The 72089-nt window shown below is 40.6% G+C and overlaps 5 protein-coding genes across 5 annotated transcripts; 1 reads left to right on the top strand and 4 right to left on the bottom strand.

The window, feature by feature from the left end:
• Positions 1-2429: 2429 nt before the first annotated feature.
• On the bottom strand, positions 2430-3380 carry LOC115077330 (olfactory receptor 1019-like). Its single transcript, XM_029579623.1, has one exon. The coding sequence runs from the start codon at positions 3378-3380 to the stop codon at positions 2430-2432; it is 951 nt and encodes a 316-aa protein (XP_029435483.1).
• Positions 3381-15851: 12471 nt separating this feature from the next.
• Positions 15852-16796, bottom strand: LOC115077329 (olfactory receptor 6B1-like). Its single transcript, XM_029579622.1, has one exon. The coding sequence runs from the start codon at positions 16794-16796 to the stop codon at positions 15852-15854; it is 945 nt and encodes a 314-aa protein (XP_029435482.1).
• Positions 16797-30218: 13422 nt separating this feature from the next.
• Positions 30219-31139, bottom strand: LOC115077328 (olfactory receptor 6B1-like). Its single transcript, XM_029579620.1, has one exon. It carries the CDS (start codon positions 31137-31139, stop codon positions 30219-30221), a length of 921 nt encoding a protein of 306 aa, XP_029435480.1.
• A 10872-nt stretch (positions 31140-42011) lies between these two features.
• Positions 42012-52004, bottom strand: LOC115078753 (lectin-like). Its single transcript, XM_029581767.1, has 6 exons — positions 51884-52004; positions 47848-47925; positions 46458-46555; positions 44830-44955; positions 43103-43217; positions 42012-42437 (listed from the first exon to the last, which is right to left on the bottom strand). The coding sequence occupies exons 1-6, from the start codon at positions 51987-51989 to the stop codon at positions 42340-42342; spliced, it is 621 nt and encodes a 206-aa protein (XP_029437627.1). The 5' UTR covers positions 51990-52004; the 3' UTR covers positions 42012-42339.
• A 9614-nt stretch (positions 52005-61618) lies between these two features.
• LOC115078324 (olfactory receptor 5V1-like) lies at positions 61619-62551 on the top strand. The gene has a single exon (XM_029581204.1). The coding sequence runs from the start codon at positions 61619-61621 to the stop codon at positions 62549-62551; it is 933 nt and encodes a 310-aa protein (XP_029437064.1).
• Positions 62552-72089: the final 9538 nt, after the last annotated feature.

Genomic DNA, 72089 nt, shown 5'->3' with positions numbered 1-72089 from the left:
AGGAAATCAATGTGTAGAAAGGTAGCTGTACAAAACCTGTGAAAATTAGCACCAAACCTGAACGGGAGGGAAAAGTGACCAAAGAGAAAATTGTTAATAACAATTTTCATTTTTCAGCCTTTTTCATCATAAAGCACCAGCGTTCATATAAAGGTTGGCAACTATGGTGCTCCCGTTCTCTCTGTGCACAACTTACCTCTTTTTTTCATTCTTGTATCCAAATCTTTGAAACTTGTATAACCAATAAAGATTCTTACGTTGTTCTTCCTAAAATGAATCTGAATCATTGAATGTGCAGTCAATTGCAGAGTGAGTAACTGTCAATGGTTTGTGATTATAAATAAATGAAAACAATAGGCTATTGAGACTAAACAGAAATGAGGGTTATGCGAAATCAAAAAGTTACAATTTTCTTTCATTGAGATTAGATTTATTTTTACTTCTTGTTATTAAATGTGGTTGTTATTGTTTTTAAAATATATTTATTGATAGGTCACACAGAGTTATGTTCACTGACAGTAGGTACCTCCCTGCCCCCAGAAAGCTTAACATCTTAGGGCCTTAATTACTAAAGTTTTCTTTGCCCCCATAGACATGGAATGGTGAAAAATCTTTAGTAAATTAGATCCTTAATTTTTAATTGTTGCAATGAAGAATGAAGTGACTTGCCCAAGATCACTGGACTTTGAATGCTGGTTTTGCTCATTCATTGCCTGCTGCGTTAACCAGTATGCATTTCCTCCATGTCAAATAATGTTTGCAGACTTATACAGGGCTATATTTCAAAATATATGCGGAAGTCCCAATATCCTGAAATTACTTCTGAAATTAGATGTATAATATGCATGAATTTTCAAAGCTCACTCTACATCCAGTTTTGGTTCAAAATAAAAAGTAGATGATTTACAAAATGTTAGAAGCTAAGAGGTCAATATTCAGTGGCTGAAGAGCAGCTGAACATAACCAGATAACTTTACATGGTTATCTTTATCTTGATATTTAACAACGTATAGAGCCATATTCGTTGTATTCGTGGGGAAGCGAAACGTATCACAATATTAAGCAGCATTTATTTTGAATACTGGCATCTGATAGCCTTTGCCCTCACTCTGTCACAGGGGCCGATGGTCGGCCCCTGTGTAGTGAGGGCAAAGGCTATCGGCGCCATTTTGAATACTGGCAGCCGACGGCCCGAGTGCAGGAGGTCGCTCCTGGACCCCCGCTGGACCACCAGGAACTTTTAGCCAGGAAACGAATAAGAATTAACATATAAATGTATCGGGAGCGCCCTTGCCAAATGCAACGTATCTGCCCCCCGACGAATACGAATCCCGAATGCAACGTATGGCATCCCTCTGCACATCCCTATTAAAAGTGCTGCTGAACATGTGGCTAGCCAGTAAACATCTGACCAGCAAGATTTGCAAACATCCCTGAAAATCAATGTCAACCAATTAAAAAAAACAACAGCAATAACAAAAAGAAGAAGCCAATCCCTCCTTCCAGTCTCCATGCCAGCATGTAAAAAAAAATAAATTGTGGCACCCCACATCCTCCCAGTCCCCTCCATATCCCCAAAAAAGTGTCCCCATACTTCCTGACCCCTAACTCCAATCCTTCTCCCAAGAACCCCTGTAGGCTTCCCCAAAGCAAGCAGGAAGAGGACATGGGTCTTACCTCCTTCTGCCTCGCGTTAGGTTTGTCAGAACAAATTGAAATAGTCATAATTAAGAGCCTAGCTCATGTAAGCTTTTTTTTTTTTTTTCATGTTTTCATATTCTGTGTTTATGGGTGGGGGGAGGGAAGAGGGGAAAGCTTTGTAAATCATACTCTAATATTAAACATGAAATAGTTCAGATTTTGCGGCTTCGACATGGTCTGGTACATTTAATATTCTGCCTGCGGTAAATCACCTAATCTGTTCTTTCCTTCTCCTAGATGATTGGTTACTTAGCAGGTTCAACTGCAGAGCTATTCTTCCCCCACTCCCAGGCCCATCCACCTCCCTGCAGCAGATTTGCCATGGTTGGAGCCTGTCTGGCCCCAACTTACCCCCTTCTGTGGGGTTTTTACGTGTTCTGATCCACCTGTCGCCTTACAAAATGCCCGTAAGGCAATGTGGCCAGTATCATGTTTATATGGGAACCAGTGGTGCAGGAATGATAGTTATTGCCCATTTATTCTTGCTCCCCAGCTCCATTAAGTGGTTGGGGCGGAGGAGGCGGCTCAGCGAGGTCTCTAGATGAGAATGGATCTGTGATCTGACCCATTTAGCTGACTCCCATGTCCTCTGTCTTAACTTCCAAATCATCCATGATCTTCCTCCTCCCACAAAACGTCGGCAAGCAGTTTTCGTGAAGCTACCAATAGTCTCGTTTTTGTGCAAAATATGTCAAACTTTGCTAATTTGCTGAAATGTGGTTTTTAGGTCATTTTGCCATCTTTCCTATAACTTTCCTTACAGCCCCTTTGATTTGGCTGTTTCTCAGACTATAAATGAAAGGGTTTAACATGGGGCACACCATAGAGTACAGCACAAAGATCACCCTATCTTCTTCCAAGGGATATCTCTTGTAGGGTTGCGTGTACCTAAATAAAGCAGTCACATAGAACAACAGCACAACAGTGAGGTGGGAGGTGCAGGTGGAGAAGGCCTTCTGCCTTCCCTGCGATGTCCTCATTTTCAGTACGGTTGAAATGATACCGATGTAAGACATAGACGTTATTGAGAATGCGCTGATCCCAAAGCAAAAAGTAGTTACAAATATTGCAATTATGCTGGTAAAGGTATCTGAGCATGAGAGCTGTAACAGTGGTGGGATGTCACAGGAAAAGTGATTGATGACATTGGATCCACAGAAGGAAAACTGAGAGATCAGAGTGGTGTGAATAATCGAATTCAGAAATGCAGCAGTCCAAGCAATGGCGGCCAGCAGAATGCACAGGTTTGTGGTCATAATGTTGGAATAGTGCAGGGGGTTACATATCGCCACGTAACGATCGTAAGCCATAGTTGCAAGGATAAAACCCTCTGAACCAAGCAAGAGGACAAAGAAGTGCAACTGCAACATGCAGCCTGTGAAAGAAATGGTCTTTTCCTTTTCCAAGAAGTCGGCCAGCATTTTGGGGACTGTGACAGAGGAGTAGCACAAATCAGAGAAAGACAAATTGCTCAAGAAAAAGTACATGGGGTGATGAAGTTGAGGATCAGTCCTTATTATTGCCATGATGGCAGAGTTTCCCAATAGGGTTATCATATAGAGCACCAGAAATACAACAAAGAATAACGTCTGCAGCTCTGGATCGGGTGAAAGCCCCAGGAGGATGAACTCTGACAGAATGGTTTGATTTTTTCTTTCAGTGCTTTCAAAGAGATTCATCATGGAGGGCTCTGTGGTTTCTCTGTGGGTATCAAGATTTCAAATAGTAGTGATGTGAGTGAACAATAATATTAGTAGCTATACAAGATAATGGGCTGAGATTTACAAAGCCATGTAAGTGGCATTTATAAAACTGCCCATTGTTCAGTACATGTAAAAGTACATGCATTATCATAATTTACATTGTAATTTTACATACCCTGGGGTTACTAGTTCCATGGGGCGGAGTTTGGACATATCTGCATACTTTTGAGTTTAAAAATTTGGAGGTTAATATTAAATATAAACGTTTAAGTAAGCTAGTCAAATAAATAAACTAAATAAGTAAGCTAGTAAAAAAAATAAACATGTGGACAAAGGTGAACCAGTGGATGTGGTATATTTGGATTTTCAGAAGGCGTTCAACACAGTCCTTCATGAGAAGCTTCTAAGAAAATTAAAAAGTCATTGGATAGGAGGTGATGTCCTTTTGTGGATTGCAAACTGGTTAAAAGGCAGGAAACAGAGAGTAGGAATAAATGGTCAGTTTTCACAGTGGAAAAGGGTAAACAGTGGAGTGCCTCAGGGATCTGTACTTGCCCGGTGCTTTTAAATATATATATATAAATGATCTGGAAAGGGGTACCACAAATGAGGTGATCTGATTTGCAGATGACACAAAATTATGCAGAGTAGTTAAATATCAAGTGGATTGTGATAAACTGCAGAAGGACTTTGTGAGGCTGGAAGATTGGGTGACCAAATGGCAGATGAAATTTAATGTGGACAAGTGCAAGGTGATGCATATAGGAAAAAAATAACCCTTGCTGTAGTTACACGATGTTAGGGTCCATATTAAGAGTTACCACCCAGTAAAGAGATCTAGGCATCATAGTGGATAACACATTGAAATCGTCGGTTCAGTGTGCTGCGGCAGTCAAAAAAGCAAACAGAATGTTAGGAATTATTAGGAAGGGAATGGTGAATAAAACAGAAAATGTCATAAGGGGAGAGGGAAGAGGAATAGCCTAGTGGTTAGAGCAGTGGGCTACAAACCTGAAGACCAGGGTTTGAATTCTGCTGTCACACCGTGGGCAAGTTGCTTTACCCTTCATTGTCTCAGGTACAAATCTAGATTGTAAGCCCTCTGGGGATAGGGAAACACCTACAGTACCTGAATGTAAACCAATGTGATATCTTAGATTGAATGTTGGTATATAAAAAAAATAAATAATGCCTCTGTATTGCTCCATGGTGAGACCACATCTTGAATACTGTGTACAATTCTGGTCACCGCATCTCAAAAAAGATATAGTTGTACTGGAGAAGTCACAGAGAAAGGCAGCCAAAATGATAAAGGGAATGGAACAGCTCCCCTATGAGGAAAGACTGAAAAGGTTAGGACTTTTCATCTTGGACAAGAGAGGGCTGAGGGGGGATATGATAGAGGTGTTTAAAATCATGAGACTGGATAAATGTGAATTGGTTATTTACTCTCTGAGACAATAAAAGGACTAGGGGGCACTGCATGAAGTTAGCAAGAAGCTCACTTAAAATAAATTTGTTACATCCTGTGAAGAGCACAGTGTTACTTTCTGTGAGTTGTTTTGTGCATAGTGAAGGGCTCTTACTGTGCTTTTTTTTTTTTTTTTTAAATCTATATTTCCATACTGCATCTTGTTACCCCCCTCCCAGTTGTCAATTCCCTGTTAATATGTATTTTCCAAGCTTAAATGTTCGAATGTAAACCGGTATGATGTCCCCCACTAATACCGGTATATAAAAGTCTTTAAATAAATAAATTAAATTAATACTTTTTCAAAGTGAACTTAAGTCTCTGAATATATATGGTAAAGTCTGCATGTATAACTTACCCACAGACTTTACCCCCAACCCAGAGAGTTGTAAAATTATCTTCATTGAGGACAATTTTCAGCATTATTTGCACACATAAAGGATGACTGTATACGTAAAAATGGTTCTGTGTGTATAAAAGTAATTCCGTTTTGCTGGTATTTTTATGTGAACTGCAAAGAAGTATTCCAGGGGACGGAGTGGGGTAGAATCCGCTGTTACGTGCAATGTGCTCTAGTGGTGGTGGTGGGGGGGGGGAGGGAATGTTGAGGTCCCTGGAGTAGGTCTTTAGGAGGGAGGGGGGCAGAAGGAGGAGGAGGAGGACATGTTGTCGTCCAATGGAGGAGAACGTTCATGTGTGCCCCTCATGGAACGAGCTGTGGAAGATAATGAGTTATAACGTTTCTAATCGAATAAATAAGACTGAAACGTGAATCAGAGGTGGGGCAGATGAAGACTTCAAAGAGATCTGGTTAGGGCAGAGGTGGGCAATTCCAGCCCTCGAGGGCCGAGAACCAGTCAGGTTTTCAGGATATCCCTAATGAATGTGCATGAGCGAGATTTGCATGCACTCTACCTCAGGTGTATGCAGATCTATTTCATGCATATTCATTAGGGATATCCTGAAAGCCCGACTGGTTCTCGGCCCTCGAGGACTGGAATTGCCCACCCCTGGGTTAGGGCAACTGATTATACAGGAGCTTCTGAGCTGAATGATCATTCCCATGCCAACTGGAAAGATTTGGACTCTAAGGACTCATATGGCAATTACAAATAAAAAAGAGAGAGATTAGAAAATTGATTTCAGAGCCAAAATTTAGATGACATACTAGGGCATATTTTCAAAGTCTGAGTCTGATATGTTATAAATGCTCTGCCCATAAATTGCTTGCCATTCACATCCACAACTCTGCACCCACCTTGGTCAATGGCTAAAATGGTGCACATAGATTTTGCCACATAGCGACCTGATCTTCAAAGTCGTCACATGCATTATTTTATGTTTAAATATTAGGTTGTGTTGTGTGGACTTCAAATTGCACTCTTAACTCTGCAGTTAGGGACAGAAATAAAAAATTAGGGAAATGCTGTCAAAACAATTTTGTTTCAGTTCATTTTTTTGTTTCAGGGTTTTGTTTGGTTGTTATTCCCCCCTCCCCCTCCCCCCTCCATTTCATTTCATGTTTATTTCGGTTTGGTTGATTTGCCAAATGAAAATAAACATTTTGGAAAGGAAAATCCACAAAACAGATCCTACTTCCCATCTGGAAGTCAGGCTACTGCAGGGCTCAGGAACGGAGGGTGCCGACCCAGTCCCCATCCTATTGCAGTTACCGCCAGTACTTCAGCAATTAAACCTCAGACTGGCCCCTGCTTCAGTATCCTAGTTCTGCAGGGTGTTGGGTAGTGTGCTGGGGCTGTGAGGTGGAAGAGTGCTGGGGTCTGTGAAGGGGATACTGGGACTGTAGAGAAGAGTACTTGGATGCGACGGGAGAATTTTGGGAGCTGCGATGAGCTCTGCTGAGGCTGAACTGGGTTGGGGGTAAGGGGTACTAGGGATTGTGGGGGACCGCGCTGGAAGGAAAGAACATGCTAAGGCTGTGGCAGGGGAAGGGGAGCAGGGGTGGGTTGTGCTGAGAATGTGACAGGAAAGAGGGTCTATGCTGAGTCTTTCAGGCAGAAAGCACTCTAAGCATGACTTCTAATAATAAGTGTGGACAAAAACACTGTTAATTTGAAATAATCAAAAAAGCAACATATTAAATATTTTAGCAATACAAAAACACTGAAAAATACTAATTTAAGTATCTTCAAAACCCATAATTATCTAAAAAATAGACATCTAAATTTACATTATATAAATACCTAAATTCTGAAGCAAACGTTATACATTATTTTATCTTTATAAGATCATTTAACGGGCTCACCTTTTTTTAAAAAAAAACCCAAAATCATTTGTCCAAACTTAGAAGATGAAAACTGTGTTATAGCAAAAGAAAAGACACTTTGGCACAAGCACCATCAGCCAACCTTACATTTTCATGGTCAATAGAACCATGAATTGCTCAGAGGAAATCTCAGACTTCTCTCTTGTCTTTGAAAGAACATTCTGGGAGCAGTGAGAGACCTGAACTCACATTTCTGTTCCATATCATGTACAATGAACTTTTTTGTCGTCCTGAAGCTTAACTCTGCAGATTATGAGAAAATATTTTAATGTTGAGCAAGACAAAGGAGCAAAATATATATAAAAAAAGAAAGAGGCATATTTCTTATTAGAAAGAGTTTCTGGAATACCAGCAATCTATATAGGAGAGGCACCAGAGGCACACTGAGCTGAGAGCTATTACACTTAATATTGTAGACTTTTGTTGTCATGATATTTATAATTCTCTTGAAATATCCCTGGTGTTTTTATTCTCCAGTGTAGCCTGAGGGCACACCTGCAGCACGTTTCAGCCAATGCTAATGCAGTGGTGATATATGACAATACTGTTTAAGCCTTCTGATACCCCTATATCCCTTGGGATACATGGTGTCACAATACACGTTGTAAGTTTTATATGATGTCATAAACCAATGCAGATATATAAAGAAAATATATAGAGAAGTTATGTGTGCACATGGTAAGGTTTCACAAAGTGAATGTGAGAAAACAAAGTGGTGAAATATACAAAAATAGGCTATACTGGGGAAAGGAAAGATGGTGTGCAATGCATGTGGTAGTTATAATTTTAGATGATAAAGTATGCCAAACTGGTTTTTGAAAGTTGAGTGTGTAGGGAAAACTGTGCTGGCTCTTTAAGAGTGACCTGGGGCCTCATTTTCTAAAGTATCGCAGGCCTGCGATACTTTAGGGAATGAGGGGCGGGGGGCCTAAACGGGGGGCAGGCCTGCGCTAGCCGGCAGTGATCACACCGTCGCGGTGCGATCGCTGCCGGTTTCGCACCCAATAGCGCCACCATAGGAGGTGTAGCTATTGGGAGCGAAATAGGACGCGAAAAGGGCCTTACCTTTTCGCTGTCGGCGGCATCGGCGCAGAGTCGGCCCCGGTGACGCCCCGACTCCTCCTCTTCCGGGGCCAACTCCGCCCCGACTCCGCCCCCATCCTGGTATCGCACGCGGTAAGGGACTTTTCGCGTGCGAAAGGTCCCTTATCACGTGCGAGCGGCTTGGAAAATGAGGCCCCTAGTGACCTTTGCAATGGAAAAGTGCATGTATTTTTCACAAATAGGGACAGGTTTTAAAGAATATTGCAAGTATATTGTTTGAGTAACTAAAAGAGTTTTCATTCCATGTATTTTTCCTATTGTCCATAAAGGGGAAAAAAAAAAAAAGCAATTTGCAAATTGCGTGCCCAGTTTGCTAACAGTGTGCACTATTTCCCGAAAAAAATAGACTGACATCATTTTTTGTTTTTTTAAATTTTCTTTTTGGTTGAAGCAAAACAAAAATGGGCTTATTTGGTACATTTTACACTAATTTCAAACAAATGTACATTCCTACTTCCAAGTGATTTCACGAAACCTGAAAAATTCAAGTCAGAAAAGCAACATTCAATGGGGCAGGGTACATTTGTGCATGCAAGGGGGTGCACACTAGTACAACTTGCGCATGCTGAGCCCTCGGGGAGACCAGCTGGCTTTCCCCGTTCCCTCCCCCCCCCCCCCCCCACCTTCCCCTCCCTTCCCCTACCTGTCCCGCCCCAGCCCGAAAAAAAAACAAACCCGTAACTTGCTTGTGCAGGCCAAGTGCTGTGCCAGTGCGCGATCCCCCGGCCGCTGTGCCGGAGTCCTCAGCCCCCAGACCACCCAGCCACACCCCCAGACCACCCCCGCCACGCCTCCGGACCATCTTCCCCACCCTCAGCCCGCCCCATCCCGCCCCCCCTGTCCATCCATTCAGAAAAGCCCCGGGACTTGCAGGGAATCTAATTCAGATCTGAAACAGATCTGAGCCCTGCTGGAGACTTTCTCTGTCTACTCTGTGATCTTCTAATACGGATACCCTGCATGGCATAGATGAAACGGACACTTTGGCAAGTGTGAGAGTAGACTTGGCGGATGAACACTGGTTGCTGGCAGATAGCTTTAGCCACTGCTGTCATTTCAATTGTTGAAATGCTAAAACTAAACTAATTTATAATGTTGTGGAAACATCGTTTTCCTTTAAATAAGTGTAGGTTCCGGTAAAATTCACCACTTATTTTGATGAGGTTTTTACCTCATGGGCAGATATCAAACAGTTTAGCATTTGCCTGAAATGAGTTGCCCTTTAAAAAAAACAAAACATGTTTGGTAAACAAATAACATGCCCCCCCCCACCACCACCCTTTTTTTGGGACAATATTTTCACACTCTTCTGCTGGACAACAGGTTGCCATCTGGGAAACAATTTTGCCATCTTGTGGTCATCCTCAAGATTACAGCTGTAATACAATGAAATGTACTTCCTCCGCAGAGCACCCACTGAAAGTCACACTAAACTCCTGGGCTGCTTTGCCATTCCTGAGGAAAAATAATTTTCTCCCAGTGATTTTTCTTAGGGACCTTTTTACCTCCTGGTTTCTCTGTAAATGATGAGGTTTAACATGCAAATTCATACTGACAAATAAAAATGGTGTGTAAAAAATAATCATTTTCTTGCATAGTATGCAAGCAGAATACATTTTGACCATAGCATATATTTTGTGCAGGGAGAAAACTTGCTCACAAGAAATAGGAAATGCTAAAAAAAAAGTAAAAATTTGCTCTGAGGATCTTTTGTGCAATCCTTACATCTGGCCCTTTGTGTGCACTCTTTATATTTCCTGTCCAATCCGTAAAAGACTCTCACAAATTCCTTTGTATACCTTGCCCTCACTCTCATAAACAACACATTTCCATTTCCCACAGCAATGAAACATCATTCCCTACTGAGCCCATCTTAGGGAGAGAGCACAACGCAGAGGAATAACGTGAAACCTGGAAAAGAAAACATAAGATATGCCAATGATGGGTCAAGGCTAAAGTCCATCAAGCCCAGCATCCAACAGTGGCCAAAGCAGGTGATTCAGGAGTAAAAGAGTAGATCCAAGGACACGTTGCTCACTGATAGGGATAGGCAGCGGATTTCCCCCAAGTCCACCTGCCCAATAATTGTGGACTTTTCCTCCAGAGACTTGTCCAAATCCCTTTTAAATCCAGCCGTACTAGAGGCCTTAACCACATCCTCCAGAAACGCATTCCACAGCTCGATTGTGCATTAAGTGAAATAAATGCTTTCTCTGATTTGTTTTAAATCTGATATTTGTTATTCCTGATCTTAATACTATTTAAAATAAACATAGAAACACGATGGCAGAAAAAGATCATACGGCCCATCTAGTCTGCCCATCTGTCCAATTTATGTAGCCCTTACAATTCCCATCACTCCCTCAGAAAGCCCCTGTATTTATCCCATGATTTCTTCAATTCAGATACTGCTTTCATCTCCACCACATCCACTGTTGCATCACTATGACCTGGGAAATGAAATATTTCCTAAGATTACTCCTGAGATTACCCCTTTTCATCCACATCCCAGGAACCCTTGTTGTAGAGCCTCCTTTCAGTTGAAAGAGGCTCAGCTCCTGTGCATGGAAACCCTTGAGATATTTAAATGTCTCTTTCGTATCTCCCCTATCTTGCTTTTCCTTTAGGGTGTACATGTTTACATCTTTAAGTCTATCCCCATATGCTTTAGAAGGAAGACCACTGGCCATCTTAGTAGCCTCCCTTTGGACCGACTCCATCCTGTTTATCTCCTTCTGAAGGTGCGGTCTCCAGAACTGTGCACAGTATTCCAAGGGAGGTCTCACCAGAGATCTATACAGGGGCAAATTAACCTCCCTTTTCCTGCTGACCATTCCTATCCCTACGCAGCCAAGCAGCTTTCTGGCTTTTGCTGTTGCTTTATCCACCTGTTTGGCCACCTTAAGATCATCAGATGCAATCACCCTTCAGATCCCGCTCTTCTTTTGTGCTTGGAATTTCTCCCCCAATGCTGTACCTCTCACTTTGATTTTTGAATGAGTAAATAACTGTTCTCTACTTAACTGTTCCACCCCACTCATGATTTGTATAATCTTCTATCATACCCACTCTCAGTCATTTATAAGAGCTTAATAAATAAATAAATATAAATAAACAAAGCTTGTCTTCGTAAGGGAGCCATTCCTTTCATGTTATTGTTTTAGTGGCTTTCTCTGCAACTTTTCTAGTTCAGCTATATCTTTCATGAGATGGGGGTGACAATAGTCAAGATATGTTTGCACCATAAACTGATATAGAGGCATTATGATATTCTCTGTTTATTTCTCCATTCTTTTCCAAACAATAATGTCTAACATTCTGTTTTTTGTTTAGCTTTTTTTTTTAATGCCACCACCCCAGACGGAGCCAAGCATGTCAATGTATTGTGCACAGTGACTCTGAAATCCTTTTCCTAGGTGGTGACTTCTGATGTGGGAGCCAGCATTGTTTACCTATAAATTAGGATTATTATTTCCTATGTGCTTCACTTTGCATTTTCCTCATTATATTTTATCTGCCACTCTGATGGATAGAAAGGTTGGGAACATATTGTCAGACAGAATCAACATGAAAATTAAATTATGCCTTTTAGGATGGAGCGCTATCCTGGCATCTGCACTTCCCTCAAGTTGATACAATCTGACTACAGTTCTGCTGAATGAATTGGAGTGCATCTCGGAAGACTTACATCACTGGCACATTTTCTACACCCTTGGAAATGAAAACCATAAGATAGTCCTCTGTTCCCTGAACTTAAAAATGGGCAAATCTTTAAATTCTCCCTGGCAGGGTTTGTTTTGGGTTAAAACAGTATGCAGTGAGGTGGTGCCCTCAGGAACTACAATTCCCAGAAACCCTAGCAGCCTCTTCCTAGAAGGATTTGTTTAGGGAGTGGCTGGAGGCAGGGTGGAGTCACGTAATTTCACAGCAGTAGGCTGGCAGGTGAAGCAGCCTAGTGTTTGCTAGAGGGAGAGGGAAGGAACTGTCTTAATGGAGTCTTAGCCTGACGAGGAGGCAGAAACAGAGAACCAGGGGGGGACATGACTGCATTCTTAAACTAAGTCCATGTCAAAGCTTATTCTATGAGGGAGATTGCTACCTACTCAGAAAGTGATTTATTTGGGGGAATGTACTATCTGTGGGTGTTGTAACAATTTAAAAGAAGCAGCAGAAATGTTTGCACAACACAGGTCTGAGAAAAGTCAAAGAGGAAGCTTAATTAAATGAGCAGCAAATTTAAAGCAGTGAGGTTTTGTGCTTTACCCTTTATTAAGTTTAAATTATTGACTGAAAGTTAGTTCAAAGAAAGAAACTTAGGATTGCCTGTCAATAGGAAGCCTTAGAAACAGACACAAAAATCATAGGGAAGGTTGTCCCAGCGTATGTTCTGCTTGCATGGGTGATAACTGAAGCATTGTTGTTGTTGTTGTTGTGGCTGCTGAGCGCATGCTGTTAAAAATCTTTAGCATGTGAGATCAGGTATAATAGGAAGTTCTGTGGAAAGCTGTTCAAACTGTAGCTTTCTAAACTCTGCATTTGAACTCAGAGGGGGGTGGCAGTGTCACTAATCTGCATGAAGGTGCGGGCTGCCCAGCTTGTGTTTAAAAACCCAAGGCTGCAGCCCTTGCTGTAACTGGAGTCTCAGAGACTCTGGCATGGAATCTGTTCGGTTTTCTTAGCCCAGAGTCAGCACGATTACTGAATCCTTCCTACCTTGTACTTTAAAATCTATAGTAATATGCTGGAGTGGTGGTGGTGGTTCTGTGCTTGTGAGAAATACTGCATTGAAAACTCCAAATGTAGAGTGTTATCTTTTAAGCATTTTTCATACTGTTTAATTAATTTTTTATGTGCCATTAGCTGTTTCAATAATACACAGAGGTCCAACTCTAATCCAAACCAATTAAAGTTTATTTAATATTAAAAACCAATCGTATTAGACCCCTGGGAGATACAGAGTGGGAGCCCATTGTTTGTTAAGGGCTCTCCCTGCATGTCTCAGTGTTTGTTAGTCAGGGCTAAGTTTTTATAGATAAAAAAACATTCAGGGACTGTATAAAGTATCAGGTACTACTTGTGTCCTATCCAATCAGGCAAACTGTATCTATGCTTCCCTGATACCACCTCCCACCTTAAGATCCAATTAGGCCTAAGAAGGGCCCACGTGTCTATTGAGTACTGTCAATCTTCTGTTAATTCTTTGTCCTGTCAATATATCAATCATTCTAGTAGGTCTGTGTTCTGTCGTTCGTTCCAGGTCTTTGATCAGAGTCTTGACCTCAGGGGATCTTCAGTTTAACTGGCCTCTTTCAGTCGAGATAGGAATCTGTGAGAACAAAGCTTAGAATGTGGCCTCAGCCATTTGCCATCGATAACCTCATGACCTTTCATCATATAGGTCTGAATTCATTCCAAATGGCTCTCAGTAGCCATTCACACACAGGTCAGCTTAAATTCAGTTCAGTGTCTGCCAGCAGTTTCAGTTAAGTCAGACAGCAAAGGAGTCTGGGATAAGCTGAATGAGCCAAAGTCCTGAGCCAAAGCCTTCATGTTAGCTGCTCAAATATCAATACATAATTGGAAAGTGCTATTACAACCACTGATGAATGTGACAGCAAATAAAGAGATTTATGAATTAAACTGTGGGTGTGTGAGTCGTCATTAAGGAACGAGGGCCTACCTCCAAGGCTTCTTAAAAGGACAGGTTCTAGAACTGTAAGGGTGAATGGGTAGAGATGTGGCGATGGTGTCTGTCACATGATCAAAGTTACTGTCTTTTTGTGGCCTTAGGCCAAGTACACATAGAAAGAGTATTGCGATGGGAATGGTAAAGAAACTAATTTAAAAGGCCACCTCCTTCAAGTTGTAATCACCAATAATATAGAAATCACTAAGTTTGACTACAAAAGTTTGCCCCTAGAGTCCTGGATCACATCAGGTGGAGAGCCCTGATCATCATAACAGTCAATGCAAGGTTTTCTTCACATCCTGATTGTCCATGGCAGAAGCTGCTGCATTTGCACTACAGGCTCTTCTTCATGTCTTCTCTTTTAACAATTTGGGCCATTTATTTATTTATTTATTTATTTAACGGTTTTATATACCGACATTCATCAAAGATATCACATCGGTTCACAGCGTAACAAGAAACTAGTGCCAGTGGCGGCGCTTTACATCGAACAAGTTTAACATAATACAGTTAAAAAATATTGGAACATAATAACTAGAGCATGAGGAAAGGTAGGGGAAGTAAAACATTAAACTAAAATTAGAATAACATGATTACAAGATGGTAAAAGAAGAGAAAAAAGGGGGGGGAGAAAGTGACAGAAGAATAAAATTAGATTAGTGAATTATTGTAAGCGAAGATTGCAGGTATATACAAAATGTACAATTATAGGGAATAATATAAAATAACAATAGTTCAGGGAAGGGGTGAGGTGAGAAGGGGGGGGGGAGAGGTAGGGAATGGAGGGGGGAAGGGTAATACAGAAGGGAGGGAGAAGAGGAATGGTGTAAGCTTAGGGAGAAGCCAGTTCAAGCGGGGACTCACCCGCTTTTAGTGAAAAACCAAGTCAAGAGGGGACAGAGAAGGGAGGGTGTAGATGAGAGCACGGGGACTTTAAGTATATGCTTTGGTGAAGAGCCAGGTCTTGAGCTTGCGCTTGAAGGTTTTTGAGCATTCTTCTTGGCGAAGTTCAACTGGCATTGTGTTTAAATGTTTCAGAATGGGTCAAGTGGCTACTGCCATCCACACCAGTAAGCATGTATAGAGCAAAGTTGAAAATCAACTTAGTGCAAGCCATAATCATATTTGGAACCAGTGGGGTTCCCTCCTGCCCCAAATGCCCTTCCTATGCTGGTAGATGGGGTAAATAGGATGCCCCATGCTTAATTTTCAAAAAGTCATTTACATGCATAAAACCAAGTTTTACACATCAAAATGCATCTGAAAATTACCTCCTCGATGCATACCTAAAACATAAGAAGTTGCCAAACTGGGTCAGACTGAGGGTCCATTAACCCCAACATCCTGTTTCAACAGTGGCTAATCCAGGTTACAAGTAACTGGCAAGTACCCAAACATTAAATGCGTCCCATGCTACTAATGCCAGCAATAGCAGTGGCTATTCCTTAAGTCAACTTCATTAATAGCAGGTAATGGACTTCTCCTTCAAGACCTTATCCAAATCTTTTTTAAACTCAGCTACACTAACTTCCCTAACCACATCCTCTGGAAACAAATTTCAGAGCTTAATTGTGCTTTGAGTGAAAAAGGATTTTATAAGATTTGTTTTAAATGTGCCACATGCTAACTTCATGGAGTGTCCCCTGGTCCTTCTGTTATCTGAAAGAGTAAATAACCGATTCTCATTTACCCATTCGAGACCTCTAATGATTTTATAGACCTCTATCATATCACCCTTCAGCCGTCTCTTCTCCAACATATCCTGCCATGTTTGATTGCCACCACGAGAAGGTTATAATGGAATATCTTCAAGGCAAACAGGCAACTAATGTAGATTTGTTTCTCTCCTCCCCTGCACCCTTCATACTATTCTCTCATTTGTCATTTTTCTGCTTCCTACATTGCACCGATGCCAGCTTTCTTGTTCTTACCTATGATTTTTCTCAAGACTCCTTTCACCTCCCTGTTTCTCAAAGTATAAATAATGGGATTCAGCACTGGAGCCACCACAGTATAAAACATAGATATTACCTTGTTGAAATCAAAAGAATCTGTTGACTTTGGCCTTACGTACATGAACATCAAACTTCCATAAAATAAAACTACAACTGTTAGGTGGGAGGCGCAGGTAGAGAAAGCTTTTTGCCTGCCAGATGGAATCTTCACAATAGCTACAATAATAAGAACGTAAGATACTGCAATTAACATGAAGGAGCTCACAATCACTGTGGTGGCAATGATGAAATTTATGAGCTCAGTAAGATGAGTGTCCGTGCAAGAGAGCTTCAGCAGGGGAGGAGCATCACAGAAAAAATGGTTAATGACATTTGCACCACAGAAATGCAATTGAGAGAGGGAAATTAAAGGGGGCAAGTTCACCATGAAAGCAACCAGCCAAGCCCCAATGGCAAGTAAAAAGCAGAGCCTAACATCCATGATGGTGGTATAGTGCAACGGGTTACATATGGCTACATAACGATCAAATGCCATGACTGCCAGGACCAGACATTCTGCAGATCCCAGACAAATGTGCAAAAATAGCTGAGAGATGCACGCAACATAGGAAATGCTGGTGACTTTGGTGACAAAGATGGCAAGCATTCGGGGCACAATGTTGCAAGTATACCAGATTTCCAGAAAAGAAAAATTGCTGAGGAAGAAGTACATGGGTGAATAAAGGTGGCGGTCCAGTCGTATTACCGCAATGATAATGATGTTTCCAGTCACAGTTGCAATATAAATAACTAAGCCCACAACAAAGAGCAGAACATACAGGTTCTGTAGACTGGGGAATCCCAGGAGGATAAATTCATTGACTATAGTTTGGTTTCTGCTCATCATGTCTTCATTCTGTTGATCTGGAAAATTGAAAATAATTACTACAACTGCTCTGGCCTCAGAAGATGCAGCTGTCTGTCAGTCTGTTCATGCCAGAGCTGATGAAGTGCAATACATCTATAGATTATGGTGATAAACTACAGTGAGGTCCATATTAAAAAAGCCATTTAGATGGATGACTGAAAGGTTATCCTTGTAAATGGAAAATTTTGCATATTCAGCCTCTTATCCAGCTAAATTAGAGCTGGGTGTGTAGTTATCTGGCTATAGTTTAGCTGGATAAAAGAGTAGCACTCTTGGGTCATTGCAGGGAGGGCTTGAGTTATCCGGCAAACTTAGCAAGCTCACAAAATATGACCCCCAAAGTATTTATCTTGTTCCCATAAGCATATTATCACTGCATTCTTTCAGAAGGTATCACTGTTAGTGTCACTGTGTACCCTCACTCATCTTTGACTTTTCAGATCACAAACATTACATTTTACTGGAAAATCACAGACAGTGAGGATGCCATGCTCTTTATTATCATTAAGATTGATGATAGTTATTCATGTTTTATGATTAAATGTAATCCTCTCAAGATGGAATTTTATTTGGAAGCAGCAGATTATAAGATGTAAAATGAATTAAACATGAGTTTCAGAACCCTTCGTTTACGAATGATGTTCCTTCATTTGCATCTCTGGCCGGGCACGTCTCAGTATTGCTCGCGGTAACATCTTTTCAGACCCCTAAAAACGTATATGTTAAGGTCTTCCTTTCTATGGTGTTTTGTTAGCATGCACAAGAGGGCTTTGCCATGTATGTTAACGTTCACTGCACAGGATGTTACATTTGTACATAAGCAGTCTTTTGCTGATATAATTTACCTGACTGGATGCATTTCAGCTGATTTATGAAAGAATTCTGCTTGAACTCACTAGGCATCTCTCCATTTCCTTTGATGTGCAAAATTATGTGCGCCGGGCCGATTTTCAAACGGGCCCGGCCACGTGCGTAAACCCCGGTACACGATTAAGTCCCTAGGCCTGAAAAGGGGGAGGTCCGGGGGAGCAGGGAGGGAAGGGCTGGAGATGGCCGGTACAGCGACCATTTGCCGCTATGACGGGGTAGTTGGCCAGCACGCACAAGTTGCTTCTGCTCCAGAGGAGCAGCAACTTAAAAAAAAAAAAAGGAAGGTGGGTTAGATTTCAGGGTGGGGAGGAGAGGGGAAGGGGAAGGGAGGTTACGTAGGGGGGTAGGGAAGTTCCCTTCCACTCCACTCCTAATTGGAGCAGACTGGGAGGGGACTGGGGAAGGCCGGGGTGCGTCGCTGCGCAAAAATTGCATAAGTACCCCACCTAGCGTGCGCCGGCCGCGCATGTGTGCGCGGATTATAAAATATGGCGTGCATGTGCGCGTGGCCCCCAGGAAGCACGCGCGCATGTAGGTTTAAAAATCTACACCATATTTTTTTGACTAGTACTACATTCCTTCCTCATAAGCAAGTTGTGGTTTGTCATGAACTATCAATAGTTCTACAACCAGTTGTCCATCCACTTCACAGCAATGTTTTCTAAAGCATTTATTCTTAAATTGTTTATGTAGGAATGGAGAAGAGAATTGTCAAAGTCATCCAATTGCATTAAGATGGATCAATGCCCCAACACTGCAATGCTGAAAAATTGCCCCCCTCGGCCTGGAGAAAAAATGCAAGGAATTGTCTAGCATGTGCACTTTTAGCCGAACTGTGAGGAGGCATTCCCAGATGTACGTTCAGTAGGGAGAAGAAAAGAGTATGCACGCATGACATTTTCACAAGCGCCAAATGTAATTCTTTTTAACCAACTGCACAAAAAATCAGGATGCAAAGTATGACTACTTGGCCCTTTTTGGCATTAGCTGGCATAGTTACTGAATCCGTTTAAGCTAAGGAATTATCTTGTTCTGCTGCAGAAGAAAATGAGGTTGCTTTGGTGCTTTTTTTTTTTTTCTTACCAATCCCTGCTGCTTGTTGCTTTAGCCCCTTGTTACCTTCTTATGGCTTTGCAAACTGATTGATGATTTGTCCCCATTTCCTTCTGGATTTTAAAGGTAAGTCAACTGATCTGTAATTCTCTTCCTTCTCCCCCCCCCCCCCCCCCCTCCCCACACACACACATAAATGTAGGTGCTATTTTAATTGTTGGCCTTTCTGGTCCTTTGGGACCTCTGTGACTTCTGGAAGGACTTGCTAATGGCTCTGACAGTTCTTGACATATTCTAGAATGAATGCCACCAGGATCTGATGATCTGAAAGCATTTAAGTGTAATATCTTCTTATCCTGTTCTAACTTGAATTCCTACTCCCATGAGTATACATTTAAAATGCACTAAGACCTTCAGTGTCATCTGTTATCAGGTTTCCTTGTATGATTCATAAACCTTTGATTTTTTTCTAATTTGTCTAATGTGTTCACATATTTGTTTTCTATTACCCTTTGTGTCCATGTCCATTATCAGTTGCATCTCACTGAACCCATATTGCTTTATCAAATCCTGAAACAACCATTTCAATCCAAGTATATATTTGGTCTTTTCTGATTTTTAATCAGAAGCAGTTGATTTTGCTATGTATGAGCTCATAAGTTCCTTTTTCAGTTACTTGTGATCTCAAAATCTAATGGAGAAACACCTCTATGGAAGATTCGTAGGTTGGTCAAATAATGGGGATCATATGTCCTTTCAAAAATCCATTTTTTTCAAGACCAGTATAGCTACCAGTAATCAGCACTAAAATCAGTCACATAACAATAGCACTAGATATTAATCCATGCAGAATACTATTAGTACTGTTAAAGACATGGATATTTCCAATGTCATCTAATTTGATCCTTAATAAGTTGTGAAAACCTTTTTTGAACCAATGAAAGAGTAATGATGATGAAGTTATGATGTTTCAACAACACCAGATCTCATCATCAATTTTAGTTGTTTATTTTTAACTAAAAGCTTGAAAAAAAAAACATTTTCACTTAATCTCTATTTACTTTTTACATTACAAAACCATCTCCAAGATATTTTGAACTATAAAAGAGGTACTGTAATTTAGTAAGATGGAGTTGCTTTATTAATTCTCTTTATAAAAAAAGATAAAGAGTGTAGCTTGTAGACTTAGCTTCCTAAACATCCCAGGGGGATGTGTGTACCCACATCTGAATTTACAGACAGTACCAATCAAGGAATGTACTGAGGGATATTCCACAATTTATTCAGAAAATAAAAACATAGTACACACTTACCTTCTTAAAGTATACAGTTTAATCTGTCACCCCTAAAAATGGTTCCCTGCAGCGAAAGAGAGAAAGATATGAGAATGACTGTGAGTCCTACAAAATTTGGCTTATATGCTAACGTATTACATAGGTAAATGTTTTGAAAATTCACCCCAAACACAATAATACTGAGCCATAACGTTATTTGTGTCTTATCCTCTCTCATTGCATTTTATACTATTTCTTATGTTATGGCCCACTTGAGACTTCATCGTTTTAATAGAAAGAGCCACCTCAAAGGAGTTTCTCACAAACCAAGACATTAGTTCATTGCTAATTAAGACAGTGGGGATTATTATGTACAGTATGTGTGCTGTTCTGTCTATTGTACACATTGTAGATATGTGTATAGACATATGACATGTACATATTTAACTGTGGGAATCTGTTGAATGGTTTAGTAAAGATCAGCTAGCTGGTCCGCTTCTGAAATCATGACCCCTCTTAAATTAGGAAAATTTATGCCTAGCCATCTGAAGGCTGAGTACATGTCTGGGGCTCACCTCTACTGAATGCAATTTGTTTTTATACTGTTTAATGTTTCCATATTTCCATTCCCTTCTCTAACATGGCTGTAGAATAAAACATCATTTCACTGCATCTGTGAGTCTGCAGTTATTATCTACCAGTCAAGGGACAGAATGTTAGTAGAACCAGGGCTGCATTGGACTATCCCTTTTGATGTGGAGTACACCTGGTCACCCTAACCTGTTGGTAATTTTTGTCTTTTTCCTTGCACCTCAGGTCATGGATCTCATTACTCCACATCGCTTCTCTTCACCCTAGGTCAGGGATGGACAACTCCAGTCCTCAACAGCTGGAATGAGGCCTGGATTTCAGGATATCAACAATGGACACGCATGAGATTGATTTGCATGCATTGTCTCCATTTGAATGCAAATCTATCTCATGTATATTCATTAAGGAGCGGATTTTAAAAAGCATTTACATGCGTAAATCTGGGTTTTACGCATGTAAATGCACTTTACTCGAGTAAGTGGACTTTTGAAAATTGCTACAATATATGCCATTGAATTGTCCATAGGATTTATTCGCATACGTGCACTTTACGTGAGTAAATGGCTTTTGAAAATTGCTACAATAGTAGTTACATTTATGCGCGTAACTCCTTTGAAAATTACCCCCTAAGGATATCCAGAAAAACAGGCTAATTTGTGGCTCTTGAGGACCAGAGTTGGCCGTCCCTGCCCTAGGTTTTCCTTGATTTAACATTTTGTCAAAGTAATTTATTCAATCAGGTTTGGGGTATTTTTTAGTTTTTATTATAAAATTTTTTTGACTTTCATGCTGTAAATAAATTAAAACCTTGTCAGACCAGACATGAGTCAGGAACTTTTTAAATTAGATACTGTACACAGCACAGATTGTCAAAAAAATCTGTAAATTTTGAAAATAATCAATTACACATGCTAAGCATTGAGTACTCAAATATTTCCATAAAGTGATCATCAAATTTGTTTCTGCTGTAATGATTTATTTGCCCGGTGATAGCTGTTGCTATAATTTATGAATTAATATTTTTATAAAGATGAGGGATGTACAGGCCAAAAATGTTCACCAAATCTGGTTAGATTTCTTAGAAAAAAAAAATGTAATGAATGCCTCCAATAAATCTGGAGAAAAATCAGAAAAAAACAACAAACTCAAAGCAGAGTAAAATGTATCCAGCTCAATTTTGTCCTTTGATGTTTGTCCATCTCTAGCGTTTCCTTGGGTACATTGTTGATTTGCAACAGGAAAATTTACATATTCCTAGGTGGAACTGGAGAAGAAAAAAAGGTAGTCAGGTGACAGATAACTAAAAGGTCATACGGTTCCATAATCGTGTTTTTCACCTACATGAGACCATCATTGACCTAAACAGAAAGGAGAATACCAGAAGACTTCAAGCTTGTCCATTTTTAACCATTTTTCTGTATAATATCATGTGAATATGTAAAAGGCTTTATTAAAAATTGACAAAATAGAGAGACACAGGGAGGATAGCTTTCATACAACTCCGCGCAGTGGGAAATATGCAGGTAAATGTCCACTTGGAGATCTACGATAATATTTTACAACCCACATATATCTGATATGTGCAGGGTATAAAAAAACCCACTTTTGTCCAAGTCCCAAACATGTGCACATAAGTGTGCTTATGTGTGAATATATACAATGAACTGAAAGTGTGCATTTCAATCTATTGTATGCACGTAATATTCCTGCCTGTTTTAAAAACATACGCACAAAAATAATACCAACCAATAATACCACCAACGTCTCATATGACTATGATAATAGCTGGTTCATCCATTATCCTCCTAACAGCAAGTAACCTAATTGGTTATATTGAAACCAATGTGAACCCTCATAAGTAAGCCAGCATCCATCCTGCTTCACGTTCTTCCAGCTCTCTCCCAACAAGCACCATACTGCACCCAGCCAGTGTCATCTCAGCAAGCTCTCAACAAGCATCCATCCTGCAAGCATTCAACAAGTGCTCAGCAAACAAACAAACATCCTGCAAGCATTCAGCAAGCAACCATCCTGCAAGCATTCAGCAAGCAACCATCCTGCAAGCATTCAGCAAGCAACCATCCTGCAAGCATTCAGCAAGCAACCATCCTGCAAGCATTCAGCAAGCAACCATCCTGCAAGCATTCAGCAAGCAACCATCCTGCAAGCATTCAGCAAGCAACCATACTACAAGCATTCAGCAAACAACCATACTACAAGCATTCAGCAAGCAACCATCCTGCAAGCATTCAGCAAGCAACCATACTACAAGCATTCAGCAAGCAACCATCCTGCAAGCATTCAGCAAGCAACCATACTACAAGCATTCAGCAAACAACCATACTACAAGCATTCAGCAAGCAACCATCCTGCAAGCATTCAGCAAGCAACCATCCTGCAAGCATTCAGCAAGCAACCATACTACAAGCATTCAGCAAACAACCATACTACAAGCATTCAGCAAGCAACCATCCTGAACAAGCAACCATCCTGAGCAAACAACACTCAAGCAACAGCAAAACAACTACCTCTCAGCACTCTACATTAAAACAAAAGACTCACAAAGACTGCCTTCGCCCCTCGGTCCATCAACAGCACTAACGCAGCACCACTACAACACAAGCACTACACGCTAAAATGTTCCCCACCTTCCCAATACCTATTTTACAACACAGCCTGTCAGCAATAGGAAAACCGAACAGATCATTCATACTACAACACAAACGACAGGCGCTACACCGAAACCTTAAATCATTCACCCCAATTTTGATAACACCCATCACCCAACTCTTAGGCCTCACTGTATTCTCACTTTCACTATTCAATGCACAATCTCTGTCCAAGAAATCTCTAATCCTCAACGACTATCTCCTTGATACCAAACCAGATATATGTGCTATAACAGAAACATGGCTCAAACCCACGGACACAGCAATTATAAACCAACTTCCCACATCAAACTACGACATCTTCTCCATCCCCCGACTGAAAAAAAGAGGAGGAGGACTCCTATTTGCATCAAAAAAAGACCTCGGGTTCATCCAGCACCCATACAACTCAGACTCTAAACTAGAAATGGGTCTCTTCACCTCGGAACAACTACAAATCCTACTCGTCTACGCCCCTCTGGGCCTCCTTGAGACAGACCCCTCCCCCTTAGTAGAGGAAATCACAACCCTCATCAAACTGGACGCTCCAGCAATTATCCTAGGAGATTTTAATCTGCATGTGGACAATCCTACCCCATCATCCAGCTGTGAATCCTTTCTCTCTGCCCTCTCAGCCCTGGGTTTCAAACAACTAGTTACCAAACCCACACACAAAGCAGGCCACACGCTGGATCTTATCTTTATTAACCCAGGCATCAAACATTCTTCACGCCTCAAAAGCAAGAAGGTCCCTTGGTCTGATCACTCACTTATCTCAACCGCATTCTCATTGAACAAACCCTCCACCTCCAAAGGGCCCTCACCATCTTTCCCATACAGAAGATCCTGCTCTACAGAAGACCTCAGCTCCCACCTAGCCTCTCAACTTCCATCCATTGATCTCTCAAACCCGAACACAGCTCTCCGCTCTTGGAAAGCCATCACAGATTCCATAGCCGACAAGCTATGTCCGCTAGCAACCAAAAAATCACTCCCAAACGCCTCCAAAAGACAACCATGGTTCACGGAAGAACTAAGAAAGCTAAAACAAAATCTAAGACAGAAAGAGAGCGACTGGCGCAAATCCCCAAGCACCAATACACGATCCATCTACAAAGCCACCCTCCATCAATACAAGTCAACTACCTCTAAATCCAAAAGGGACTACTATGCATCCAAGATTCACCACTTAATCTTCGACGCAAAAGCCCTCTTCGCCTATGTCTCCAATCTCACCCAAATCATCCCACAGGAGATTCCCAACGACCTAGCACAACCCAAAGCTGAAGAACTTGCTCTTCATTTTCACAACAAAGTCAACAGCCTTCTAACTCATCTGCCTTCTAATCCCACCGACCCTGCTCTTTACCAGTCTCTTCAACAATCATCCCTCAACAACAATGGTCTGGAAACACTTGAACCCATCTCTATCTTAGAGATACAAACTCTTATAAGAAGAATGAAACCTTCCTCCCATCCTTTGGATACTATCCCCACCAAACTGCTCCTGGCCATCCCTGACTCCATCGCTAAAACCTTGTCGCACATCATAAACTGCTCACTCTCCCAAGGACTATATCCTGACGACCTCAAATTGGCCTCCATCAAACCTCTACTCAAGAAACCCAACTTGGATCCTAAAGACCCCAACAACTTCCGTCCTATCGCCAATCTCCCATTCATAGCCAAGATTCTAGAAAAAGTTGTCAATACTCAACTCTCCGAATACATAGAAGAAAACAAAATCCTATTCCAATCACAATACGGATTTCGCAAGTCACTGAACACAGAATCCCTCCTCATCTCCATGTCTGACTTCATATTAATGGGCCTTGACAAAGGCCAATCCTTCCTCCTAATTCTACTGGACCTATCAGCTGCCTTTGATACGGTCAATCATTCCATTCTCACTTCCATTCTGGCTTCTATAGGTATCTCAGGCACAGCTCTCTCATGGTTTAAATCTTTTCTCTCCAACAGAGGCTTCAAGGTTAAGATACAGAACAAAGAATCTTCACGAATGGACGCATCCATAGGTGTCCCCCAGGGCTCCTCACTGTCACCTACACTCTTTAACATTTATCTTTTACCTATCTGCCAACTCCTCTCCAACCTTAACCTCAAACATTTCCTCTACGCCGACGACATCCAGATCGTGATACCCATTAAAGAATCTTACACAAAAACATTGGTTCACTGGGAAAAACTGTCTCTTCGAAATTAAACATCTCCTGGCTAACCTAAACCTAGTTTTAAACTCCTCTAAAACAGAACTGCTTCTCATCTCCCCAGATAATAATGCCATCTCTAATCCTCCAACTATCCCAACTACTACACAGGTGAGAGATCTAGGAGTATTAATTGATAACCGGATGAACCTTAAAGCTTACATCAACAGAACCACCAAGGACTGTTTCCACAAACTCCAAGTTCTGAAAAGAATTAGACCACTCTTCCACACTCAGGACTTCAGAACCATTCTACAAGCTATCATTTTTTCTAAGATCGATTACTGTAACTCTATCCTTCTGGGCCTACCTTCCTCCTATACTAGACCCCTCCAGATGTTACAAAACGCTGCGGCAAGATTACTGACAAACTCCAGGAGGAGGGACCATATATCTCCAATCCTAAAAGATCTCCACTGGTTGCCTGTTCACTTTAGAATCCTCTACAAATCTCTTTCCATAATATACAAAACCATCCATCAACACACCCCACTCGACTTACAAGTCCCATTCCAAATTTATAACTCCTCCAGACCAACAAGAGACACACTCAGAGGATCTCTTCAAGTGCCCCCAGCCAAAACTACCAAACACATTACCTTGAGAGATCGGGCCTTTTCAACAGCCGGCCCCCTTCTATGGAACTCCATCCCACCGGACCTTAGACAGGAGCCCAGCCTCCCAACCTTCAGGAAGAGACTTAAGACCTGGCTGTTTAAAAAAGCTTTCCCGGACACCGATTAATTCTATTCAGCCAGATTCTACCACTTCCACATGTAAAAATGTTATTACTAATGTAAATACCTATACCTAATGTTATTCTCTTTCTTTTCTTCTCTCCTCCCAGTTCTATTACCTTGTTATTTGTAACTGCTTCCTTCTACACAAATAGGTTATTGAATTGTTTACTGTACACCCCTGTTATATGTAAACCGGCATGATGTGTTTGCAACATGAATGCCGGTATATAAAAATTTTAAATAAATAAATAAATAAATAAATATGATGCATAAATCCATTTATGCATGCAGGTCAATATAATTTCAAAACATGCATGCATGATTTTAACTTCTTTACCAGTTTACCCAGTCCTTTTCCAGGACGTTGAGGCCCTCCTGGTTCTTCAGGCTATTGCTCCCCTCAGGTCAACCAGATCTCCTACCCAGCCAATAGTAAAACAATAAACAAATCTAAAATCAGTTAAGCAAGATAATTAGCAGGTGTAATATTCCATGCAATGCCAAACGTACACATGTAAGCCTGCAATCCTAGGAGGGTAAATATTTACTCCGCTACGGAATGCCCCTAGGCCACCCTTTTAAAAAAAAAATTGACACTTCCCCCCCCCCCTCCTTTGTGGCATGATAAACCCTCCCACTATCGGTGGCTAAGTTGTAATAATAGATGGTGTTTACATGTTTCTAATGGGCATCACTTGTTGTTGACACAAAGGGGGCAGTCAAGAGGAATGCCCTCCTTTCAGTCGGGGCACGCCTTACCAGGGCTAAAGGGAACTTACCCACCCGAGAAGTCCCTCGGAGGTAGACGGGAAAGGCGGAGTTTTTAATACAAACGTAATTAGATGGAATCACCTGAATAAAATCACTTAAGATTTATTTTATCAAAGTAATCCAACAATAATATATTCTTTCATATGTGTGTGTGTATATATATATATATATATATATATATATATAAAACATAAAGCTCTTATTCTATGCGTTCAATGACAACTTATTATTTGCCATACTCAGTATATATACCACTATTTGTCTTTTCTTTATCTTTTAGGTACTTTCACCTTAAAAGCTCCAAATGGGATGCATTCAGGAAATAATCTTCCATCCAAATTTCCTGTCAGATAAGTGTAATTTCTTTACAGAAGCTCTTATGTTTTGCAGTAAATTTGTCTCTAGTGTGTGTATTTCCAAAAATAGATCCTTTGTATTTGCTTTATGTCTTTCAGATCGCCTTCCTATCTGTTTCTTGGGTCCGTCCCTTTTAAAGGAGGTGTCTTTTTCTCCTTGGAAAGATGATTTAAGTTTTTCCGATTCTTTGGGCAGCAAAGTCGAATTCCAGAGTACCCTGCGAAGTATTTGTTGGTTTTTTTTTCTTTCTCTGTATGTTATATCTGTTGTGCATGTTTCTATCTCTTTTTTCTTTTATTCTACTGTCACTCTCTCTCTCTCTTTCTGTCTCCTTATTTTCTTTGCTATTGCTGGTGTTGGTGGTACCACTAACACTGGTGTGTGCACACATGCATCTCTACCACGGTAAGCTCTTCTTTTTCTTTGGTCTTATTCCTTTTTCTTCAGTTCTTCTTCCTATTACCTATATATAAAAAAAAACTCAATAAGAAAGTCTATCTTCCTATACTGACAAATCTTCTACAGACTATTATGTATGTGAGTTCCCTCAGTGTATTTCTCTGACATCTTATTGCAAACTGTCTAACTAATTAAAATAAATTATAATTAAATAGCCAGCGCACTCATGTTATAAAATCAGCGAGTACATGCGTGTGCACCGGGAAGCGTGCGCACATGGACACGAGCTCGCACATTTTAAAATCTATGCTTTAGAATTGCATGCTAATTGGGGGCGGGGGGCGGGCCTGAGATAGCCAGCAGCGATCGCACCCCCATGGTACAATCGCCGCCGGCTTTCGCACCCAATAGCGCCATCATAAAAGGTGGTGCTATTGGGCGCGAAATGGGCAGCGAAAAGGCTCCTTACCTTTTTGTCATCCACGCTGTCTTTGCGGCGTCTGCCGCGATTCCTCCTCTTCTGGGGCAGATGCCGCCCCGACTCCGCCCCTTTTTAGCAATCGCACGCGAAAAGTCCCTTTTCGCGTGCGCTAGCTTTAAAAAAATAACCCCCTTAGTCTGCTTTGAAAATGTGCAGTTTCATCAGGAACATGCATGGACATATACTCATCAAGTTAAACCTGTGCAATTTTCAAGAATATTTGTGTGAATCTTTTCATTGCCCCAAATCCGACTCCTGGAATGTGGGCAAAAGGACAGAGAAAATCTGGTTTTGTACATACTTTTTCAAGTATGAATTTTCAAATGGCCATTTTAGCTGGGTTTTATGCACATATATGCTTTTGAAAATGTTACATTTGGTGGCCCACCATGTGAGCCAATGCACTTATCCCAGATACCACCAGCCTCCTCACATGGCAGGGATGCCACTGACAGACAAACACTACTGAGAGCAGCACACGATGACCAGATACCGTGATTGCTTGGATCCTCCCTAAGTGTGTGCCTGTGGCACACATCGGTTCTTAAAGGGGCCAGCGGCATCCTTTGATGACATCAGCAGACTCTCCCTATATAAGGGTGGACTGGAAACTCTACTGATGCCTCATCAATGGGTCTCAGGAACAGCAGGAGTGCTTGTTACTCTAGCAGGATGCCTCAGGAGGTACAGGAACTACAGGAGTGCTCCTGCTGTTCTTGTGCCTCCTCATCTGCTATTCCTATGTTCCGGCCTGCCTGTCTCATTTAACCTTGCCTTGCACATCTCAGTCTCCTCCAGTGTCTCTTTGTGTATCTTCATCTATCCTTGCCTGATCTCCTGGTACTGACCTCTAGTTTTGAACCTGACCACGCTTGCCATCTACCTGGATGATCTCTTACTTTGAACTTGACCATACCAGCTTGCCACCTGGAACTGACTTCTGGCCTTGGATCTGGCCATGCCTTCTGCCACCTGAACTTGACCTTTTGCTTTGTACTTGACTATTCTGCTAGCCATCTGTCCTGACCCTTGGCCAGTTCTTGGTATCTCTAATCTGTCGCCTATCCTGACCCTGGTGTGTCCTTGGATTCTTGCTCTCTCTATCCCCCTAGTGACCCACCTAAGTCCTACTGGCCACCAGAACCTAAGGGGTCAACCTGCAGAGGAGGTGGCTAGTATAGGTGAAGCTCCAGTCTGTACCACTTCAAGGCGCATTTGCCAACTGTTGGCGTAGGCCTCATAAGCTCACTTATGAGGCTGCGTCAACTACACCACACCACTAAGGACTTACTCCCATGCCACTCATCACCGAAAATCAGGCTTATTGATCTTGTTGTGGTATAACCAAAATAAATACTTAAATACCCTTGGAATCTGCCCTATCTTTGAAAATGAGTAATTAACAATTGCATAGCTAATGGGTTCTTTTTAAATTATTTTGTGGTAAGATAGATATGGTTAGATGCTATCACTAGCTATCACTTTCTTTGCTTCATTTCATGTTTTTCAGACAGGAAAATATGAAACAAACACCCACATTTCCGTGCATCCTAGAACATTTAAAATGACATAAAACACGCCAGTGTATGTTTTAAATGATCTGAACAACCTTTCCAGGTAATCACACTTGACTTTTGGTTGAGGGTCGCACATCTAACTAAGTAGATTATTGAAAACCCAGTATGTATTTATTTTTACATACTTGTATGCTACTTATTGCAAATTAAACATACTAAGCGGATAACATTATAATATTGATATTCATATAATAAAAATGAAACATTAAATATAAAATATAAATAAATGAACACAATCTAATGATCTGAAGTGTATGTACATTTATTGCATGATCTTACATCTATCGTTGCCTAAACATTTCCAATGGAAGAGTATCAATGAATATCATCATTACAATATGGAAGCTGCTTTTCCTCATATATTATCTTATCATTATCCTTTCCAACAGTATCCTGCACTGATACCAGCATTTTAATTCTTATGTAGGAGTTTCCTCAAGGCTCCTTTCACCTCCCTGTTTCTCAGAGTATAAATAATGGGGTTCAGCATTGGAGCCACCACAGTATAAAATATAGATATGACTTTGTTAAAATCTAATGAATCATTTGACTTTGGCCTTACGTACATAAACATTAAACTTCCATAAAATATAATCACAACGGTCAGGTGGGAGGCGCAGGTAGAGAAAGCTTTTTGCCTGCCAGATGGAATCTTTACAATAGCTACAATAATAAGAAGATAAGACACTGCAATTAACATGAAGGAGCTCACAATCACTGTGGTGGCAATGATGAAATTGATGAGTTCAGTGATATAAATATCTGTGCAAGAAAGCTTTAACACGGGATGGGTATCGCAAAAGAAATGGTTAATGATATTTGCACTACAGAAATGTAATTGAGAGATGGAAATTAAAGGGGGCAAATTAACCAGGAAAGCGACTAGCCACACTCCACTGGCTAGTAAAATGCAGACCTTAGTGTCCATGATGGTGGTATAGTGCAACGGGTTACATATGGCAACATAACGATCGAACGCCATGACTGCCAGGACCAGACATTCTGCAGATCCAAGACAAATATGCAAGAACAGCTGAGTGATGCATGCGGCATAGGAAATGCTGGTGACATTGGTCACAAAGATGGCAAGCATTTGGGGCACAATGTTGCAAGTATACCAGATTTCCAGAAAAGAAAAATTGCTCAGGAAGAAGTACATGGGTGAATAAAGGTGGCGGTCCAGTCGTATTACCGCAATGATAATGATGTTTCCAGTCACAGTTGTAATATAGATAACTAAACCTACAACAAAGAATAGGACATGCAGTTTCTGTAGACTGGGGAAACCCAGGAGGATGAATACGTTCACTGTAGTTTGGTTTTCATTCATCATATCTTCCTTCTGTTTGATCTGTCAAATTACAAATAATTATAGGAATTCTGACTTCAAAAAATGTAATTGTCAGTCATTTTGGACTCCAGAGTTCAATTCATGGTAGAGCTCGTGAAAGTGCAAAACTATTCATGGTAGTAAACTTCAAAGTATCTTGTTTCTATTAATACATTATCACTATATTTTTTCATAAGATATAACTATTAAAGCTGAATATTCCAAAACTGCATGTGGCTTAGATGTAAAAGTACATGGGTTATACCAGTTGTACACACTTATCTGGCTAAATTCTGACTTATCAGGGTAAGCAGTTGGATAATGTCCAAGTTATTCAGCTAAGTATTGGCACTTATCCAGACAAATTCTGATGTATCCATCTAAGAAGCAGCAAAGCTAATATTTAGACGGGTATGTCTTAAAACACTACTTATATGGATAAGTCAGATTCCTGGATAAGTCTAAAAAGTGCTACTTATCATGCTATCTGATTTAGCTTTGATGTTGCTTAGCCAGATAAATCGGTATTTGTTCAGATAAGTGCTGCTACTTAGGCAGATAACTTGGAATTTATCTAGATAAGTGCAAATATGCATTTGCATATTTTTTTTTACATGTGTGCATGTTCCTTGGCACATTTACATGTATATTATAATCTGCATACATTATCTATGTGCAGGTTATAAATAACAGAACAGTTTTGTGTGCCAATATATGCTCTTATATGGGCGCATGCAGGTTTCATAGTTACCCTCTCATTGTGTACTCTCTCTTATCTTTGTTTATTCCTGCCTTGTTTGACTTTCTAATTCAGAAATGTTACATTTTACTAGCTTTCTCCTTACTTCTGAATTGAGAAGCAAGCCCCTTTATCAGGCTTAAATGGACACTCTTTGGAAACCATCAGGAAGAAGAAAGAGAATTGAGCATACTCACTATAGCATGCTCATGCTATTAGCTTGCCCTAGGTAAATAACAAGCATACATCATCACCAGTCCAATGTAGATATTAAATAGCAATCATTTATTGCAAAATCACTTTGAGAGTGAACATACCATTCTCTGTAGCATGAGCTTCTCAACTCTTCATTTGCCTGTGATGTTCTTTTCAAACACCTTTTACATATTATATATGTCAAGGCCTTCCTATATATCATGTCTTTTTAGTGTACACAAGAGGGCCTAATTGCCGTATATTTCTACATGAGCAGCCTATTACTGAGATGATTAATCTGGTTGAATGAATTCCAGCTGATGTACGTAAGAATTCTGCTTCAGCTCACAGGGCATCTCTGTTCTTTCTCTCCATTTCCTTTGATGTGCAAAAGAAATAAACCCATGACAAATGTTTATATAATAAGTAATGAGCCATCTTCCACCAAGATAGTTCAAATCCAGATTCAGTCTTCCATTTGTTTATATCAAGCCTATCTCCTTCTAATGCCAATCCTTAATTTTTTCTTCTGCAATTAAAGGTCATTACTTCTTTGCCTTTATCAGCAAGGAAATGAAAACTGATGACCTTTTTATATTTTAAGACGAATGTTAAATTGTCACAGTGTTTTTAATTTTTCCAAGCTAAATAAACCTTCTCTTCTAGCTGCTTCTGGTAGATTGTGTTGTCTGGGCATCTACTTATTTTTGCTGATCCCCTTTGGAGTTTCTTAAGTTCATTGCATCCTTCTTGAAGCATAGGACCCAAAACGGAACAGAGTACTCCATGAAAGTTTTTACGAATCTTGAATAGAGTGAGGAATTACTTTCACGCGGCCTTACCTATAATGCACGTTCTTACATTCCTTATTCATAAGCAAGTTGTGGTCTTCTGTGAACAATAAATAGCTCTGCAACCAGTTGTACACTTACTTAATGGCAATACTTTCCAAAGCGTTTTTTCTTAATTTGTTTATATAGGCATAGAAAAGGCAATTTTCAGAGTTATCCAGTTGCATCAAAATTGATTAATGCACCAGCATTGCTTTGACAGAATTTGGATAAAAGTGCAAATTCTTCATTAGCATGTGAACATTTTGCTGGACTATGAAGCTGCATTCCCAGAGATATATTCAGTCGGGAGAAGAAAAGAACATGCATGTATGACATTTTCACAAACACTTCTTAGCCACCTGCACAAAAGATCAGGGTGCCAAGTATGCAGCCCCTTTTGGCATTAGCTTCCATACTTTATGCTAATTTTAAAAAAATGTATCCAGTTGCTTTATCTTCCTGGAGGAGAAGTCTATAAACTGCTGTTAATCAATAGGGAATAGCTACTGCTTGTTACCAGCATTAGTCCCTTGGGATCTGTTTAATGTTTGGGTACTTGCCAGGTTCTTATGGCCTGGTTTGGCCACTGTTGGAAACAGGATACTGGGCTTGATGGACCCTTAATCTGACCCAGTATGGCATATCTTATGTTCTTATCTTTAAAAATTAGCATATGATATGTGCTGGGGTAGTTGTATATGTATGCCGTTGTTATGTGCAATTGAATCAGCAACCTTATTGAATCAAGGTAGCTTTCATCTACTGTACTGTATCCACCTTAATCTATTGAAAATTTTGCTGTGCTGCAGAAGAAATGTGGTTGGTTAAGAGCTTTTTTTCCCCTCACCAATCCCTGCTGGTTGTACCTTAGCCCCTTGTTACCATCGTGGTTCTGTGCCATCTGATTGATGATTTGTTCCCATTTTCTTTCTGGATAATAATTGGTCTGTAATTCATTGAGTCTTTCTTCCTCCCTCATGTAAAGGTAAATGTTATTTTCACTTTTTCCCCTTTCCAGTCCCCTGGACCTCACCCTTCCTCTATGACTTCTGTAAACATTTGCTAAAGACTCCAGCAATTTTTGAAGTATTCTAGAAAGGACCTGCTGATCTGAAAACATTTAAGTGTAATTTCTTTTTGGTTTTTTCCCTATTCGAACCTGAGCTCCTACCACTATATAAAAATTTAAAAAGTACTAGCAGGCTAATGCAGTAAGATACGTAACTCAAAAAAGGCGCTCATATTGAGCACCCATTATCCTAACGCACACAAATCCATATTCCCTGTGTGCCTGATGCAGTATTTAAATGAGAGGGAAACTGGGGCAGAGTAATAAAGGCTACAGTAAGGGAGAAATGTGCTTTTGTAGCGTTGGTGCTCAAAGTAGTTTATTGCATCAGGTGCCGAAGGTTACCAGAGACGCTTAGTTTGAGGTGATGGTCTCCTGCCAGGTGACCCTGCTCCTCGAAAGCAGCACAAGGGCTGTTTGACTGGAGTTTGGACTGTTCTACTATGTCCCTGAAGGCCTCCTCTTTGTCTTACTCGGCTCCTCCAGGTCTGTCATTCTGGCATCCAGAGATTGGTCTCATTCTCTGAGAGCCAGGAGCTCTTTGCACTGGGTGCATACATGCAACCTTTCACCAACAGGTAGATAATCATCCATGGGGACCTCGGTGAAAAAGACTGAAGAGCCCCCAACTTGCTGCTGGACTTCTATCTGCATCATAATAAAATTTGTATTTATTTATTTATTTGTTTGCTTATTTATTTATTATGTTCTCTTTTTTTTCAGGCTCTTCAAAGCAGATTACCCTCAGGTACTGTAGGTATTTTATTAAGTTGCTAAAGCTTTAGGGATGATTATGGAGTAGGTAGGTCTCTCAGTTGAAGGGGGTTTACATTATTTTGTATCTTATAAACCAAAGGTTTTTAATTTGATAACTAGGAGACCTGTTAGTTTGTGTCTTTTACAATCTAAAGTTAATACATTGATAACTAGATAAGTTATGTTAGTTTGTGAATGAACAGCAAAAGGACTAAAACTGGTCAATCACTAAAGTAAGGGTTAATTGTATGTTATTTAGAATTGATAATTGATCCCTATTTTGAAGATTTTCTTCCTATCTGGGGAAGGGAGCGGGTAATCAAAGAGAAAAAGAGCCATGAGGGGATGGGTTGGGAAATGTCACCATTTTAGATGAAATAAGTGACTTTTGTAAACTCAAAATGCTAATATTACAAATACTAACTTATCATAACTCACAAAATTAGCTCAAAGTTTATTATCCCTAGCCTCTCAAAATTCCTTTCAGTGGAAATAAATACTATCTTAACAGCTCACAAAACTAGCTCTAACCCTATACATCTGAACTAATTTATACAAGCTCACAAATTTAATCCAAAACTCTACTAAGCACATACAATTCTTAACACTTGCAAATTCTAGTGTTATAAAATTAACAGCCCTAAAGATTTTAAGTGTTCTTTCCTAGCATGTCCAACTTACCACTAGCAGATAAGGGTTCTGCAGTCAGCACTCTGTCTGGACTCAAATAGCATGTGTGCAAGTAGAAGCCACTTATGCACATATATGCTAATTTTACATACATAAATGCTTTGAATATTCATCCCAGCCTAAATAATCTCAAATCATGTGTGTCATCCTCTCTCACTGCGATTTATACTATTTCTTATGTTAAGGCCCACCTGGGATCTCATATGTTAATACAAGAAGCAATCTCAAAGGAGATTCTCATAAACTAACTCATTAGTTCATTGTTAATTAAAACAATAGGGGTTAATATAAATGTGCTCTTGTGCCTATGTTTATATGATTTCTATAATGTATATATCTTATATAGATACAGTATATACACATATACACTTTTAAAAGTGTGTATAACTGTGGGAATCTGTTGAATTGTTTAGTAGAGCTCAGCTGGCTACTCAACATTTGAAGTCATGGCCCCACTTAAACTAGGGTAATTCATGCCTATCCATCTAAAATCTGACTCTATGCCTGGGGTTCACCTCTACTGAATTAAATTTTTTTTCATACTGTTTGAAGTTTCTATATTTCCATATCTTCTCTAACATGACTTTAGAGCGCCGTGCAATCTCACTGCGTCTAAAGTTTCTTGATAAATGCAATCTACTGGTCCAGAGATAGAATCAGCCTGCCCTTTTGATGTAAGGAATACATGGCTACCGTTTCCTCTTCGTAATTTTTGTCTCTCAGGTCATGAATGTCTACTCCTCATCTGCTCTCTTCACCCTAGATCTTCCTAGCTTGAACATTATATCAAAATATTTCATTCAGTCAGGTTTGGTTTTTTTGGTTTTTTAGTTTTTACATTTTTTATTATAAACATTTTCCAGAGTTTCATGTTGTAAGCAAATTAATCACAGCATTGTTGGACCTGACTGTATTTTAATATGGGCCAGAAATGTTTTTGTTTACACACTGTATGCAGAACGCATCATCAAAAATCTGTAAAGTTTGAAATTAATCTGCAGATATCTAGGAAAATGAGCAATAATTGTATAGCTAATAGGTTCTTCCTGGATTGTTTTGTATTCATTTGATAAATGTGGTGAAATGATCCATGTCTTTCTGTCTTTTTTTCAGACAGGTAAATATAAAGTTATTCCACATTTCCATGCATCCTAGAACATCATAAAAGCAAATCGCATACACCCTTACATAGGTAAGGGTGTATGTGCATATTTGTATCACATTAGTACTTATTAGGGATGTGAATCGTTTTTCAACGATTAAAATTATCGTCCGATAATGTTTATATCGTCTTAAATCGTTATAGAACACGATACAATAGAAATTCTAACGATTTATCGTTAAAAATCGTTAAATCGTGTTAGTGCGCACTAACTCGAGTTAGTGCGCACTAACTCCCCGTTAGTGCGCACTAACTCGATTTAGTGCGCACTAACTGAAAATGATACAAATAAACACTTTCCAGGTCACTGAAGGTCAGTTAAGAATGAATATGTGTTCCTATTGGCTGGCTGCCCTCTTATCTATTGATGTTACCAAGGTTACCACTGAGGTGATGGTTGGGGGGATGGGAAATGGAACTGGAAACTAACGAGCACCAACAGAAAATGAAACAAAGTGTTCACACTTCCCAGGTCAGTAAAGGTCACTTAGGAATGAATATGTATGTATGTATTCCTATTGGCTGGCTGTGCTCTTATCTATTGATGTTACCAATATGGTTGGGGGGATGTGAAATGGAAACAGTTGGAAGCTTGACAAAAAAAGTAATGTAACGATCAGCACTCACGTGACTAGAACTTGTTTGTTTATTATTTTTGTTAGCAGGCACCTGAAATGCTAGTGCATGTTGAATTTGCCAATCACTGTGCATTTTAGAAAGGTGGTCCTGGCTGGAACTGTACACAGTTCAAATATATGTAATTGATTGTTGGTAAGTGTATTTTTTAAGTAGCCACACTGGCACCAGTATGTTTACTTTTCCTCCTACTTAACTCACTAGCTCAGCTTTGTAAGAAGGGCTTCTCTGCTTGTGTGTTGTTTTTGTTTGGTGTGAGGAGAGCAGAAACATCAGATCTTTATTCAATCTACTACAGTCATCTCTTACAGTGCCCTATCCCTATTAATACCAGGAGTGTTGTGATCTTCCTGCACACAGTGCCCTAACCCTGATACCAGTCTGAGACAGCTCCCTCCCTGCATTACTAGTGAGAGGCTGGCTTCACAGACAGGGGGGAGCTGCCTGACCCTCACTCCTGACTTCCTCCATGTCCCAGCTAGTGAATGGTGTGTGGGTGAGGGGGGGGGGGGGGGGATGGTGAAGTCTGAGACAGCTTCCTCCCTGCATTACTAGTGAGAGGCTGGCTTCACAGACAGGGGGGAGCTGCCTGACCCTCACTCCTGACTTCCCCCATGTCCCAGCTAGTGAATGGTGTGTGGGTGAGGGGGGGGGAGGATGGTGAAGTCTGAGACAGCTCCCTCCCTGCATTACTAGTGAGAGGCTGGCTTCACAGACAGGGGGGAGCTGCCTGACCCTCACTCCTGACTTCCCCCATGTCCCAGCTAGTGAATGGTGTGTGGGTGAGGGGGGGGGGAGGATGGTGAAGTCTGAGACAGCTCCCTCCCTGCATTACTAGTGAGAGGCTGGCTTCACAGACAGGGGGGAGCTGCCTGTCCCTCACTCCTGACTTCCCCCATGTCCCAGCTAGTGAATGGTGTGTGGGTGAGGGGGGGGTGGATGGTGAAGTCTGAGACAGCTCCCTCCCTGCATTACTAGTGAGAGGCTGGCTTCACAGACAGGGGGGAGCTGCCTGACCCTCACTCTTCCGGGGTATTGTGATCTTCCTGCACACAGTGCCCTATCCCTGATACCAGGGGTGTTGTGATCTTCCTGCATGCAGTGCCCTATCCCTATTAATACCAGGAGTGTTGTGATCTTCCTGCATGCAGTGCCCTATCTCTATTAATACCAGGAGTGTTGTGATCTTCCTGCATGCAGTGCCCTATCCCTGATATCGGGATGTGTGCAAGAAGATCACAACACCCCCGGTATCAGGAATAGGGCACTGTGTGCAGGAAGATCACAACACCCCCAGTATCAGGAATAGGGCACTGTGTGCAGGAAGATCACAACACCCCTGGTATTAGGGATAGGGCACTGTGTGCAGGAAGATCACAACACTCCTGGTATTAATAGGGATAGGGCACTGTGTGCAGGAAGATCACAATACCCCTGGTATCAGGGTTAGGGCACAAGTTCTAGTCACATTGACTGATCACATTACTTGTTTTGTCAAGCTACCAACTGTTTCCATTTCCCATCCCCCATATACTGTCAGTAGGAAACTTGGTAACATGAATAAATAAGAGGGCAGCCAATAGGAATACATATTCATTCCTAAACTGACCTTAACTGACCTGAAAAGTGTCAAATTGTATCATTTTCAGTTAGTGCGCACTAACTCCCAGTTAGTGCGCACTAACTCCCGTTAGTGCGCACTAATCGGAAAAAACGATTTTTAACGATTTTTTAACTAAAAAATCGTGCCTAAGACGATTTTCTTGCCCTGCCACACGATTTCTATCGTTAAGACGATATGGAAAACGATTCACATCCCTAGTACTTATAGGGCCAGATCTTAAAATCTACGCCATGCGCATATTATAAAATCCAGGCTCAGCGCAAGCAAGGGGGTGCACACATGTGCACCTTGCACGCGCCAAACCCGAGGGGAACCCCGATGGCTTTCCCCGTTCCCTCCAAGGCTGCTCCGAAATCAGAGCTGCCTTGGAGGGAACTTTTTTCCACCCCCCCCCACCACCTTTCCCTCCCTTCCCCTATCTAACCCACCCCCCAGCCCTATCTAAATACCCCCCACCTTATCTCATTGAGTTATGCCTGTCTCTGGCAGGCGTAACTTGCGAGCGCCGGCTCGCCATCCCCCGGCAAAGGTCACTGTGCTGAAGGATTCGGCCCCACCCCTGAACTGCCGCCCTGGCCCCGCCCCTGGCCTGCCCATTTTTTAAAGCCCCAGGACTTTAAATCCCAAGCATTCCGGGGCTTGCAGGCACCGCCGAGCCTATGCAAAATAGGCTCGGCACACGCAGGGGCAGATTCTCTCTGGTTTGAAAATCTACCCCTAAGTGAATAGGTGCTCATTTATTTTATCTGTTTTAAATTATGTTAATAAAGATTTGATTTTATTTGACATTACATTATTCACATTAGTGCTCTTTTCCATATATTATATATATATATATATATATATATATATATATATATATGCTCTTTTTTGTCTCTCTCTCTATATATAGATATATAGATAGATAGACAGACAAATATATATATATATATATATATATGCTCTTTTTTGTCTCTCTCTCTCTATATATAGATATATAGATAGATAGACAGACAAATATATATATATATATATATATATAAATTTAAGCCCACAACAAAGAGTAGGGTGTGCAGTTGCTATGGCCTGGGGAATTCCAGGAGCATGAAAATGTTGACTGTAGTTTGGTTTCCACTCATTATTTCTTCATTCTGTTTGATCTTCAAATTAAAACTAATTATTATAACTGCTCTTGATTCAGAAAAAAACCATTGCCTGTCAGCCATTTTAGAATTCAAGGATCTGATCATGCTGCACCCTGTGAAGGTAATATCTACAAAATGTTTTATGCTGCTAATAACACCACATAGCATTTAATTTTGTTTACCATGATTACTATAAAGCATCGTGTGGTTTCACTATTTATGCATATTCTCTCTTTCTTTTCAGGGCTTTTCCTGATTTCCAGATCTGAAATATCACATTTTATTAATGAAGAAATCTTTCTATAAATTTGGTCCTGCTAAAGAATGGATTGGGAAATAAGAAAACTGATACAGGTCAAGAGGTCCTGGAGATGCTAAGGGGTAAAGTTCACAACACCTGCAGGCAGAGAGATTCCCATCAGTTGCCAAATGACAGTAACTCATGGCTGAAATGTAGGTCCAGGTCTGCACAATTCTGGAGGGAGCCGTGGTGTCTGGAAGCGCCCCCTGGCAAAGGACTTACAGTGATAACAACTGGGCTAAGAGAGTTAGAAGATGCTAAAAAATAAGAGGAAAAAACCTCAAGAAATTGTAAAAAATAAATAATTTCAAGTCAACTTGCACCACAAAAGAAAGACTGCAATTTTGGATTAACCTTATTCAATCTGAGTTCATGGTTAATATGTTTGTGTGTGTGTGTGTGTGGTGGGGGGGGGGGGGGGTATATTTAGCTATCTATACATCCAAGGGGTTGTACCCATGTGTGAATTTTTTGACAATTCCAATTGAGAAATGTACTGAGAGATATTACATAGCTCTTCTAAAATGAAAGCAAGCTTGCCTTATTAAAGCATAGAGCTGAAGTCACAGCCCTTACAAATTGATCCCTGAAAAGGCAGAGGATGTATTTACTAAGCAATTTCTTCATAGACACAAAATGAGAAACAAAATAAGCGTCAATAATAGACCCAAGAGAATAGGTCAATAAAACATTTTCAGAGTCCTACATGTTTTCAGTATCTTATGCATGCCAATCGCTTGTTATAAAATCACATGGAATCATGCACATTAAAAAGTACAGGCATAATCTGGTTTTGTGCATATGTACGTATAGCATAGGGAAGATGGATCTTCTAAGAATGGAGTCGGGGTGGAGTTGTAATGCATGAGTATGATTGTAAATGAAGATGCAAAGGCAGTGCCCTGTAAGCAGCTGTTGTTATTCTGTGTGGGTTGATTTATGCATGTACCTAGGGTCAATTTTCAAAGTGAACCTATGAGCATACATTTGCTTTGAAAATTGTCATTATTTATGCATTTTGGCAACATTGAAGTTATGTAGGTTGTTAGAAAATTATGCTCCACATTTACATTTTCTCCTTCAGAACTTGGTGAGTCACATTTTGCCAAAGGAGACTGGCACAAGGATACCCATCCCTTCAGATCCTGACATGGATATCTTAAGGGATTAGCAGAGGTATAAAGAGCCTTTGTCTCTAAAACCAGCATTGGGCTGTTATTCTACAGATATCCTGGAACAGAAACTCAAGGTCCTCTTCTTCTACTATATGCAACAGTATAGCCTTAATTCATCAATACCTTTACCTACAAAGAAATAGAGGAAAGCCTGTGGTAAACAGGCTTTATGTGAACTGTTGCAACCAGTTTTATCTCACCATACATTTCCAGGGCTCCCTTGAAAGATAGATTGTTTCTCATAATATCACTTTATCTTTCTATATTCTGAAAAGAAAAATTACTGAGATTTGCACATCCAGGATAGGGCATGATGGAGGATGCTCTTCCCTTTACAGTTCTGAGCATTTCTTTAAATCTCCGAAACAAAGCAGTTATTGGTAGATAAGAGTGTCCTGGTTCACCTGAGAGAGGCACACCTGCTGATCTATCATCCAAATAATTTTTCAGACAGACAGTAGATTTGCACCAGTTGAACTCAAATGCTGACATATTGCTTGGAAAATAATTTGCCAAATTAAATTCCCATGCATCATGATGCGTTCTTAAAAAAATACACTGAAACCATCAATTGCAGATAACATAAGGTATTTAATGAGCTTAAAGGGCTAGCAGAAATATTACCTATAAAACAGTTTTCTTCTAAGATACAGCAAAGACATCTTATATCATAGAGTGCAGAGGAAGTGCTGTTTTCAAATTCTTAGAAAGAGTATTTTTGGCTGAGGTTTAATAGCCTAGAATACATTTCTTCATACTTTATGGTCCGAATCTCAGGTCACCAAGGGTCTCTCTGTTCTATACAAAGCCAAGCATCAAAGGTTTGGATTATCATTTAATACAAATCTCTTTTGCTGGACATCACCATGGTCTTTCCATGCTGAATCACTGGAATCAACTTAACCGATCATTTGATTTGTTAGACAGGAAGTGCTACTGACTTTGCAGACAAAAGGAAGCTTTTCTGGACATTTGAAATCATTCCAGGCACCGTTAGCTGTATAAAAAAGAATCAAATAGCATTTAGAAGCAGGAGGTGTTCTAATAGAAAGACAACTTTCAAAGCTATTTATCCAGGTAAACTGATTCTTGGAAAATTACCTTCCCTCAAGCTGGATAAAAATACATGTGGAGTTATACAGAATGTGTACTTTTATCCAGATAGGTGGGGGCATTGCTTAGGATCTGTTCTGGGTGGATTCAGAAAAATAACATGTGCATTGGTGTTTTTGATCTTCACATGCCATTTTCCAGCCCCATTTCGGCCATACTAACAGGGGGTGCAAATTTAAGTCCGTTTAGCAATTATAGAAATGAAATTAGCCATGCACTTTCCCATGGAGATTTGTGGCAGATTCCATTGGGAAAATGAACCTGTTAGATATTCCACCAAGAAGGTAAGCAGTTTGAAAATTAACCTCAAAACTAATTTATAGCAAAACAAATTCAAGCATATTGGACACACACCAGTCTTAACATCTGATCTTGGAAACTCCTGCAAAACCAAAGTCAATTCCTAAAGCAGAACAAAATATAAACCAAAAGTGCGGCAATGCAACTCTGGCTCATCTCGATCGGAAAATCAAATCTTACACTATCGAGCAGGTACTGCATCTATTTCATTTCACAATGCATCGTTTAAAAATTGAATTATTTACTTACGGAACTGGTTAAAGGTGGCACAGGCCTCCCGAACACCCTGGAAGTTATTTGGTTCCCCAGAACTCCAGTTTACAAAATCTAAAGACGAGCCATCAGTCCAAAGAAATGATCGATCCTGGAAAATGAAATTTAAAAAAATGGGTACACAATTGATTGCCATATTAATCATTTTTGTGACCTGTTCCTCACTAATGTGGATAAGAATTATAATCTAATTGTGTCTCTGTTTTTTACCCCCTTCGTTTGATCCATTTGATCCCTTGCTGTATAATTAGGTGGTTCCCTTGCAATCATCTTGGGATATCAAAGGCCAGGCCCAGTCAGGGAGGTGATGGTGCCTGGATGGAGTCCTATTTGCAACTCTTTTCCCCTCCCCCTATGTGGACGAGCCCAGCAGTAAAGGGAGCAAGCAGCAGAACCTCAGATCTTATCTTCCTCCTCCTTGCTGCCTGGGGCCTGGCTGCTGCTTGTCCCAAGTGGTTCATAACAGTATTTGGTCCTCAGGTATCAGAGGAGAAGGCAGTGGCCCAAGCTGCTGCTACTCACCTTCTCTTCCTGTCAACTCAATTGACATTTTAGAGGGGAGGTGGATCAGTGGCTAAAAAAGGGCTGGAGGATGGATGTTGGGAGGTGTGAAAGAGGGACTGAGTGATGGTGTGTGTGTGTGTGAAAGTGGGGTATTGTGTGTGTGTGTGTGTGTGTGTATTGGCACTTTGGGGTGTGAGAGAGAAGTCTGAAATGGGAAGAAGAAGGGAGAGAAAGAGGATGGAGAGTGGTAGGGGAGAGGAAGTGAGAGATGGAGGGCTGTGGAGGAGAGAGAGAAAGGAGACAAGGACCAGGGTGGGAAAGGTGGGAGGGTTGGAATTGTGGGAAGAACAACTCCCTCTTCCCTCTCCGAATCTCTCCAAGATCCCTAAAACACCTTCACTTTCCTTCAGACGCTCCAAAAATCTCCCTCCCCTCTTCTTCACATTCTCCATTCTTTATATACAATCTCCTCCATCCGTGATCTTCCTATCCCATGACCCCCTCCTCCTTCTCTCTCTCTGGATCCTCCTTCTCTCTCTCTCTCTTCTCCCCATCCTTGAGATCTCCTCTTCCTCTCCCCCACCCACCACATTGATACCTGAGATCCCCTAACCCATAAAATTCCCAAAAGAACACAATAAATTGTACAGGCACAAAGCAAGTCTGAAAAAGTGCTTTGTTATGCAAAACGAATGCACATTCTTTAATATACAAAATTAATCCAAGGCATGCAAGTAAACTCCATAATGTTCTAACTCTTGCAGCAGAATTTATTCTTGGGCAGCTTCAGGAAATTAGGGACTGTGCTTATTGCTACTGAGTGCTAGAGGCATAGCAGCAATGCAGGGGACTCAATCTGAAGCTGCACGCCTGGGCAACAGGGCAGAAACTGCTGCAAGATTTCCCCTTGAAGATCCCTTGTAAATCTGAGGAGCTTCCTGCACCCTTCCTCCTCTCTGTCTTTCACGCCGGCGCTGGGGAGGGAGAGGGCGCCTGGAAATTGTCTACTGCAATTTCATTATGAGCCACAATTCAGCAGGATTGCAGCAGAAGGTGGAAACGAATAGTCTTAGGCCTTTCTTTCAAAGAGTTGAGGTAATCATGGGGTTATGTACCTGTTAAGAAAGTCCTGTTCTTCTTGCTCTATCTTTATCCCATAGTCCTGGCTAAAGGAAATATCACCCTCTGGCATTAATTACCTTGTAAGAATCACTAGCACCGATCCAAATAATATTACGGTTACACAGATTCAAAATAAAGTCATTTTCTTCCACAGAGTGCAAAGAGGCCAGATGACCCCCTGGAATCTGTCTCTGGCAATAAAGCTGTGTGAAAACAAAAGAATATTTTGTTAGGATACATGAATGATGCGCTTCATAGCCTTCCGGCATGAACGATCAGAGAACACAGACTTGTCTACTTTCCATTCTAGGATCAACACCTCGTCTCCACTTCACCCCAGGCAGCTGCTGCCTTCCTCTTCCTAGGGCTGGCCACCACTCCTTCCCATCCTCCATTCACCCTGTCCTGCTGCTTGCTAGTCCTCAGCTCCTAAGATTGTCCAAGATCCCCCCATCCCCCGTTCATAGTGGCTCTAGCGCAGCCAATCAATGCAAACAATGAAACTGGTAGTGACCCTAATCTCATACAAAGATTTCCGTATTTGATTTACTTGCATATAAAATTACTATTTCAAAAAAAGATTTCTTCCCGGAAAGTTGAATGATAATTTTCCTACTACGTAAAATGGTCACTCTGCTTTCTATTCAGAAATATGCAAAGGCCTTCTTGATTGCACATGAGCAGTTAAATGATGCAGCAGAGGTAATGTGTGCACGTGTGTGTGTGTCTATGTATGATGTCCATACTGGCAGGGGTGGTTTACACATCATAGTCTCTATTTATTTATTTATTTCCACATTCATAGTGGCCTAAATAAATAAACCAGCACAGTAATGCAAATTTTCTGCCAGTTTTAATGCCTGCATTACATCAGACTCTAGTATCCTATATACTAACTAATGATGTGCAGACCATGATCTGCAATTGTCATGGCCACAGTCAAGGCAGAAAAGGGGCAATGGTGAAATAAGCCCTGACTGGAAAATCAGGTTCCCCTGTGCTAACCAATCTAAAGTGACAGGGCTACAGCAGGAAAACTCGCCTAGCTCTGACGGTGGCCAGATTAATGGGCAGGTGCCCCCTCAATCCCAACCCTGCATTCCTCAACATTGCATGGGCAGCCTGAACCCCTCATTCTCCCCTACTCCTTGGATTATCTGTCACAGCAGTATATTTATTGTGGATTTAAAACAATCCTGGAAAAATTCAGCAAATTCTGAGTCACTGCCCAATGGCAACAGTTGCTGGTTATGCCTGACACTCATGACATCACCTGTGCCATCACAAATGACTGTGCAGATCCAAAAGGGCAGATCACATCACAACTGAAAGGTATAGGGAAGAGAGAGAGAGTCAGACAAGGGGTTGTGATGGAGGGCAGTAGATGAGAGATGTACCAGGGGATGTTAGAGAGGAAAGGAGAGAAGGAAAAGATCCAAGAAGAGGGTAGGAAAGAGACTGGAAATATATAAGTAGCTGGGTGGAGAAACAAGATGTCAAAGCATGCAGGGTACATGGAGAGATGAGAAAAGGTTGAAGATGAAGAAGAATAGATAATGAGAGATGGAGGGAGAGACAGAGAGAGAAAGAATATATATATGTGTGTATGAAAGAGAGAAATCGGCAGGTTTCTGAGTAGCACGCAATCTATAGATCAGAACAGAGGTGTACCAATGCTCAGTCCTTGCCCATAACTCTGTCTCACCTCAGCCTCTATCCAGGGGAGTGGTGTGGCGATATACTTGTAATAAGACGAAAAGAAGCAACTCCATCCATTTGTACATGATGTGCTTTGTTCTGCAGCTGGAAATATTGAGATGAGCAAAGAAACGTTAGACCGAGAAAAAAAAACATTTTTCTTCAAGAGACTACTTTGTACCTCACAACAACCACATTCGAGTTTATGTTTCTGTTCGAAGACATCCAGTAGAAAATGAAGGTTCCGAACCATAATATGCAGGTTAAAGTAAGAAAGAGCTAGATCATCTCATTAACAAATTTCCAGTTTGCATGTTTCCTTTGCTTCAGAAATTGCTTTCCTAATCACCACCAAGTTCCTCAGAAAACTCAGGCACGCTATTGCTAAGAACAATGATTTAAAGCCACTATTATGGGGCTATGAGTCAGAATTAAGGAAATGACAAAACTGGGACAGAGTAGGCCAAACGTTCGCAAGTCAGTGTGTCAGTGGAGTGCTCAGACAGCACAGCCTTTTAGACCAAAGATGGTTTTACATATAAATTCAGCAAAGGTAAGGGTGAGGAGAGGAGGGAAGGAATAAAGGAAAAAAAAACTACGCAAGCAAAAATATGTGTAAACTACCTAAAACACTGCAGGATATTTAGTTAATTCTTATTTAGTCCTCAAGGCAAATGTCCCATTGTATTTTTCGGGATTGCAGAAAACAATTTTCAAAGATATTTAACTAGGTAAGTAGGGAGTTATCTGGCTAGGTTCCCTAGGTGGAAAATTGTTATCCCTGTCACCCATGTGGTAAAATATAGTGGCCTATCTTCACTCCAAATTGCTAGGTGTAAAATAAAGAGGTATTATAGGGAAGGGGAAGTCAGAAGAGACAACTTTGTGCATGCGTTTTCAAAATGTGTGCACATAGACTTGCATCATGCATAGATTTCCTGATCATCCACTCACTGAGGCCTGACCATTACATGAAATCGTCTTCCAAGCTGGGTTACGTGGAGTAACCCAGCTTGCCAAATTTGAAGTCCTCTGCCCCAGAGATTTTCAGGGCCCCAAAGAGAACTTGGGAGGAAGTGGCAAGGGATGAAACCCCCCCCCCCCCAGGATAAAGATTGTTGGGATGTAGAGGAGGGGAAACTCCCCAACCATTAAATTATTTATTTAATTCCAAGCATTTGATATTCAGCTCCACACACACAAAAAGGCCTCAAGGCAAATTACAATGAATGGATAAGTCTAACAAGTTCAAGGGAATAGGGAAGATATGTCGGATAGGAGTAATTCTGTTATATTGTTCTTGCCTTAAAACGTATGCACACCCATGAGTTTGGTATAGTAGAAATCAATTTTAAAATTTTCTACTTTAAAGATTTTAAATTCTAGCTACTTTTTACCTTTTCCAGCAGAGAAAATCATGACAAGTAACATCACAACTTCTGTTGCTTTTCTCATCATGTTGGCGCCTTGGGATGCTGATGATTCAAGCAGAAATGTGGTTGAGCATTGTTTCTTACATCTCAAACACCTCAACATTTCAAAAAAGAAAAACCATCAAGGGCTTGATTCACCTAGGCCTTCTCCCATGGACACAGAATGGGAGACAAGGCCTTAGTGAATCATTACCTGAACGGACAATCCAAAGATAATAAGCTTATATTAAATCAAAACAACGTATTTATAAACGGGGACGGTAACATTGCAACAGCCGTGCAGGCACACATGTATGCGTATATGCTGGCTCGCGCCAATAGACATGGCCATTTTATAATATACAAACATATATGCGCATATGTTATAAAATCGGCTGTACGCGGGTACATGTGCACTCAGTTTTTATATAGACACTCGCAAATGCCACATCTACCGAATAAATGTGTAGATTTTTATAAGGAGCCGAGGGTACTTACCCATTTTCGAGTTCATTCCCATTTCGCCCAGTGTAGGAATGGGACTTCCTAACCCTCCTAGTTTTAAAGGCTTCCTTCTCCCTTGTTAGACTCAACCCTTAAAACCTTAGGGCTGGATTTTCAAAAGGTTACGAGCGGTCCTGTTTTCAAAAGGCCCGGCAACGCACATAAAGCCCGGAACTCGTGTAAGTCCTGGGGCTTGCAAAAAAGGGGCGGTCCGGGGGCAGGGCAGGGTCAGAGGCTCCCGGCACGGCAGCCATTTGCTGCTGTGCCAGGGATCGCGCGCCGGCAGTTGGCCGGCGCGCGCTAATTAGTTCAGCCCCAGGGCCGAAGTAAGTTTTACAACGAGAAAAAAAAAAAAAGAAAAAGGTAGGGGGGAAAGGGCGAGGGAGGTAGGAGAAGGGAAGGGAAGGTGGGGTGGGGGGGGGTAGGGAAGCTCCCTCCGAGGCCACTCTGATTTCGCACATGTACACACCGGGTAGCGCGCGCGCGCATGTACGCCCACGCATACCTCTTAAAATCTACTCCTTACCGAGTAGCCCAGATTTTTTTTACTCTTTTACTTAATACGCCAACATAGCAGAAGTAAAGTTGTACAGTAGGGACCGTTAGTGCACGCTTGTGCACGTAAATATTTGCACATACATCACTTGGGTCTTCCCCGACACACCCAAACCCCTCCCTGTCCATGCCCATGTCCTGCCCCTTTTTGGAACATTTTGATTTGTGCACGTACCCGAGGGGGGGAGGGGGGGGTGGCTCTTTAAAATCCTCACGGCACGCACCAACCTGAGAGACGTGCATAATTAACCTGGCATTGGCGCACATAGGGCTTTTAAAATTAACCCTCTACTTTGTAACATCCAGGCTGTAATACATCTAACCAAGTTTACAAATATTTAAATCAAGGTAGACTCCTAGGGGTAGATTTTAAAAAGTTGCGCGCGGGCGTACATGTGCAAGCACTACCCGGCGCGCGCACACACGTACACCCGATGTTATAACTTGCGTGTGCAGGTGCGCACAAGTTATAAAATCATGGGTCGGCGCGCGCAAGGGGGTACTTGTTATAAAATCGGGGGGTTGGCACGTGCAAGTGGGGGGGGGGGGGGGTGCACAACTGTGCACCTTGCTCACGCCGATCCATGCTGCCTTCCCCCATTCCCTCCCAGGCTACTCCAGAATCGGAGTGTACATGTGCAAAATCGGAGTGTACATGTGCAAAATCAGAGTATACATGTGCAAAATCGGAGTGTACATTTGCAAAATCAGAGTGTACATGTGCAAAATCGGAGTGTACATGTGCAAAATCAGAGTATACATGTGCAAAATCAGAGTGTACATGTGCAAAATCGGAGTGTACATTTGCAAAATCAGAGTGTACATGTGCAAAATCGGAGTGTACATGTGCAAAATCAGAGTGTACATGTGCAAAATCGGAGTGTACATGTGCAAAATCGGAGCGGCCTCGGAGGGAGCTTCCCTACCCCCCCCACCCCACCTTTCCTTCCCTTCTCCCACCTCCCCCGCCCTTCCCCCCCTACCTTTTTCTTTTTTCTTTTTTTTGTTTCTTTTTTTGTTTTTCTCGTTGTGAAACTTATTTCAGCCCTGGGGCTGAACTAGTTAGCGCTCACCGGCCCAACTGCCAGCGCACGATCCCCGGCACAGCAGCAAATGGCTGCTGTGCTGGGAGCCTCTGACCCCCATCCCACCTCCGGACCACCCTTCCTCTAACCTTCCCCCCCCCCCCCCCCCCCCCAGCCCTACTCTAACTGCCCAGGTGCAAGTTGCGGGTGCCGGCCAACTGCCGGCACGCGACCCCCAGCACAGCAGCAAATGTGGCCGCTCTGCCGGGAACCTGACCCCACCCTTGCCCCGCCACTCCCCGCCCCGTCCCCGCCTCTTTTTGCAAGTCCCGGGACTTACACGCGTCCCGGGGCTTTACGCACGCCGCTGGCCTTTTTAAAATCCGGCCCTTAGTTTATTTCAACTGTGAATAGCATATAGCCCCCTCAAATTTTTTTTTTATTCATTATTTCAAATATTGATTTAAATGTATTTGACAATTTCATTAATAGCTTGCATGCTCTTGCAATGCGCAATGTATTAGCATTTTGTTTGAAATTAATTTTCAGAAGCTCTATGTACAGGTCAAGCAATGAGTGGCACTATAGAAATGATAAGTGTCAGTAGATCAGCTTTCCTTGTTAATCCCACACTTACCATGCCTGTCCTCCTTCCTTCTGCATGCTCTCTTACCTCATATATTTATTTATTTAGCATTTTTATATACCGACATTCTCGATACAAATATCAAATCAGGTCGGTTTACATAAAACAAAACTATCGCGGTGAGGCGTTACAATAAACGGAACATATATATTAAACAAGAGGGGGCAATATTCAGCCATTAAGCGGCTTGGCTAGTTAGCCAGATAACCTTAACTGGTAGGGTATATTTGGCAGCACTTTTGCGCTGCTGTTTATACCTGGGTACCTTAAAGTTAGACGGATATATATTTATCCAGCTAACTTTAGGACAGATCAGCGGCACATCCAGTGTTAGCCAGTTACCTTATGAGGCTAACTCTGCTCCTCCCCAAAACGCCTCCTGCTTATCCCAGAAATGCCCCCGACTTATCCGACTAAATTCTGGCAGGATCTGGCTAGAATTTATCCGGATAATTCTCTAAATATGCAGGTGTTGCCATATAGATGGATTACTTTTCAGTTATCCGTCTGAATGGCTTTTGGATATTATTGACCTCACAGTCATTAATGTCTCCTTTTCTAAAGTAATCACATGTTTAACCTAAAAATCATTGTTCATCAACAGGTAGGATATTTTCACAGAGTATCATTTTACAATGACAGGAAAATCGCAAGGACATTCCAGGTTTCAGTTTTTTTTTTTTAATTTCCCATCCAAAACAAGACAACTCTCCCCCCCCCCTCTCAACTTTAATTTTGTTTTATTGGGGTAAAGTTTTACTGAGCGCTAAATTGTGTTAGCATGTGCTAAGCAAACGTAGCTGTGCTAAAATTCCTAGATAAAACAAAATGAAACAAAAAAAGAAAAACATAGCAAGCTAAAGTGCAAAGAAAAATAAATCAATAAAATTGCAATAAACATGTTTTTCCCATGCACAACCTCCTAAATATTTACAACCACCAGTGATGTGCTACCATCCTTTTTTTTTCTCAATAGCTCCTGAGCTCTGTCAAACCATTGCTACCTGCTGAGATCTTCATGCTTTCATGGCAATGATGAAAACAACTGACAACGATATTTATTAACTTTAATCAGGATGTTTCAAGCAAATAAAAAGATAATACAATCTTTAGTACCTAAAACGTCTAATTATCCAATCCCAAATATTATTACTCTAGTTTTTTTTTTAATTACAGAAAAAAGCACAGGCAATTTTTAAACTGCAAGGCTGACAGATTATTGTGAATAGCCATCAGATATTCAGCAGCTTTCTTAGATTTGTTTATTATTTCTTATATAGACATCACATACCTACTATGAACTCGGTTCGTTCAGTACAAGTCTTCCTCTGTGCAATATTTATTCTCCTGTGCCAACCCTGAAGTGCTGCTCTCAAGTAATGAGACCTTTTATACATCAACCAAGCTTGCCAAGCACACCCACGTAAATATTTCTAATCCTGCTCTTTTTCTTGACTGTTTTATCAAGAGCGTGAGAACTGCACCTTTTTCCTTGCTTCCTTTCCATCAAACAATGCAATCTTGCTTCTTCGTGACAGCTGATAGCAAACTAAAAAAATTGAACAATAAAGTGAGACTTCCAGCAGGTAAATTTCATCATGGACATTTGCTGGATCAGTGAGTAGTCAAGCATGAGGAAGATACTCCATTTTCAGGACCTTAAGCAAATACAATAATGTAAAGTATTTATTATTTAATTATTTAATTATTTAAAATTTTTATAGACCGACATTCATCAGGGATATCACATCGGTTCACATTGTAACGCAAACAGACGCCTGGGGAGGCGTTTTACATCGAACAGAGTTATATCAACAATTTATAACAAATTAACAAAAGAACAATTAATAATAAAGATATTGAAATTGTCTTGCAGGGTCAAACCAATGGTTCATCAAACCCAACATCCAGTTTCTTACAGTGTCCAATTCAAGTCACTTGCAAATACCCAGCCGAACCTAAGATGGAGAACCCCTATCCACTCCTTACTCCCAGAAGTCTACATAACAAAGAATGGACCTGTCCTTCTGAAACTTGTCCACACGTTTTCATTATTCAGCTATACCATTAGCCTTTGCTTCATCCTCCAGCAACAAATTTCACTCTTTAATTGTGCATTGAAAGGAAAAAAATGTAAAAGTCATGAGTTTTAAATCTACTAACAATTTTGCAGAGTATTGTGAAGACCTCTATCACTCCTTCAAGCTGAAAAACCCTAACATGCTCACCTTGCCAGCCCATGCTCTTTATCATTTTTTATTGCCTGGAAGTGAACAAACTGTAGTGAAAAAAATTGTGCATAAGTAATCCCTAAGGACTGTATTGACATTCCACAACACTTTTTGTATGAATTTTTTTTTCTCTTTTTCTCTTCCAGAAGTTGCTGGGCAGGAAAGTCTTGGGGAAAAAATTGGTGTGCTATTTCTAAATTCTTCACACATATTTTATTTGCTTGATTTTCAAACTCTTATTTCCATATGATGAACTTCAAGTTAGATAATAAAAAGTCAGTAAAGTGTGAGCTATGACCTCCAGGATTTCTCCATCTCCATTCTTTTTTGTACTAGCAAGACACTACAATGTCTGCTTCTCTTGTTTGTACCCCTTTATTTCTAAAATCATTACACTATTTGAGTCAGTGTGTGCTACTACAACTCAAACAATGCACACTAACTCTATAGTTTGCACTAAATTGAAATAGTGCGCAGCCAGTTTATCTGAGTAATTGGGTGAGATGCTGTGCTTGCATAAGTGTACATCCTTTTAAAAATGGCACCTCCCTATCTACTTGCTCTGGGCAGATAAGCCAAGTTGATGTAGTCCTCCCCTAACCCATGACACAGATTGTGGGATTTTGAAACACTGAGGGCTGGATTTTCTAATGTTGCAAACATTATTGAATCCCGCAGTAATGAGGGGTGGGGGGCGAAGTGGGGGTGGGGGGCGGGCCTGCTAAAGCCGGCAGTGATCGCACCATCGCAGTGTTATCGCTGCTGGCTTTTACATCCAATAGCGCCACAGTGAAAAGTGGTGCTATTGGGCGCGCTACTGGCGGCGATAAAAGATCTTACCTTATCACTGCCAGCGAAGTTTCCGCAGCATCCGCCCTTCTCTTCCGGTCCCGACGCTGTCCCGACTCTACCCCTATTTAGCTATTGCACGCGAAAAGGGATAGAAAATGACCCCCTGAGTTAGTATCTGGATAAATTCCATTCATGTGGTTTAATCATTTAAGATAATTATTTTGGAACCTTTTTTATCTGTAACTTAAAAACCTTTAAAGAAAAATTAAACAAGCAAAAATTGGACTTTGATGATCGAAGATTAAATTGACAGATGTCATGAAATATTTGATTTCTCAACCTTGTATTAGAGTGGGAACCTTTTGTATATTGACCTTTGATTATGTACATTTGTAAGTTAATGTCAAGGTAGAAAAACAACTATTGTTTGCAGATGGTATTATAACTTTTTAAAGGTTGATTGCCTTCAAATGTTTCCTTTGACTTTACCCCTTAAAATAATATTTATTTTTCCTTTTTCTTTAATTGATCCATAGCAATGATTTATTTTAGTCTTTGTTATATTATTGTAAAGGCCATGCACAATTCTACTTTTCTTGGCTAGGTAATTTACTTGTCACTTTAACTTTGATGTTTGGTTTGTTTAAAATATAACCCTATTCATGACACATCTCTACAATCTATAGAAGGAAGATTGTGAACTTTTCCTTTGAAGTTCCTTATCTTCATCCAGGAATGAAACATAGGAACCGAACCTGATAAGGACCTAGAGGCCCATCTTGTCTGCCCATTGTACTTCCTAGCACAATGTCATGTACCAAAGTTCGGTGCCAAGCCATTAAAGTTTAGTGATAGACCATTCAGACACTATAATTAGCATGCTATGCAGCAAAGCCATAATGTTCACAGCAACCATATTTCGCTTAACAGGTTTGCTGCACACATTAGAAATTCATGATTATTCCTGCTAAGCTTTTCACCTTTCTCTAATAGTCAACAAACTATGGGGGTCATTTACCAGACGGATCGTACGCGATAAGGGACGTTTCGCATGCGTGCGACGTTTTCGCACGCATGCGATACCAAGATGGGGGCGGAGTCGGCCCCGGAAGAGGAGGAGTCGGGGCGTCACCGGGGCCGACTCCGCGAAGATGACGTGGATGACAAAAAGGTAAGGGCCTTTTCGCGTCCTATTTCGTGCCCAATAGCTACACCTTCTATGGTGGCGCTATTGGGTGCGAAACCGGCAGCGATCGCACCGCGATGGTGCGATCGCTGCCGGCTAGCGCAGGACCGCCCCCCATTTCGGCCCCCCGCCCCTCATTAGCTAAAGTATCGCAGGCCTGCAATACTTTAGAAAATGAGGCCCTATGTCCCTGTGTATCGCATAGTCTAAAATGTTCAATGTGCATATATTTGACTGACTTACCTATTATTGTCTGTATCTAATTCAGATACACTGCTGAATATTGGTTTCTCATTATTCAAATAAGAAATACAGTAGCTATGAACTAATTTGCTATAGGAATTGTAGATTGATTTTACATTGAGTTCCTTAGTAAAATTTATATGGGCCACAAAATTTATTGATGAATTTGGATCCAATCCAAAAGCACACTTTTTCATCACTTTCTAAAAGAATTGTTGCCTTTTATTATTTATTTATTTATTTATTTATTTATTTATTTATTTAAAGCTTTTATATACCGGTAATCATGGGAACATCAAATTGGTTTACAAGGAACTTGAAAAGTAGTACACAGAACAGGGTGCATTAAACTTGGAGTGGGGGATCAACAGAAATTGAAAGGAACAGAGAGTATATAAACTTGCTACTAACAAGGAACAGAGCATATGTAAACTTGCTAATATTAAAATTAAATTTTAATTTAATTTATTTTGTATTGTATATGTCTTAATCGTTTTAAGGGACAGCAGAAGAATGAAAGGATGGATCGGTTAAAATGGACTTTATTGAAACTTGCCCGACTCTGGCCGAGTTTCGCTCTGCCGAGCTGCCTCAGGGGCTTGTTGAACCAGAAACTTGGCTCTATATACTTTCGCTGCTTTTCAAGGATGAAGGAACATGAGTAAACACACCGAATCCTGACTTGTCATTTGTGATTCATAAGTCACTTGTGTGAGCAGTGTTGATGCGATTCTTAATGGACTAGCACCCCGGTCACATACCGCTCTGACAAACGCTGTTTTCGCAGTGTGTTTACTCATGTTCCTTCATCCTTGAAAAGCAGCGAAAGTATATAGAGCCAAGTTTCTGGTTCAACAAGCCCCTGAGGCAGCTCGGCAGAGCGAAACTCGGCCAGAGTCGGGCAAGTTTCAATAAAGTCCATTTTAACCGATCCATCCTTTCATTCTTCTGCTGTCCGCTACATTGGATCGGTTACCGGTTTGTTTTCTTTAATCGTTTTAAGTCAATTTATTCATAGCCCTGGGTCTGTTCTATAATACCCAAAGAGAGTTACCTCCTCATTGTTCTATGGAATCGTTCTGTTTAAACTGTTTCATGTAAACCTTGGCTTTCCTTAAGCCCTTTGGCATCCTAGTTTTATGTAAACCGGATAGATTTGTATCCTTACAAGAATTTCGGTATATAAAAATTAAAAATAAATAAATAAATACAATAATAGCAAAGGAGCAGGGAATATATAAACTTGCTAATAACAGCGGAAGTAGTTAATAGTGGAGGGTATGCATATAAGATTACACTGAGTGAGAGTAGGGGTATAGATACAGGGGCAGATTTTTGAATCGGTGCGTGCGGGGTACATTTGTGCGCAGATATTGCCAAAACCTGATCATGTTGAGATTATTTATTTGCATTTATATTTTTATTTGTAATGTTTGATTGTTATATATAATTTATATAATTATATTCAAATTTATTTTACTGTTTGTAATGAATTTATTAAATTTTGTGCCTGGTTATATTATTTTTTTAATATCCTTATCTTTTACAGCAGTGTTATTTATTATTATATGATTTTCATATTTGTCTCTGTAGACACTCTTCTGTTCTTTCCTCTCTCTCATGCTGTGAATGGTTTAATGGCAAGGTGACATGAAAGATGAGGGAGGCCTGGGGTGAGTAGGAAAATACACCAGATCCATGAGAATTCACATATTCATGGCTTCTTATATATTTTTCCTTTTCAGAGTATTAATATCTACACTAATACCAAGTATCAAAATAGCTATATTTTCATCATGTCATTTAATTAGTAATATATTTAAAGAAATGCATAAAGGGCCAGATTTGGAAGGAAAGTTCCCTCCAAGGAAAGCCATTGGGGCTCCCCTGGGTTCGGTGTGCACAAGTTGCACAAGGGTGCACCCCCTTTCGCACGCCAACCTCAGATTTTATAACATGCGCGCGGCTGTGCGTGCATGTTATAAAATCGGACGTACATTTGTGCGCACCGGGTAGCACGCACAAATGTAGGCTGCGCGCGCAAGTTATAAAATCTGCCCCACATATTGTTGTGTGTGTCTGTTGTCCAGTGAGCAAAAAGCAACACCAAAGTATAAAGGTAAAAAATATATAGATTATTACAATCATAATTAATTAATTTATATTCTATTAAATCAGACATTCAATTGATAATAAATATACTGTACTGATAATATTATGCTTCAGTTATAATCTGGGGATGACAATTTGACACAAAATACCTTCCCTTGCCTGGGCATATTACAGGCCTGATCATTAATGTGGAGTTTAGTATTTTGTTATTCAATGACAAAAAGAATTCCTGTCCTAAAATTTAAGAATATGCTATTAAGCAGATGCACTTGGTCTAAGAAATGTGTTTTATTGGTTGGATGGGGGAGAGCATTTTGATAAATCCAGGCCAAAGTTTGAAATCAGAGAAAGAACAGATCAGAGGAAAAGCTTCTTGGACATTACAGTAGCTAAGGAAGTGCTTGATGAACTGTTCCTTGTTGTCCAGCGCTGTGTTTCTGTCTTTCCCAAGATATATATCTGAATCACATTGGAAACTATGAGGGGGAGTATCATTGTATATATTATTTTATGCAAGCTAAGACTGATAAGTATAACTTCTATACTTATAAATATGTGTGTTGTGCATTCTATGACAAAATAACCATCAACTTTCCTACCCACTACAAAACTTCATGTATAATACTATGTCCAGTTCTGGAGGTTGCACTTCCAAGAAGGTATAATTGAGGAAGTCCAAAATGTTGCAAGTGATATGTCCACCCTAGAGGAGAGATGGGATAGAGACATTCACATACCTAAAAGGTAAAAACATTTTCAGAAGAAAATAATGATCTAAAGGCTCCAGTGGAGATGGTGGAGATTGAATGCAAGAAAGTCTGGGATTAGCACAAATGATTCCTAGTTGGGGGAAGAAATGAAGAAACATCCAGAAATCAAATGGGATCAATATCATAGCACCAGAAATGAAATTATCCTCATTTAACATATGTCTCTGTTTCACTAATATTGTATGCATGCCTCTTCAATAATCACAAGTTCCAGTGTTCTCCACCTCTTAAAGGTCGATTTTGAAAGCCTTAGGCCTGCCAAAGACAGGAGATGTGTGCACGTCTCAGGCCGGCATGCGTTGCGTGGATTTTAAAAAGTGTGAGAGTACACGCGTATCTCCCAGTATGCAGGGGCGGGGCATGGGCATGGTCTGGATGAGCATGGGCGGGACATGGGTGTCCTGTGAAGTTACTTTTAAATGTGTGTGTAAGTATTAAAATAAAAAAAATATAGGTGAGTCAGCGGTAAAAGGGAGGCTAACTAACAGGGAACTGTTATAAAATGGTCACATTTCTGGGCGGAAGCTGATATACATGCGTACATGTACGCCCGTGTGGCTGTATGAAAGTTACCGTCACAATTTCCTTAAACACACCCTCCTTCCAGCTTTATGTTTTCATATATCTATCCAACACATTTTATGATACTAATAATCTCTGTGACATATTTTAACAATGCCTATTGGTATATTTTGAAGAATGGTGTTTTAGAAATGCTCAGAGGACCAATAAATTAGCTAGCAGCAATTCAATCATTGCGTGACTGATGATACTGCAAAGAAATAAACAAACACATAACAATTATTTTAGATATATAGGGAGCTGCTGTGAAGTGCTTTAAAAACAGAATGTCCCCCATTGTGTACATCTGCCTTCCTGCAGTCAACAAGTTCACTCAGATTTGAACATCTGCGTGGAATCAAGACAGCGAATTCCAATGAACAAATCACTCCATCTCAGGTATGTACCGTAGGTAATGGTGTAACACAAAGAAATATCAGAGAATTACACTCAGACTTACAAAACTCTTCTAAATAATTCTTATCTTTTATATTCTCCATCAAGTTGCATTCTCTACTCCGTCAGTCATGTAAAGGCAGGATGAAGACAGAATGGTTTGTACAATTCAAAAGGGACACCAACCCTTAGTGTGAGGTCTCAATTTCTCCCCTACTTTGGAGACATTGGAATACCAACAGAGCAACTATTTGTGCTGCTTTGTAACTGAATCCCAGCAGATAATCCATAATGTTTTATTTTATTTAAACTGAGGTAAAGTCAAATATTAGCCATGTGAAATTTTTTCTTTCTCATAAAATGGTGAACAAAAAAGTAAAGATCGCTTACCAATAAGATATTAGATGTGAGTAAATAAAATTAAAATAAAAAACCCTTCAAAATGAGAAAATACGTCAATAAAAATGTAAAACTTTGTAATAGGTACTTAAACACTTTTTTTTGCAGCATTCAACATGACTTGAATTGTATCACTTACAGCTGATGTTCACTGGCAATAGGGAAATTCACTATAGAATCCTGCTGTGCAGATGAACTACTTTCATGATGGGTTTATACCCCTATCATTTGTTGGCTGAATTTCACAATTCAAAAATCAGCGTTTCATTGGCTACCTTTCACTTGAGGTACTTACCTTAGCAAAAAACAGGCACATCATAGCAACCATATTTCCCAGAGCAGATCTGCTGTTCAGTTTTTCTAGAAATTCATAATGATTTTGCCAATCTTTTCACCTTTCTCTAATAAAGAATAAAATATCTCCCTGTGAATCACATAATCTAAAAATTTCATAGGGCAGATATTTGACTGACTTGCTTATAATTGCCTGTTTCTAATTCAGACACACAGCTGGTTTCTGATTATTGAATTAAGATTAAGCACAAGGGCTATACAACCTGCGGCGGAATCACGATGTCAGACCGGTCCAGGTATTCGCCGCCCAGGCCGGCCCAGGACACATCACGTGGTCTGCCGAGTGAGGCGCTGTCACGGCCGCGCATGGCAGATCATGTGACTGGAGCGATCGGCCCACCAGAAGATGCCCAATCCCCCGATAGGCCATTCCGCCCCTGTATACAACTATTTCATTCACTTGATATAGTAATTGTAGATTAATTTTACACTGGCCTGCTTCCATATTAAATTTTATAATAAATGTTTTTGAAGGATTTGTGTACAATTCAAATATACACTTTTTTGTTCCCTTTGTAAAATATTTTAGCTGCTTCATTATCTTGATATATGCCTGCTTATATTGGCCAGCAATTTGGGCTTTGGCTTAAAGTTGGACAGTTGACATTTTTGTAGATAGAGATTTCATCATCAGTTCCACTATAGTGCTTATCTCATAACATAATAATGCAATAAATATTCTCTACATTATTTAAAAACTGTGACATTTTCACATTCTCTACTTGGTTTGTAAGGATAAACACCAAACTACGCCTAATCTGGTGGGATCATATACTTGTTCTTCTTATGAATATCGAAAACATTATTCCTCTTGTGATTTGTCAGACTGACTGGTGGGCCCCCAGGACAGGGTTGGGGACCACTGCATTAGATTACAAACTTCTCCCTTTGGATTTCTAGATTGTAATACTTTTTAGTTAAGCCAGCATTCCTGATTCTTCACCTGTAGTCTTCAACCTGTCATTCCCCTTCCTGTCTTCCCCATGCTTCTCCCTACTTTCCTTTAAAAACAGTGTCTTCACAGACCTCAAGGGATAAGATTTAACTAAAATAATTCTTATTTTCTCCAGAAATATTTATTTGTTCATTGAATAGTGTGAGATCCAAAGGGTGCTGCATCTGATGTTCACTTGGTCTGCAGGTTTCAGGACGCTTGCAATAACATTTATCAAGGTAACGTGAAACATTTTTTTTTTTTACCTCGTACCTGGAATATGCGCTTGCTGTTTTCATTCTGGTCCTCTGACAGGCCTTTTAGGGATGATAGAGAAGGCTGATAGTGTAAATTGTCTGCATTGTTGGAAAGGCTGCGGCTACTCTTTACCTGCAGACTTTACCCCAGTTGTTGAAGGGAAAGTACGGGTACCCTCTCCCCTGGGAAAATTACTCCACCTGAACCATGTGCACACACAAAATAAATCTCATTTGCACATACTTTTCAAAATACAAAAGGATGCATGTCACTCCAAACCCTGCGTACAAGGATGTCTCTTCAAAGTGCCAGCAAAAATGCACACATAAAAAAGCCCTAAGGCATATACTTTTATCCACCTATCAGGAGCTCGATATTCTGCCAGCCCATTTCTGCAGGTAAAGTACTATTTTATCTGTGGAAATGGCTTTTGAAAATTACTCTCCTAAATGACTTAATGGCAAGGTGAGGTATGAGATGAGGGAGGTCCAGTGTAAGAAGGTAAACCTGGTAGCCTCCAGATCCATGAAAATTCACGTATTCATGGCACACGTGTTATTAGTTTTTCCTATTCGGAACATTATTATCTACTTATATACCAAGTATGAAAATGAACACATTATCATAGTTTAGACTTTATAAAACTCCTGACTACGCTTCAATGCATGTTAAACATATATTTAAATATTTGATGGGTGCATGGCACTTTTTTTTAACAATCAAATCCTATAAAGTGAATCGTAGGAACTCATTGCTTTAAATCTGTGCTCTTGTTCCAGCGTCGGAAGAAATGGAAAATAAAAATCAGTCTGTGCTGAGAAATTTTTTTCTCCTGGGATTTGGAAACAAGCTAGAGACTCAGATTACCTTCTTTGTGATTTTTTTGATGATCTACTTCCTGACTTTCTTTGGAAACTTAACTATACTAACAGCGGTAAGAAGTGACTCCCGCCTACACACTCCCATGTATTTCTTCCTTTGCAACCTTTCCTTCTTAGACATCTGCTACATCTCAGTGACAATGCCAAAAATGTTGGCGAACATGTTGTCAAACTCCACATCCATTTCTTTTGCAGGGTGCATTGCGCAGATATTTTTTTTCATTGGCTTGGTGAGCACTGAATTTTTCCTCCTCTCTGTCATGGCCTATGATCGCTATGTTGCCATCTGCAATCCATTGCTTTACCACAATATTATGAGCAAGAGGGTTTGCATCCAGCTGGCCACTGCTCCCTGGATGGGAGGGTTTCTCAATTCTCTCGTCCACACTCTTCTTCTCTCTCAGTTATCCTACTGCAAGTCCAATAAGGTGAACCAGTATTTTTGTGATATCCCTCCGCTACTTGCACTGGCCTGTGGGGATAAACATATCAATGAGATTGTGCTGTTATCCATGGGGGCGATTTTAGGAATGGGATCCTTTCTCTTGACCATTATCTCTTATGTTCACATCATCTCCACCATCCTGAAAATCCGATCGGCTGAGGGGAAACGTAAAGCTTTCTCCACATGCACCTCCCACCTCATCGTTGTTTCTTTATTTTGTGGAACGGGAATTTTCACTTATGTTCGGCCCTCATCAAGCTATTCACTGGATAAGGACCGCCTTGTGTCTGTGCTGTATGGAGTTGTGACCCCAATGTTAAACCCAATTATATACAGTCTGAGAAATAAGGATGTCAAAGGTGCACTCCTCAAAGTTCTAGGCAGAAAAACAAGTTAACTAACAAGTTAAATTAAAATTATTCTCTAATTCTTTCTCGTGTTAGAAACATGACAAGAAAAATTAAGCTCATTTACAAGATGTAAGTTGTTTCTTTCCTGTAAAATCAACTCTATTCTCTGTTACAATTGTCCTCTGTGTGCATCATTTATAATCACAGCTCAGACATTGATTTTTTTTGTTTTCATGGCAAGTTAATATGGTTTCCATTATGTTTTATTTGTGTCCTGCTAAATGGGACAATCAATTGATAAGAAATATATTATACTGGCAGAATTATGGTTCAGTTATCTTCTTGAGTAACAAGCAGACACAGAATACTTTCCATTGCATGGCAGATTGCAGGCCTGCTCCTCTGTCTCTGTTGTTTAGGATTTGATTATTCTATAGCAGAATTAGAAAAGGTACATGGAAGGGTGACCAAAATAATAAAATGGATGCAATGACTCCCCTATGAGGAAAGGCTAAATTGATTAGGAATCTCCAGCTTCAAGAAGAGACTGCAGAGGAGTGATATGATAGAGGTCTATAATATAATGAGCAGAATAGAATGGGTAAATGCAAATCGGTTGTTTACTCTTTCAGAAAGTACAAAGACTAGGAGACTTGCAATGAAGTTACTAATTAATACAAATAGGAAAAAATATGTCTTTACACAACATATAATTAAGCTCTGAAATTCTTTGCCAGAAGATGTGGTGAAATCTGTTATTATAGCTGGATTTATAAAAGGTTTGGACAAATTTCTGAGGAAAGGTCTGTAAACCATTATTAAGATGGACTTGGGGAAATCCATTGCTTATCCCTGGGAAAAGCGGCATGGAATCTTAGCAAACTTTTGGCATCCTGCCAGGTACTGTGACTTGTAAACATGATTCTGGACTTGATGGACATTTGGTCTGAACCAATATGACAAATCTTATGTTCTTAAAATGTTAGGATGGGAAAAAAAAGTGTTTTTCACCTTTTAATGTAAGAATATGCTGTGATGCATTCAACTTATGATATGTGCTTTATCATATAGGGGCTGCTGCATACCTCAATCGTTAAAAAAATGTATTTATTTATTTATTTTAATTTTCTATACTGGAATTCTGGTACAATCATATTGGTTTACAATCACTTAAAACATCATAAAACATAAAAATGGTATCAAAAAATAAAATTTAATAAAAAGTAAAATGGGAAATGCATGGTGGAGCAGTCTTCTTTTTCAATAGCACTTATTCAATAGCTTCAGTTTATCTTCTCAGCAACACTGACAAGCTGCATCCTAAATTCAAACTGCAGAATGCCTTTGGAGGCTGTCCATTCAACCTAAGACAGAAAGTTATATTTTGAAGCCAGTAACTGGGAACAACCAGCAAAAAAAGACAAAGAACAGGCTCTACATGAACCAAAAGCCACCATCAGATCTTCTGTAGCATCTCACAAATCATGTTGAAGTCTCCCACTTCAGTACTCTAACCAAATTAATAGGGAAGCTTTACAACAAGCACACATGCGCCCATATTATAAGTGTGTATGGGCGAGCGGCAACATATGCTGAAATCTTATATCCTGCATGCAAGTACGTGCACATGCTATAAAATAGGCCTTGCGCGTGCATGTGCGCTCCTAATTATAAGCATGGATGCAGGCAGCTGGGAATAATTGGCATCTTACCCGCACAAGTGAGTAAATTCCAAAACATGCGCGCATGAAAGAAATGAACAATTTTACTAGTTTGTCCACCAGTTTTCCCATTCTATATCTAGATCGTCAAGACTCCTCTTGTTCTCTAGCTTCAACTCCCTTCAGGTTACCCAGACGCCTGAAGCATGTGACATGCGGCTAAAAATATATATTTTTTCAGACTTACACCCGATCAGCAGCAGAACTAATTTTTGTTCAGAAATGAACTGGAGCTGTGCCGCATTTTTCAGCGCTACATACACGCATATCTCTTGGCCGACCTCGGCATGCCCAAGCCCCGTCTCCACTCCACTGCTTTTTCACTCAGTGCGAGATATTTGAACATCGGTACTTGTGCACATATGTGGCAGGTTTACAAAATCTCTCGGAGACATGCATATGCTAGACGCTGGCGCACCTGCACTTTGTGCGGCTCACGGCTCTTTTTAAAATTCATCTATAAATGTTTAACGGAATCTTAATCTACCCTTAACCCTTCTGCATGAGCCAGTGGGTTTCAAGACCTGTTATTCTCAACCAAAATTAATTTAAGGATTATAGTTTCCTATGAAATCCCCTCCCGCCGTAAAAATTAAAAAAATAAACAAAATGTTTAAAAGGTGAATTTTGAAAGCGATGCAAGCGCCATAAAGCACGTCTTCGACTGATTTTATTAGCCTGTTACACATGCGCACAACTACTGATGTGTGAATATCTCACATCGAGTAAGAAAGGAGTAGAATTAGGGGCAGGCCATGGGTGTTCCAGGGCATGACCAAAAGATATGCGTCTAACTAGCGTGGCAAATGCGACACACATCCAGTTCATTTCTGCACAAATTTACTTCTGCTATTGAATTGGATGAAAGTCTGAATAAAACTATTGTTGCCCACAGATGAAATGCTTGAGGGATCTGGGTAAAGTAGGGGCAGTGGGGAGGGGGGCAAAGAACCAAGAGGGGTGTTGATGAACTGGATATAGATTGGGCAAGCTGGTGGACAAACTGGTTAAATTGGTCCTTTCCTTCATGCATGCATGATTTAAAATTTCCTCAGTTGTGCGTGTAAATGCCCAATATTCCCAGGTGTCCGCATACAGGCTTAAAATCAGGAGCACAGATACATAATTTAGGCCTGTTTTATAACATGTGTGCATATTTGCACGCAGGATATAAGATTTCAGTATATGTTGTCGTGCACCCATACTCGAGTATATATGGGTGCACACACGCTCATTTTAAAGTTACCCTCTATGTGATACCACAAAGTGAATGCGGACTCTTGTCATCTTCCTCTGCAACCTAATTGCAGATGACTAATGTCCTGATTTTCAAAAGCATTTAAATGCATAAACTCAGTGTGTAAATGAGCTTTCGAAAATTATTCAGGCGATTGTGCTCATACAAGTACATGCAGAAGCGTGCCTGCTTGTACTTTTATGCACACTGGAAAAGGTTTAACGGGGAGCTGAACTGGGCCAGGAGAATATTTCCATGCTTCCTTTTGATTTTTCTATCGTGCGCACTTTAAACTGCTCGCACACGTTTACCCCTTGCGAATGAGCAGGTGTAACCGTGCCTGCTCATGCCAACACTGCATTTTGTGCACGCAGACTTTATCCCTCCACAAACCACTGAAAATCGTCATCTTAACTAGCATGACCCAGAAAGAACAAGACCATACGGTATGTGAGTGTGCGTGTGTTTGCAATGGGACAGGCTCTTCTTCCTTTAAATTTAAAGACATCCTTACCTGTGCGTACATTCTATTTCTCAAATATAACCGGAGATACTTAAGCAATATCGTTTAATGGCTTTTTCAGTAAGGTAGTAAAGAAAACAATGAGGTCTTAAGAGACTCAGACTTTGACAGCTCATGTTCCTTCTTCCTTGACATTATGCAAATGAATTAAAGAGAAGCGGTAGAACATTCCTAAGAGGATTGTTAGCCATGCGATATTTGAAGCATGAGAAGAAAGCAGAAGTGCAAACAAAGGGAAGAGAATTTACTTTTGAGCATGTAATGTAGGTGTTTCAGTTTGTGCAGGTAAAATAAACACAGAGGTTATGTGGGCGGCGGTCAGGAGCATTGGGAAGTCCCCTGCCACAGACATAAAAAAGTGAATAAAATGTGTGGAAATGGCTTCACTTCTGTGTTGGTGTTTTTAAGGCTAAAACACATAAAATAAATAAAAAAAACCCTTGAATTAAGTATAGGTGCAGATACAGGGAGGGCTGAGGATCCCTCATTACATTTTTATTTTGGTTGTGAATGTCATAGGTATTTTAATTAGGTCATCAGGGCTGACGGGCAGGTTTGTGCATGTATGAGTTGACATTAGGTGGGTATTGGGTGTAATCGGACAGACCTTTAACTTCTCTGAGCAGATTCTGTAAAATTATTTGGGAATTAAAACGGAAGTTTATAAAAAAAAATAATATTGACTCCGGTCTAGAGAGTGCACGGTTTCTATGATTAATTTTTTTAAAATTATTTTCGAGGCCCGCACCAGCTCGGAATGTGGCGGGGGCAGGAGTTGCACGGGGTTTCCCAATAGGCTCCCAGGGAAATCTGCCACTTTGGGGGTTGGGGGTGATTTTAGGGCCTGGGCCCTTTTACGCATCAGGTCCCCAGCTGAGGTGGACAGCCATTGCACGAACAGGTCCCCCGTTTCACCATGCGAAGTTTTGTCATAAAATTTAACACCTTCCATCTGACCAGCTGCTCCATTTATACTATACACAGAAATTCTTCAAATCTGCCATGCTAACCAGGGATGTGCACTATGGTTTTGTTTTGTTTTTTTCCCAGTTTGTTTAGTATCACGTCATTTGGCAAGGGGTGATTCTTTTCTTTTTATTTTTTTTGTTTGTTTTGGTTTACAGGCATTTCAAGAATATAGAACATCTGTTCGGTATTTTAAAAGCCCTGCGCGCGTAAATCCGGCAGGATTTACGCGCGCAGGGCCCTCGCCCACCGGCGCGCCTATTTTGCAAACGGGGAGGGGGCGTGTCCGGGGAGTTCCCTAAATGATGCGGCGTTTCGGGGCGTGCCGCAGCGTTTCGGGGGTGTTTTGGGGCATGGCGCCGGCCTGGGGGCGTGGTCGAGGCCTCCGGACCACGCCCCCGGGACCGGAGGACGGAGCGGGGCTGCTGGCGACGCACGCAAAGTTACGCCTGCTTTCAGCAGTCGGAACTTTGCCAACAAAGGTAGGGGGGGGGGGTTTAGATAGGGCCGGGGGGTGGGTTAGGTAGGGGAAGGGAGGGGAAGGTGGGGGGAGGGCGAAGAAAAATTCCCTCCAAGGCCACTCCGAAATCGGAGCTGCCTCGGAGGGAACAGGCAGGCCGCGCTGGCTCGGCACGCACAAGTTGCACAAATGTGCACCCTCTTGCGCGCGCCGACCCCGGAATTTATAAGATACGCGCGGCTACGCGCGTATCTTATAAAATCTGGTGTACTTTTGTTCGCGCCAGTGGCGCGAACAAAAGTACCCGGCGCGCGTATTGTTTTAAAATCCGCCCCAAAGTCTTCAAATCTGCCATGCTAACCAGGGATGTGCACTATGTTTTTGGGTTTTTTTTCCAGTTTGTTTAGTATCACGTCATTTGGCAAGGGGTAATTCTTTTTTTTTGTTTGTTTTGGTTTACACGCATTTCAAGAATATAGGACATCTGTTCGGTATTTTAAAAGCTCAACATTCTCCATCTTCACCACATGGACATCTGCTTTCCAATCAGGCAGTCAAAAAGAGAGAAAAGGAGGACCCCCCAAGGAAGTGTGGATGGGGGGGGGGGGGGGGGGGGGGGGGGCTGGAGGTGAAGAACAAAGATGAACTCAGTCTCGAAAGGAAAATCCCTGAAGTTTTCTTGTGCTGTGTTTTGACAGCGTGGTGATGCTGCATGTAAAGTCCATCCAAAATAGGGTAAGGGATGAATTCTGCTGGGGGTTTTATAATTCCAGGCAAAGTCCCAGTATTAAAGTCACCAGTCCTTTTGCCCTGGGGTGTCAGTTCTTGATCTTTTAGGGGGAAGGATATCCTTCAAGGCCCAGGGCATGCGTGAAATCCCTTCCTTGTTTGTTACTATGACTCTTTGGGGAAGGTGCACTAACAGAAAAGGCTAGACTCAACTGGTTGGACATTCAAATAAAAGTTTATTGTGATTTGTCACAAAATAATTAAGATGAATAATGAATAAGACATGGGATGTCCAGTTTCATCCAGGCTTTACTATCATCTGGGAGAATAGATTTAAAGTCTCTCTATCTCTGTGGAGGTGTTCCTCAATTCTGTGTCCTGAGGTTTGCTTATCCTCCATGGGGGTGGAAAGATACATATTCCAAGTTGGCTGGGGCATTTATATGTGGATGGATCCCTTTATCCACAGGGCCTGAGGTCCAAGTGTACTCCAGATCTTCAAAATCAAACAGTGTGTCCTGAGTTACGGGGTGAAAACGTCTTATAAGGGGGTCCTTTCTCTCTTGATCCCATAATGGAGTTGCAGTAGACATCCCTGGAGGAAAGGCCTCTCACTGAGAAGACAGTTCTTAATTCTTCCCAGCCATAAGGTAAGGAAGAGTGACATGAAAAAGTGACTCCCTTTCCTGACCTCAGATAGAAACAAGCAAAACACGAAAAATCTCTTGGTCTCTCTTTTCACCTTGAGATCAATGTAGCCCCTCCTGGTCTGGGCAAAGAGGTATGCAGGCCAATCCTAGGCAGCAGGAACAACCTCCCAGTAAGGCACAGACAGAAAAATAAGGATTCTAAAAAACAACAAAAAAAAAATGGCTAAAACTCTCTCTCTCTCTCTCTCTCTCTCTCTCTCTCTTTCTCTCTCTCTCTCTCTCTCAAACTTCCTTCCAGCCCTGCAAAGGAACTGGCTGGGCAGTGCCTCTCCTTTTGGATCAAGGCTGGGACCTAAAATGACAGAGAACACCAAGACACTACCGACTCTCAGAACTAAAACTCCAGACTGCCTCTCCACTAGCTAAACTCCTCCTTCCTTATGTCGCAGGAGTTCAGCATTACAAAATTCTGTTATAAAATGGTATGCCACTCTCCTTCTCCTAAGCTCTCTACCCCAAGGTGTAACTAGGGCCATCTTGTGGAGACCCAAAGGATCTCTTCATGTATAATGAGAACAAAATGGACAAAAAAAGCACAGAAATGATCATGCACTTGGGGTACAGAACTCAAGTGATATTACAAAATAGGGAATGAGATGCTTATTTGCACCATTTAGGAGATGGATCTTAGGGGGTGATCATGTCTGAATGGCCAGAACTAGAGGAATGTTAGAATGCATACAGAAAGGCATAACCAGTATAAAATAGGAGGTGATAATACTTCTGTAGGTGAGACTTCACTAAAATACTGTGTCCAATTCTGGAGGATGCCCTTCCAGGAAGGTTTGGATGGGCTGTGAGTTGATCCAGAAAAATAGTACCAAAATGATACCAGGCCAACACAAAAAGCCATATTAAATTCGACTTAAGGACATAAATATGTTTAACTTAGATGAGGGATGGGAATATGATAGAGACATTCAGATACCTCAAAGTTATAAATATAGCACAAGAAGCACATATTTTTCAGATGAAAGAATGCTTTAGAGGCTCCAAATAGATAGAAGAAAATTTGTCTTCATAGAAAAGAGGTCAACGCCAGCTATGACTTCCCTATGGAGATGGTGGAGATGGGGAATTCAAGAAAGCCTGGGATAAGCACTGATGGTCTCTAGTTCTAAAAAAAATGAGGAGACAGCCAGAGGTCAACTGGGGTCAATGGCATTGCATCACAAATTAAATTGACTTCCCATTCCATACTTCTATAACATTGCATGCATGTCTCAGCAGTATATGCAAGAGAACCATTATTATATCTTTCAGTCTGTGCCAGGTATTCACCAGGCTCTTAGGGAAAAAGTACTAACTTAATTATCTGTTACCACCCCCCTCTTTCCAGCTTTTCTGTCTCAAACATTTTTTATGATATTACTCTCTGCAACATATATTAAATATACCAATTAATATATTTTGAAGTATGATATTTTAACAATGCTCAGAGGGCCAATAAATTAGCTAGCACTAATTTTCTCATTGTATGAGTGATTGCACTGCAAAGAAATAAACAAACACATAATTATTGCTTGAGGTATATAGGACAATTGTGCAGTAATTTAGAAGCAAAAAATCTGCCATCATGTACATCTGCCTTCCATCAGTCAACAAATCTCAGCAAATTTGAACATTTGCCTGGGATCAAGACAGCAAATTCCAGTGAACAGCTCTCCCCATCTCAGGTATGTACTGTAGGTGACTTTTTTCAGTGTAACACAAATAAATGTCAGAGAATTACAACTTTTTAATAAAAATTCTTATATTTTTTACATTCTTCATCAAGTTGCATTCCCTACACCATCAATCGTGAAAAGCAGGCTGAAGTGGATCAATTTGCATATTTTGAAAGGGACTAACCCTTAGTGTGGGATCTCAAGTTCTCTTTTGTATTGGAGGCATTGGAACACCAACAAAATGTTCTGTCCTGTTTTGTAATGGAATCCAAGCTTATAATTCAGAATCTATTTTCTTTCAAAACTGAGCCAAAGTTAAACATGAGGAAAATGAATGCTTTCTGACTCTCTCATCAATAAAACGGTGAACTAAAAACCAATGAGTTATTAGATGTGAGCAGAATTGAAGAAGCCCTCCACAAAGAGAAAACCCTTCAATAAAATGTAAAACCTTGGAAAAGGTATCGAAAACACTTTTTTATTTTTGCCGCATTAAAAATGGCTTGAACTGCATCACTGGACAGGTAAAGGTTGCTCACATAGAAAAATTAATTTTAGATTCCTATCATGGGAAATTTAACAATCATGAGATACTTACCTTAACGAAAACCAGGCACATCATAGCAACCATATTTTACCACAGCAGATTCGCTATTCACATTTTCTAGAAATTAATAGTGATTCTTACTAACCTTTTCACCTTTCTCTAATCAGTTCAACAAAGTGAATCCCTGTGAATCAAATATTATAAGATTTTCAATGGGATCCGTTTAATGTTTGAGTGCTTGAGGCTTGGATTGGCCACTGTTGGAAAGAGGATGCTGGGCTTGATGCACTCTCACTCTGACTCATTATGACTTATGTTCTTATGTTGAAAGAGCAGATATTTGACTGACTTGCCTATTATTGCCTGTGTCTGATTCAGATACACTGATGAATATTGGTTTCTGATTATTGAAATAGTACAGTAGCTACACAACTATTTCATTCATTGGCTATAGCAATTGCTCATTGATTTTAAACTGTCCTGGTTATAAATTTTTATAGATGGATTTGGATCCAGTTCAAATACACAATTTTTGAACACTTTGTAAAATATTGTCTTCCTCTTATTCTACTAATTTGTTTCTTTTTCTAAAGATTTCTATATCCCTGTTTATATTGGGCTTTGACATTTTAGTAGCTAGAAATTTCCTCATCATTTCCAATGCTGTCCTTATCTCAAATAATATAATAATGCAATACAATATTTAAAAACTGTAACTCTTTCGTATTCCCCTCTAGGGGCCTGACTTACTAAAGCTTTTCTCCCATTCTGTGTCTATGGGAAAAATGCTTAGTTAATGAAGCCCTAGGTTTGTAAGGATCAAAATAAAATTACAGCTTATCTGGTGGGCTTATGTACCTGTTGTTCCAATGTATATCCAAAACCTACTTCTCTTTGTGATTTGCTCATTTTGCTATAATTACCAATTTCTTGAGAAAGGCCTATGCAATTATTACTTTCCCTAGCACGGCTGGATTATTACTTTCCCTAGCACGGCTGGTTTTATTTCCATCTTGTAAGGTAGT

Source organism: Rhinatrema bivittatum, chromosome 16 (genome assembly GCF_901001135.1).
Source record: "Rhinatrema bivittatum chromosome 16, aRhiBiv1.1, whole genome shotgun sequence".
Lineage (NCBI taxonomy): Eukaryota > Metazoa > Chordata > Amphibia > Gymnophiona > Rhinatrematidae > Rhinatrema > Rhinatrema bivittatum.
This window is presented reverse-complemented; position numbering and strand designations above follow the sequence as displayed.

Coding starts and splice junctions, on each gene's coding strand:
- LOC115077330 (XM_029579623.1), bottom strand. CDS start 3,380: ATGAATCTCTTTGAAAGCACTGAAAGAAAAAATCAAACCATTCTGTCA.
- LOC115077329 (XM_029579622.1), bottom strand. CDS start 16,796: ATGATGAGCAGAAACCAAACTATAGTCAATGAATTTATCCTCCTGGGA.
- LOC115077328 (XM_029579620.1), bottom strand. CDS start 31,139: ATGATGAATGAAAACCAAACTACAGTGAACGTATTCATCCTCCTGGGT.
- LOC115078753 (XM_029581767.1), bottom strand. CDS start 51,989: ATGTATAAAAGGTCTCATTACTTGAGAGCAGCACTTCAGGGTTGGCAC. Junction 47,926..51,883: donor ACGAACCGAGTTCATAGTAG/GTATGTGATGTC, acceptor TTGAATCATCAG/CATCCCAAGGCGCCAACATG. Junction 42,438..43,102: donor TGCCACCTTTAACCAGTTCC/GTAAGTAAATAA, acceptor TTTTTTATACAG/CTAACGGTGCCTGGAATGAT.
- LOC115078324 (XM_029581204.1), top strand. CDS start 61,619: ATGGAAAATAAAAATCAGTCTGTGCTGAGAAATTTTTTTCTCCTGGGA.